This window comes from Lemur catta, chromosome 12 (genome assembly GCF_020740605.2).
Source record: "Lemur catta isolate mLemCat1 chromosome 12, mLemCat1.pri, whole genome shotgun sequence".
In the NCBI taxonomy this organism is placed as follows: Eukaryota; Metazoa; Chordata; class Mammalia; order Primates; family Lemuridae; genus Lemur; species Lemur catta.
In genome coordinates this window covers 97,328,165-97,400,253 of record NC_059139.1, presented here as the reverse complement: position 1 = coordinate 97,400,253, position 72,089 = coordinate 97,328,165, and positions in this window count along the sequence as shown.

The following is a 72,089-nucleotide window of genomic DNA, read 5'->3' as shown; positions in this document are numbered from 1 at the left end:
TAACCCTAATACTATCCTAGGGCTGATGCTAACCCTAACCCTAATGCTAACACTATCCTAGGGCTGATGCTAACCCTAACACTAACACTATCCTAGGGCTGATGCTAACCCAAACCCTATCCCTAACACTATCCTAGGGCTGATGCTAACACTAACCCTAACTCTAACACTATCCTATGGCTGAGGCTAACCCTAACTCTAACACTATCCTACGGCTGATGCTAACCCTAACCCTAACCCTAACACTATCCTAAGGCTGATGCTAACCCTAAAACTAACACTATCCTAGGCCTGGTGCTAACCCTAACCCTAACCCTAACACTATTCTAGGGCTGATGCTAACCCTAACCCTAATAATATCCTAGGGCTGATGCTAACCCTAACCCTAAACCTAACACTCTCCTAGGGCTGACGCTAACCCTAACCCTAACCCTAACACTATCCTAGGGCTGATGCTAACCCTAACCCTAACCCTAACACTATCCTAGGGCTGATGCTAACCCTAACCCTAACCCTAACACTATCCTAGGGTTGATGCTAACCCTAACCCTAACACTATCCTAGGGCTGATGCTAACCCTAACCCTAACCCTAACACTATCCTAGGGCTGATGCTAACCCTAACCCTAACACTATCCTAGGCCTGGTGCTAACCCTAACCCTAACCCTAACACTATTCTAGGGCTGATGCTAACCCTAACCCTAACAATATCCTAGGCCTGATGATATCCATAACCCTAAACCTAACACTATCCAAGGCTGATGCTAACCCTAACCCTAACCCTAACACTATCCTAGGGCTGATTCTAACCGTAACCCTAACACTATCCTAGGCCTGATGCTAACCCTAACCCTTACCCTAACACTATCCTAGGGCTGATGCTAAACCTAACCATAACCCTAACACTATCCTAGGGCTGATGCTAACCCTAACCCTAACACTATCCTAGGGTTTGATGCTAACCCTAACCCAAACACTTACACTATCCTACGGCTGATGCTAACCCTAACCCTAACCCTAACACTATCCTAAGGCTGATGCTAACCCTAACACTAACACTATCCTAGGCCTGGTGCTAACCCTAACCCTAACCCTAACACTATTCTAGGGCTGATGCTAACCCTAACCCTAATAATATCCTAGGGCTGATGCTAACCCTAACCCTAAACCTAACACTATCCTAGGGCTGATGCTAACCCTAACCCAAACCCTAACACTATCCTAGGGCTGATGCTAACCCTAACCCTAACCCTAACACTATCCTAGGGCTGATGCTAACCCTAACCCTAACCCTAACACTATCCTAGGGTTGATGCTAACCCTAACCCTAACACTATCCTAGGGCTGATGCTAACCCTAACCCTAACCCTAACACTATCCTATGGCTGATGCTAACCCTAACCCTAACACTATCCTAGGCCTGGTGCTAACCCTAACCCTAACCCTAACACTATTCTAGTGCTGATGCTAACCCTAACCCTAACAATATCCTAGGCCTGATGATATCCATAACCCTAAACCTAACACTATCCTAGGGCTGATGCTAACCCTAACCCTAACCCTAACACTATCCTAGGGCTGATTCTAACCGTAACCCTAACACTATCCTAGGCCTGATGCTAACCCTAACCCTTACCCTAACACTATCCTAGGGCTGATGCTAAACCTAACCATAACCCTAACACTATCCTAGGGCTGATGCTAACCCTAACACTAACACTATCCTAGGGTTTGATGCTAACCCTAACCCTAACACTTACACTATCCTAGGGCTAATGCTAACCCTAACGCTAACCCTAACACTATCCTTGAACTGATGCTAACCCTAACCCTAACCCTAACACTATCCTAGGCCTGATGCTAACCCTAACCCTAACCCTAACACTATCCTAGGGTTTATGTTAACCCTAACCCTAACACTATCCTAGGGCTGATGCTAACCCTAAACCTAACGCTAACACTATCCTAGGGCTGATGCTAACCCTAACCCTAACCCTAACACTCTCCTAGGGCTGATGCTAACCCTAACCCTAACACTATCCTAGGGCTGATGCTAACCCTAACCCTAACCCTAACACTATCCTAGGGCTGATGCTAACCCTAACCCTAACACTATCGTAGGGCTGATGCTAACCCTAACCCTAACCCTAACACTATCCTAGGGCTGATGCTAACCCTAACCCTAACACTATCCTAGAGCTGATGCTAACCCTAAACCTAACCCTAACACTATCCTAGGGCTGATGCTAACCCTAACCCTAACCCTAACACTATCCTAGAGCTGATGCTAACGCTAACCCTAACCCTAATACTATCCGAGGGCTGATGCTAACCCTAACCCTAACCCTAACACTATCCTAGGGCTGATGCTAACCCTAACCCTAACCCTAACACTATCCTAGGGCTGATGCTAACCCTAACCCTAACACTATCCTAGGCCTGGTGCTAACCCTAACCCTAACCCTAACACTATTCTAGGGCTGATGCTAACCCTAACCCTAACAATATCCTAGGCCTGATGATATCCATAACCCTAAACCTAATACTATCCTAGGGCTGATGCTAACCCTAACCCTAACCCTAACACTATCCTAGGGCTGATTCTAACCGTAACCCTAACACTATCCTAGGCCTGATGCTAACCCTAACCCTTACCCTAACACTATCCTAGGGCTGATGCTAAACCTAACCATAACCCTAACACTATCCTAGGGCTGATGCTAACCCTAACCCTAACACTATCCTAGGGTTTGATGCTAACCCTAACCCAAACACTTACACTATCCTACGGCTGATGCTAACCCTAACCCTAACCCTAACACTATCCTAAGGCTGATGCTAACCCTAACACTAACACTATCCTAGGCCTGGTGCTAACCCTAACCCTAACCCTAACACTATTCTAGGGCTGATGCTAACCCTAACCCTAATAATATCCTAGGGCTGATGCTAACCCTAACCCTAAACCTAACACTATCCTAGGGCTGATGCTAACCCTAACCCAAACCCTAACACTATCCTAGGGCTGATGCTAACCCTAACCCTAACCCTAACACTATCCTAGGGCTGATGCTAACCCTAACCCTAACCCTAACACTATCCTAGGGTTGATGCTAACCCTAACCCTAACACTATCCTAGGGCTGATGCTAACCCTAACCCTAACCCTAACACTATCCTATGGCTGATGCTAACCCTAACCCTAACACTATCCTAGGCCTGGTGCTAACCCTAACCCTAACCCTAACACTATTCTAGTGCTGATGCTAACCCTAACCCTAACAATATCCTAGGCCTGATGATATCCATAACCCTAAACCTAACACTATCCTAGGGCTGATGCTAACCCTAACCCTAACCCTAACACTATCCTAGGGCTGATTCTAACCGTAACCCTAACACTATCCTAGGCCTGATGCTAACCCTAACCCTTACCCTAACACTATCCTAGGGCTGATGCTAAACCTAACCATAACCCTAACACTATCCTAGGGCTGATGCTAACCCTAACCCTAACACTATCCTAGGGTTTGATGCTAACCCTAACCCTAACACTTACACTATCCTAGGGCTAATGCTAACCCTAACGCTAACCCTAACACTATCCTTGAACTGATGCTAACCCTAACCCTAACCCTAACACTATCCTAGGCCTGATGCTAACCCTAACCCTAACCCTAACACTATCCTAGGGTTTATGTTAACCCTAACCCTAACACTATCCTAGGGCTGATGCTAACCCTAAACCTAACCCTAACACTATCCTAGGGCTGATGCTAACCCTAACCCTAACCCTAACACTCTCCTAGGGCTGATGCTAACCCTAACCCTAACACTATCCTAGGGCTGATGCTAACCCTAACCCTAACCCTAACACTATCCTAGGGCTGATGCTAACCCTAACCCTAACACTATCCTAGGGCTGATGCTAACCCTAACCCTAACCCTAACACTATCCTAGGGCTGATGCTAACCCTAACCCTAACACTATCCTAGAGCTGATGCTAACCCTAAACCTAACCCTAACACTATCCTAGGGCTGATGCTAACCCTAACCCTAACCCTAACACTATCCTAGAGCTGATGCTAACGCTAACCCTAACCCTAATACTATCCTAGGGCTGATGCTAACCCTAACCCTAACCCTAACACTATCCTAGGGCTGATGCTAACCCTAACCCAAACTCTAACACTATCTTAGGGCTGAGGCTAACCCTAACCCAAACACTATCCTACGGCTGATGCTAACCCTAACCCTAACCCTAACACTATCCTGAGGCTGATGCTAACCGTAACACTAACACTATCCTAGGCCTGGTGCTAACCCTAAGCCTAACCCTAACACTATCCTGGGTCTGATGCTAACCCTAACCCTAATACTATCCTAGGGCTGATGCTAACGCTAACCCTAACCCTAACACTATCCTAGGGCTGATGCTAACCCTATCCCTAACCCTAACACTATCCTAGGGCTGATGCTAACCCTAACCATAACACTATCCTAGGCCTGATGCTAACCCTAACCCTAACCCTTACACTATCCTAGGGCTGATGCTAACCCTAACCCTAACCCTAACACTATCCTAGGTCTGATGCTAACCCTAAACCTAACACTATCCTAGGGCTGATGCTAACCCTAACCCTAACCCTAACACTATCATAGAGCTGATGTTAACCCTAACCCTAACACTATCCTAGGGCTGATGCTAACCCTAACCCTAACCCTAACACTCTCCTAGGGCTGATGCTAACCCTAACCCTAACACTATCCTAGGCCTGATGCTAACCCTAACCCTAACACTATGCTAGGGCTGATGCTAACCTTAACCCTATCCCTAACACTATCCTAGGCCTGATGCTAACCCTATCACTAACACTAACACTCTCCTAGGGCTGAGGCTAACCCTAACACTAACACTATCCTAGGACTGATGCTAACCCTAACCCTAACCCTAACACTATCCTAGGGTTGATGCTAACCCTAACCCTAACACTATCCTAGGGCTGATGCTAACCCTAACCCTAACACTATCCTAGGGCTGATGCTAACCCTAACCCTAACCCTAACACTATCCTAGGGCTGATGCTAACCCTAACCCTAACACTATCCTAGGCCTGATGCTAACCCTAACCCTAACCCTAACACTATCCTAGGGCTGATGCTAACGCTAACCCTAACACTATCCTAGGGCTGATGCTAACCCTAACCCTAACCCTAACACTATCCTAGGGCTGATGCTAACCCGAACCCTAACACTATCCTAGGCCTGATGATAACCCTAACCCTAACCCTAACATTACCCTAGGGCTGATGCTAACCCTAAACCTAACACTATCCTAGGGCTGATGCTAACCCTAACCCTAACCCTAACACTATCCTAGGGCTGATGCTAACCCTAACCCTAACCCTAACACTATCCTAGGGCTGATTCTAACCGTAACCCTAACACTATCCTAGGCCTGATGCTAACCCTAACCCTTACCCTAACACTATCCTAGGGCTGATGCTAAACCTAACCATAACCCTAACACTATCCTAGGGCTGATGCTAACCCTAACCCTAACACTATCCTAGGGTTTGATGCTAACCCTAACCCTAACACTTACCCTATCCTAGGGCTGATGCTAACCCTAACGCTAACCCTAACACTATCCTTGAACTGATGCTAACCCTAACCCTAACCCTAACACTATCCTAGGCCTGATGCTAACCCTAACCCTAACCCTAACACTATCCTAGGGTTTATGTTAACCCTAACCCTAACACTATCCTAGGGCTGATGCTAACCCTAACCCTAACCCTAACACTATCCTAGGGCTGATGCTAACCCTAACCCTAACCCTAACACTCTCCTAGGGCTGATGCTAACCCTAACCCTAACACTATCCTAGGCCTGATGCTAACCCTAACCCTAACACTATCCTAGGGCTGATGCTAACCCTAACCCTAACCCTAACACTATCCTAGGCCTGATGCTAACCCTATCCCGAACAATAACACTCTCCTAGGGCTGATTCTAACCCTAACCCTAACACTATCCTAGGGCTGATGCTAACCCTAACCCTAACCATAACACTATCCTAGGGTTGATGCTAACCCTAACCCTAACACTATCCTAGGGCTGATGCTAACCCTAACCCTCACCCTAACACTATCCTAGGGCTGATGCTAACCCTAACCCTAACACTATCCTAGGGCTGATGCTAACCCTAACCCTCACCCTAACACTATCCTAGGGCTGATGCTAACCCTAACCCTAACACTATCCTAGGGCTGATGCTAACCCTAACCCTAACCCTAACACTATCCTAGGGCTGATGCTAACCCTAACCCTAACAGTATCCTAGGGCTGATGCTAACCCTAACCCTAACCCTAACACTATCCTAGGGCTGATGCTAACCCTAACCCTAACACTATCCTAGGGCTGATGCTAACCCTAACCCTAACCCTAACACTATCCTAGGGCTGATGCTAACCCTAACCCTAACCCTAACACTATCCTAGAGCTGATGCTAACGCTAACCCTAACCCTAACCCTAATACTATCCTAGGGCTGATGCTAACCCTAACCCTAACCCTAACACTATCCTAGGGCTGATGCTAACCCTAACCCTAACTCTAACACTATCTTAGGGCTGAGGCTAACCCTAACCCAAACACTATCCTACGGCTGATGCTAACCCTAACCCTAACCCTAACACTATCCTAAGGCTGATGCTAACCGTAACACTAACACTATCCTAGGCCTGGTGCTAACCCTAAGCCTAACCCTAACACTATCCTGGGGCTGATGCTAACCCTAACCCTAATACTATCCTAGGGCTGATGCTAACGCTAACCCTAACCCTAACACTATCCTAGGGCTGATGCTAACCCTATCCCTAACCCTAACACTATCCTAGGGCTGATGCTAACCCTAACCATAACACTATCCTAGGCCTGATGCTAACCCTAACCCTAACCCTTACACTATCCTAGGGCTGATGCTAACCCTAACCCTAACCCTAACACTATCCTAGGTCTGATGCTAACCCTAAAACTAACACTATCCTAGGCCTGAAGCTAACCCTAACCCTAACCCTAACACTATCGTAGGGCTGATGCTAACCCTAACCCTAACACTAACACTATCCTAGAGCTGATGCTAAGCCTAACCCTAACCCTAACCCTAACCCTAATACTATCCTAGGGCTGATGCTAACCCTAACCCTAACGCTAACACTATCCTAGGGCTGATGCTAACCCTAAGACTAACACTATCCTAGGGCTGATGCTAACCCAAACCCTATCCCTAACACTATCCTAGGGCTGATGCTAACACTAACCCTAACTCTAACACTATCCTATGGCTGAGGCTAACCCTAACTCTAACACTATCCTACGGCTGATGCTAACCCTAACCCTAACCCTAACACTATCCTAAGGCTGATGCTAACCCTAACACTAACACTATCCTAGGCCTGGTGCTAACCCTAACCCTAACCCTAACACTATTCTAGGGCTGATGCTAACCCTAACCCTAATAATATCCTAGGGCTGATGCTAACCCTAACCCTAAACCTAACACTCTCCTAGGGCTGACGCTAACCCTAACCCTAACCCTAACACTATCCTAGGGCTGATGCTAACCCTAACCCTAACCCTAACACTATCCTAGGGCTGATGCTAACCCTAACCCTAACCCTAACACTATCCTAGGGTTGATGCTAACCCTAACCCTAACACTATCCTAGGGCTGATGCTAACCCTAACCCTAACCCTAACACTATCCTAGGGCTGATGCTAACCCTAACCCTAACACTATCCTAGGCCTGGTGCTAACCCTAACCCTAACCCTAACACTATTCTAGGGCTGATGCTAACCCTAACCCTAACAATATCCTAGGCCTGATGATATCCATAACCCTAAACCTAACACTATCCTAGGGCTGATGCTAACCCTAACCCTAACCCTAACACTATCCTAGGGCTGATTCTAACCGTAACCCTAACACTATCCTAGGCCTGATGCTAACCCTAACCCTTACCCTAACACTATCCTAGGGCTGATGCTAAACCTAACCATAACCCTAACACTATCCTAGGGCTGATGCTAACCCTAACCCTAACACTATCCTAGGGTTTGATGCTAACCCTAACCCAAACACTTACACTATCCTACGGCTGATGCTAACCCTAACCCTAACCCTAACACTATCCTAAGGCTGATGCTAACCCTAACACTAACACTATCCTAGGCCTGGTGCTAACCCTAACCCTAACCCTAACACTATTCTAGGGCTGATGCTAACCCTAACCCTAATAATATCCTAGGGCTGATGCTAACCCTAACCCTAAACCTAACACTATCCTAGGGCTGATGCTAACCCTAACCCAAACCCTAACACTATCCTAGGGCTGATGCTAACCCTAACCCTAACCCTAACACTATCCTAGGGCTGATGCTAACCCTAACCCTAACCCTAACACTATCCTAGGGTTGATGCTAACCCTAACCCTAACACTATCCTAGGGCTGATGCTAACCCTAACCCTAACCCTAACACTATCCTATGGCTGATGCTAACCCTAACCCTAACACTATCCTAGGCCTGGTGCTAACCCTAACCCTAACCCTAACACTATTCTAGTGCTGATGCTAACCCTAACCCTAACAATATCCTAGGCCTGATGATATCCATAACCCTAAACCTAACACTATCCTAGGGCTGATGCTAACCCTAACCCTAACCCTAACACTATCCTAGGGCTGATTCTAACCGTAACCCTAACACTATCCTAGGCCTGATGCTAACCCTAACCCTTACCCTAACACTATCCTAGGGCTGATGCTAAACCTAACCATAACCCTAACACTATCCTAGGGCTGATGCTAACCCTAACCCTAACACTATCCTAGGGTTTGATGCTAACCCTAACCCTAACACTTACACTATCCTAGGGCTAATGCTAACCCTAACGCTAACCCTAACACTATCCTTGAACTGATGCTAACCCTAACCCTAACCCTAACACTATCCTAGGCCTGATGCTAACCCTAACCCTAACCCTAACACTATCCTAGGGTTTATGTTAACCCTAACCCTAACACTATCCTAGGGCTGATGCTAACCCTAAACCTAACCCTAACACTATCCTAGGGCTGATGCTAACCCTAACCCTAACCCTAACACTCTCCTAGGGCTGATGCTAACCCTAACCCTAACACTATCCTAGGGCTGATGCTAACCCTAACCCTAACCCTAACACTATCCTAGGGCTGATGCTAACCCTAACCCTAACACTATCCTAGGGCTGATGCTAACCCTAACCCTAACCCTAACACTATCCTAGGGCTGATGCTAACCCTAACCCTAACACTATCCTAGAGCTGATGCTAACCCTAAACCTAACCCTAACACTATCCTAGGGCTGATGCTAACCCTAACCCTAACCCTAACACTATCCTAGAGCTGATGCTAACGCTAACCCTAACCCTAATACTATCCTAGGGCTGATGCTAACCCTAACCCTAACCCTAACACTATCCTAGGGCTGATGCTAACCCTAACCCAAACTCTAACACTATCTTAGGGCTGAGGCTAACCCTAACCCAAACACTATCCTACGGCTGATGCTAACCCTAACCCTAACCCTAACACTATCCTGAGGCTGATGCTAACCGTAACACTAACACTATCCTAGGCCTGGTGCTAACCCTAAGCCTAACCCTAACACTATCCTGGGGCTGATGCTAACCCTAACACTAATACTATCCTAGGGCTGATGCTAACGCTAACCCTAACCCTAACACTATCCTAGGGCTGATGCTAACCCTATCCCTAACCCTAACACTATCCTAGGGCTGATGCTAACCCTAACCATAACACTATCCTAGGCCTGATGCTAACCCTAACCCTAACCCTTACACTATCCTAGGGCTGATGCTAACCCTAACCCTAACCCTAACACTATCCTAGGTCTGATGCTAACCCTAAACCTAACACTATCCTAGGGCTGATGCTAACCCTAACCCTAACCCTAACACTATCATAGAGCTGATGTTAACCCTAACCCTAACACTATCCTAGGGCTGATGCTAACCCTAACCCTAACCCTAACACTCTCCTAGGGCTGATGCTAACCCTAACCCTAACACTATCCTAGGCCTGATGCTAACCCTAACCCTAACACTATCCTAGGGCTGATGCTAACCTTAACCCTAACCCTAACACTATCCTAGGCCTGATGCTAACCCTATCACTAACACTAACACTCTCCTAGGGCTGAGGCTAACCCTAACACTAACACTATCCTAGGACTGATGCTAACCCTAACCCTAACCCTAACACTATCCTAGGGTTGATGCTAACCCTAACCCTAACACTATCCTAGGGCTGATGCTAACCCTAACCCTAACACTATCCTAGGGCTGATGCTAACCCTAACCCTAACCCTAACACTATCCTAGGGCTGATGCTAACCCTAACCCTAACACTATCCTAGGCCTGATGCTAACCCTAACCCTAACCCTAACACTATCCTAGGGCTGATGCTAACGCTAACCCTAACACTATCCTAGGGCTGATGCTAACCCTAACCCTAACCCTAACACTATCCTAGGGCTGATGCTAACCCGAACCCTAACACTATCCTAGGCCTGATGATAACCCTAACCCTAACCCTAACATTACCCTAGGGCTGACGCTAACCCTAAACCTAACACTATCCTAGGGCTGATGCTAACCCTAACCCTAACCCTAACACTATCCTAGGGCTGATGCTAACCCTAACCCTAACCCTAACACTATCCTAGGGCTGATTCTAACCGTAACCCTAACACTATCCTAGGCCTGATGCTAACCCTAACCCTTACCCTAACACTATCCTAGGGCTGATGCTAAACCTAACCATAACCCTAACACTATCCTAGGGCTGATGCTAACCCTAACCCTAACACTATCCTAGGGTTTGATGCTAACCCTAACCCTAACACTTACCCTATCCTAGGGCTGATGCTAACCCTAACGCTAACCCTAACACTATCCTTGAACTGATGCTAACCCTAACCCTAACCCTAACACTATCCTAGGCCTGATGCTAACCCTAACCCTAACCCTAACACTATCCTAGGGTTTATGTTAACCCTAACCCTAACACTATCCTAGGGCTGATGCTAACCCTAACCCTAACCCTAACACTATCCTAGGGCTGATGCTAACCCTAACCCTAACCCTAACACTCTCCTAGGGCTGATGCTAACCCTAACCCTAACACTATCCTAGGCCTGATGCTAACCCTAACCCTAACACTATCCTAGGGCTGATGCTAACCCTAACCCTAACCCTAACACTATCCTAGGCCTGATGCTAACCCTATCCCGAACAATAACACTCTCCTAGGGCTGAGGCTAACCCTAACCCTAACACTATCCTAGGGCTGATGCTAACCCTAACCTTACCCTAACACTATCCTAGGGTTGATGCTAACCCTAACCCTAACACTATCCTAGGGCTGATGCTAACCCTAACCCTCACCCTAACACTATCCTAGGGCTGATGCTAACCCTAACCCTAACACTATCCTAGGGCTGATGCTAACCCTAACCCTCACCCTAACACTATCCTAGGGCTGATGCTAACCCTAACCCTAACACTATCCTAGGGCTGATGCTAACCCTAACCCTAACCCTAACACTATCCTAGGGCTGATGCTAACCCTAACCCTAACAGTATCCTAGGGCTGATGCTAACCCTAACCCTAACCCTAACACTATCCTAGGGCTGATGCTAACCCTAACCCTAACACTATCCTAGGGCTGATGCTAACCCTAACCCTAACCCTAACACTATCCTAGGGCTGATGCTAACCCTAACCCTAACCCTAACACTATCCTAGAGCTGATGCTAACGCTAACCCTAACCCTAACCCTAATACTATCCTAGGGCTGATGCTAACCCTAACCCTAACCCTAACACTATCCTAGGGCTGATGCTAACCCTAACCCTAACTCTAACACTATCTTAGGGCTGAGGCTAACCCTAACCCAAACACTATCCTACGGCTGATGCTAACCCTAACCCTAACCCTAACACTATCCTAAGGCTGATGCTAACCGTAACACTAACACTATCCTAGGCCTGGTGCTAACCCTAAGCCTAACCCTAACACTATCCTGGGGCTGATGCTAACCCTAACCCTAATACTATCCTAGGGCTGATGCTAACGCTAACCCTAACCCTAACACTATCCTAGGGCTGATGCTAACCCTATCCCTAACCCTAACACTATCCTAGGGCTGATGCTAACCCTAACCATAACACTATCCTAGGCCTGATGCTAACCCTAACCCTAACCCTTACACTATCCTAGGGCTGATGCTTACCCTAACCCTAACCCTAACACTATCCTAGGTCTGATGCTAACCCTAAAACTAACACTATCCTAGGGCTGATGCTAACCCTAACCCTAACCCTAACACTATCATAGGGCTGATGTTAACCCTAACCCTAACACTATAGTAGGGTTGATGCTAACCCTAACCCTAACCCTAACACTCTCCTAGGGCTGATGCTAACCCTAACCCTAACACTATCCTAGGCCTGATGCTAACCCTAACCCTAACACTATCCCAGGGCTGATGCTAACCCTAACCGTAACCCTAACACTATCCTAGGCCAGATGCTAACCCTATCCCTAACACTAACACTCTCCTAGGGCTGAGGCTAACCCTAACACTAACACTATCCTAGGGCTCATGCTAACCCTAACCCTAACCCTAACACTATCCTAGGGCTGATGCTAACCCTAACCCTATCTCTAACACTATCCTAGTACTGAGGCTAACCCTAACCCTAACACTATCCTACGGCTGATGCTAACCCTAACCCTAACCCTAACACTATCCTAAGGCTGATGCTAACCCTAACACTAACACTATCCTAGGCCTGGTGCTAACCCTAACCCTAACCCTAACACTATCCTAGGGCTGATGCTAACCCTAACTCTAATAATATCCTAGGGCTGATGCTAACCCTAACCCTAACTCTAACACTATCCTAGGGCTGATGCTAACCCTAACCCTAACACTATCCTAGGCCTGATGCTAACCCTAACCCTAACCCTAACACTATCCTAGGGCTGATGCTAACCCTAACCCTAACACTATCCTAGGCCTGATGCTAACCCTAACCCTAACCCTAACACTATCGTAGGGCTGATGCTAACCCTAACCCTAACCCTAACACTGTCCTAGAGCTGATGCTAACCCTAACGCTAACCCTAACCCCAACCATAACACTATCCTAGGGCTGATGCTAACCCTAACCCTAACACTATCCTAGGGCTGATGCTAACCCTAACCCTAACCCTAACACTATCCTAGGGCTGATGCTAACCCTAACCCTAACACTATCCTAGGCCTGATGCTAACCCTAACCCTAACCCTAACGCTATCCTAGGGCTGATGCTAACCCTAACCCTAACACTATCCTAGGGCTGATGCTAACCCTAACCCTAACCCTAACACTATCCTAGGGCTGATGCTAACCCGAACCCTAACACTATCCTAGGCCTGATGATAACCCTAACCCTAACCCTAACATTATCCTAGGGCTGATGCTAACCCTAACCCTAACACTATCCTAGGGCTGATGCTAACCCTAACCCTAACCCTAACACTATCCTAGGGCTGATGCTAACCCTAACGCTAACCCTAACACTATCCTTGAACTGATGCTAACCCTAACCCTAACCCTAACACTATCCTAGGCCTGATGCTAACCCTAACCCTAACCCTAACACTATCCTAGGGTTTATGTTAACCCTAACCCTAACACTATCCTAGGGCTGATGCTAACCCTAATCCTAACCCTAACACTATCCTAGGGCTGACGCTAACCCTAACCCTAACCCTAACACTCTCCTAGGGCTGATGCTAACCCTAACCCTAACACTATCCTAGGGCTGATGCTAACCCTAATCCTAACACTAACACTATCCTAAGTCTGATGCTAACCCTAGCCCTCACACTATCCTAGGCCTGATGATAACCCTAACCCTAACAATAACACTATGCTAGAGCTGATGCTAACCCTAACCCTAACACTATCCTAGGCCTGATGATAACCCTAACCCTAACCCTAACGCTATCCTAGGGCTGATGCTAACCCTAACCCTAACACTATCCTAGGGCTGATGCTAACCCTAACCCTAACCCTAACACTATCCTAGGGCTGATGCTAACCCTAACGCTAAGCCTAACACTATCCTTGAACTGATGCTAACCCTAACCCTAACCCTAACACTATCCTAGGCCTGATGCTAACCCTAACCCTAACCCTAACACTATCCTAGGGTTTATGTTAACCCTAACCCTAACACTATCCTAGGGCTGATGCTAACCCTAATCCTAACCCTAACACTATCCTAGGGCTGACGCTAACCCTAACCCTAACCCTAACACTCTCCTAGGGCTGATGCTAACCCTAACCCTAACACTATCCTAGGGCTGATGCTAACCCTAATCCTAACACTAACACTATCCTAAGTCTGATGCTAACCCTAGCCCTCACACTATCCTAGGCCTGATGATAACCCTAACCCTAACCCTAACGCTATCCTAGGGCTGATGCTAACCCTAACCCTAACACTATCCTAAGTCTGATGCTAACCCTAGCCCTCACACTATCCTAGGCCTGATGATAACCCTAACCCTAACCCTAACACTATGCTAGAGCTGATGCTAACCCTAACCCTAACACTATCCTAGGCCTCATGATAACCCTAACCCTAACCCTAACACTATCCTAGGGTTTATGTTAACCCTAACGCTAACACTATCCTAGGGCGGATGCTAACCCTAAACCTAACCCTAACACTATCCTAGGGCTGATGCTAACCCTAACACTAACGCTATCCTAGGGCTGATGCTAACCCTAACCCTAACCCTAACACTATCCTAGGGCTGATGCTAACCCTAACCCTAACTCTAACACTATCTTAGGGCTGAGGCTAACCCTAACCCAAACACTATCCTACGGCTGATGCTAACCCTAACCCTAACCCTAACACTATCATAAGGCTGATGCTAACCCTAACACTAACACTATCCTGGGCCTGGTGCTAACCCTAACCCTAACCCTAACACTATCCTAGGGCTGATGCTAACCCTAACCCTAACCCTAACACTATCCTAGGGCTGATGCTAACCCTAACCCTAACACTATCCTAGAGCTGATGCTAACCCTAAACCTAACCCTAACACTATCCTAGGCCTGAAGCTAACCCTAACCCTAACCCTAACACTATCGTAGGGCTGATGCTAACCCTAACCCTAACACTAACACTATCCTAGAGCTGATGCTAACCCTACCCCTAACCCTAACCCTAACCCTAATACTATCCTAGGGCTGATGCTAACCCTAACCCTAACGCTAACACTATCCTAGGGCTGATGCTAACCCTAACACTAACACTATCCTAGGGCTGATGCTAACCCAAACCCTATCCCTAACACTATCCTAGGGCTGATGCTAACACTAACCCTAACTCTAACACTATCCTATGGCTGAGGCTAACCCTAACTCTAACACTATCCTACGGCTGATGCTAACCCTAACCCTAACCCTAACACTATCCTAAGGCTGATGCTAACCCTAACACTAACACTATCCTAGGCCTGGTGCTAACCCTAACCCTAACCCTAACACTATTCTAGGGCTGATGCTAACCCTAACCCTAATAATATCCTAGGGCTGATGCTAACCCTAATCCTAAACCTAACACTCTCCTAGGGCTGACGCTAACCCTAACCCTAACCCTAACACTATCCTAGGGCTGATGCTAACCCTAACCCTAACCCTAACACTATCCTAGGGCTGATGCTAACCCTAACCCTAACCCTAACACTATCCTAGGGTTGATGCTAACCCTAACCCTAACACTATCCTAGGGCTGATGCTAACCCTAACCCTAACCCTAACACTATCCTAGGGCTGATGCTAACCCTAACCCTAACACTATCCTAGGCCTGGTGCTAACCCTAACCCTAACCCTAACACTATTCTAGGGCTGATGCTAACCCTAACCCTAACAATATCCTAGGCCTGATGATATCCATAACCCTAAACCTAACACTATCCTAGGGCTGATGCTAACCCTAACCCTAACCCTAACACTATCCTAGGGCTGATTCTAACCGTAACCCTAACACTATCCTAGGCCTGATGCTAACCCTAACCCTTACCCTAACACTATCCTAGGGCTGATGCTAAACCTAACCATAACCCTAACACTATCCTAGGGCTGATGCTAACCCTAACCCTAACACTATCCTAGGGTTTGATGCTAACCCTAACCCAAATACTTACACTATCCTACGGCTGATGCTAACCCTAACCCTAACCCTAACACTATCCTAAGGCTGATGCTAACCCTAACACTAACACTATCCTAGGCCTGGTGCTAACCCTAACCCTAACCCTAACACTATCCTAGGGCTGATGCTAACCCTAACCCTAACCCTAACACTATCCTAGGGTTGATGCTAACCCTAACCCTAACACTATCCTAGGGCTGATGCTAACCCTAACCCTAACCCTAACACTATTCTAGTGCTGATGCTAACCCTAACCCTAACACTATCCTAGGCCTGGTGCTAACCCTAACCCTAACTCTAACACTATTCTAGTGCTGATGCTAACCCTAACCCTAACAATATCCTAGGCCTGATGATATCCATAACCCTAAACCTAACACTATCCTAGGGCTGATGCTAACCCTAACCCTACCCCTAACACTATCCTAGGGCTGATTCTAACCGTAACCCTAACACTATCCTAGGCCTGATGCTAACCCTAACCCTTACCCTAACACTATCCTAGGGCTGATGCTAAACCTAACCATAACCCTAACACTATCCTAGGGCTGATGCTAACCCTAACCCTAACACTATCCTAGGGTTTGATGCTAACCCTAACCCTAACACTTACACTATCCTAGGGCTGATGCTAACCCTAACGCTAACCCTAACACTATCCTTGAACTGATGCTAACCCTAACCGTAACCCTAACACTATCCTAGGCCTGATGCTAACCCTAACCCTAACCCTAACACTATCCTAGGGTTTATGTTAACCCTAACCCTAACACTATCCTAGGGCTGATGCTAACCCTAAACCTAACCCTAACACTATCCTAGGGCTGATGCTAACCCTAACCCTAACCCTAACACTCTCCTAGGGCTGATGCTAACCCTAACCCTAACACTATCCTAGGCCTGATGCTAACCCTAACCCTAACACTATCCTAGGGCTGATGCTAACCCTAACCCTAACCCTAAGACTATCCTAGGCCTGATGCTAATCCTATCCCTAACACTAACACTCTCCTAGGGCTGAGGCTAACCCTAACCCTAACACTATCCTAGGGCTGATGCTAACCCTAACCCTAACCCTAACACTATCCTAGGGTTGATGCTAACCCTAACCCTAACACTATCCTAGGGCTGATGCTAACCCTAACCCTAACCCTAACACTATCCTAGGGCTGATGCTAACCCTAACCCTAACACTATCCTAGGGCTGATGCTAACCCTAACCCTAACCCTAACACTATCCTAGGGCTGATGCTAACCCTAACCCTAACACTGTCCTAGGGCTGATGCTAACCCTAACCCTAACCCTAACACTATCCTAGGGCTGATGCTAACCCTAACCCTAACACTATCCTAGGGCTGATGCTAACCCTAACCCTAACCCTAACACTATCCTAGGGCTGATGCTAACCCTAACCCTAACACTATCCTAGAGCTGATGCTAACCCTAAACCTAACCCTAACACTATCCTAGGGCTGATGCTAACCCTAACCCTAACCCTAACACTATCCTAGAGCTGATGCTAACGCTAACCCTAACCCTAATACTATCCTAGGGCTGATGCTAACCCTAACCCTAACCCTAACACTATCCTAGGGCTGATGCTAACCCTAACCCAAACTCTAACACTATCTTAGGGCTGAGGCTAACCCTAACCCAAACACTATCCTACGGCTGATGCTAACCCTAACCCTAACCCTAACACTATCCTGAGGCTGATGCTAACCGTAACACTAACACTATCCTAGGCCTGGTGCTAACCCTAAGCCTAACCCTAACACTATCCTGGGGCTGATGCTAACCCTAACCCTAATACTATCCTAGGGCTGATGCTAACGCTAACCCTAACCCTAACACTATCCTAGGGCTGATGCTAACCCTATCCCTAACCCTAACACTATCCTAGGGCTGATGCTAACCCTAACCATAACACTATCCTAGGCCTGATGCTAACCCTAACCCTAACCCTTACACTATCCTAGGGCTGATGCTAACCCTAACCCTAACCCTAACACTATCCTAGGTCTGATGCTAACCCTAAACCTAACACTATCCTAGGGCTGATGCTAACCCTAACCCTAACCCTAACACTATCATAGAGCTGATGTTAACCCTAACCCTAACACTATCCTAGGGCTGATGCTAACCCTAACCCTAACCCTAACACTCTCCTAGGGCTGATGCTAACCCTAACCCTAACACTATCCTAGGCCTGATGCTAACCCTAACCCTAACACTATCCTAGGGCTGATGCTAACCTTAACCCTAACCCTAACACTATCCTAGGCCTGATGCTAACCCTATCACTAACACTAACACTCTCCTAGGGCTGAGGCTAACCCTAACACTAACACTATCCTAGGACTGATGCTAACCCTAACCCTAACCCTAACACTATCCTAGGGTTGATGCTAACCCTAACCCTAACACTATCCTAGGGCTGATGCTAACCCTAACCCTAACACTATCCTAGGGCTGATGCTAACCCTAACCCTAACCCTAACACTATCCTAGGGCTGATGCTAACCCTAACCCTAACACTATCCTAGGCCTGATGCTAACCCTAACCCTAACCCTAACACTATCCTAGGGCTGATGCTAACGCTAACCCTAACACTATCCTAGGGCTGATGCTAACCCTAACCCTAACCCTAACACTATCCTAGGGCTGATGCTAACCCGAACCCTAACACTATCCTAGGCCTGATGATAACCCTAACCCTAACCCTAACATTATCCTAGGGCTGATGCTAACCCTAAACCTAACACTATCCTAGGGCTGATGCTAACCCTAACCCTAACCCTAACACTATCCTAGGGCTGATGCTAACCCTAACCCTAACCCTAACACTATCCTAGGGCTGATTCTAACCGTAACCCTAACACTATCCTAGGCCTGATGCTAACCCTAACCCTTACCCTAACACTATCCTAGGGCTGATGCTAAACCTAACCATAACCCTAACACTATCCTAGGGCTGATGCTAACCCTAACCCTAACACTATCCTAAGGTTTGATGCTAACCCTAACCCTAACACTTACCCTATCCTAGGGCTGATGCTAACCGTAACGCTAACCCTAACACTATCCTTGAACTGATGCTAACCCTAACCCTAACCCTAACACTATCCTAGGCCTGATGCTAACCCTAACCCTAACCCTAACACTATCCTAGGGTTTATGTTAACCCTAACCCTAACACTATCCTAGGGCTGATGCTAACCCTAACCCTAACCCTAACACTATCCTAGGGCTGATGCTAACCCTAACCCTAACCCTAACACTCTCCTAGGGCTGATGCTAACCCTAACCCTAACACTATCCTAGGCCTGATGCTAACCCTAAACATAACACTATCCTAGGGCTGATGCTAACCCTAACCCTAACCCTAACACTATCCTAGGCCTGATGCTAACCCTATCCCGAACAATAACACTCTCCTAGGGCTGAGGCTAACCCTAACCCTAACACTATCCTAGGGCTGATGCTAACCCTAACCCTAACCCTAACACTATCCTAGGGTTGATGCTAACCCTAACCGTAACACTATCCTAGGGCTGATGCTAACCCTAACCCTCACCCTAACACTATCCTAGGGCTGATGCTAACCCTAACCCTAACACTATCCTAGGGCTGATGCTAACCCTAACCCTCACCCTAACACTATCCTAGGGCTGATGCTAACCCTAACCCTAACACTATCCTAGGGCTGATGCTAACCCTAACCCTAACCCTAACACTATCCTAGGGCTGATGCTAACCCTAACCCTAACCCTAACACTATCCTAGAGCTGATGCTAACGCTAACCCTAACCCTAACCCTAACCCTAATACTATCCTAGGGCTGATGTTAACCCTAACCCTAACGCTAACACTATCCTAGGGCTGATGCTAACCCTAACCCTAACTCTAACACTATCTTAGGGCTGAGGCTAACCCTAACCCAAACACTATCCTACGGCTGATGCTAACCCTAACCCTAACCCTAACACTATCCTAAGGCTGATGCTAACCGTAACACTAACACTATCCTAGGCCTGGTGCTAACCCTAAGCCTAACCCTAACACTATCCTGGGGCTGATGCTAACCCTATCCCTAATACTCTCCTAGGGCTGATGCTAACGCTAACCCTAACCCTAACACTATCCTAGGGCTGATGCTAACCCTATCCCTAACCCTAACACTATCCTAGGCCTGATGCTAACCCTAACCCTAACACTATCCTAGGGCTGATGCTAACCTTAACCCTAACCCTAACACTATCCTAGGCCTGATGCTAACCCTATCACTAACACTAACACTCTCCTAGGGCTGAGGCTAACCCTAACACTAACACTATCCTAGGACTGATGCTAACCCTAACCCTAACCCTAACACTATCCTAGGGTTGATGCTAACCCTAACCCTAACACTATCCTAGGGCTGATGCTAACCCTAACCCTAACACTATCCTAGGGCTGATGCTAACCCTAACCCTAACCCTAACACTATCCTAGGGCTGATGCTAACCCTAACCCTAACACTATCCTAGGCCTGATGCTAACCCTAACCCTAACCCTAACACTATCCTAGGGCTGATGCTAACGCTAACCCTAACACTATCCTAGGGCTGATGCTAACCCTAACCCTAACCCTAACACTATCCTAGGGCTGATGCTAACCCGAACTCTAACACTATCCTAGGCCTGATGATAACCCTAACCCTAACCCTAACATTATCCTAGGGCTGATGCTAACCCTAAACCTAACACTATCCTAGGGCTGATGCTAACCCTAACCCTAACCCTAACACTATCCTAGGGCTGATGCTAACCCTAACCCTAACCCTAACACTATCCTAGGGCTGATTCTAACCGTAACCCTAACACTATCCTAGGCCTGATGCTAACCCTAACCCTTACCCTAACACTATCCTAGGGCTGATGCTAAACCTAACCATAACCCTAACACTATCCTAGGGCTGATGCTAACCCTAACCCTAACACTATCCTAGGGTTTGATGCTAACCCTAACCCTAACACTTACCCTATCCTAGGGCTGATGCTAACCCTAACGCTAACCCTAACACTATCCTTGAACTGATGCTAACCCTAACCCTAACCCTAACACTATCCTAGGCCTGATGCTAACCCTAACCCTAACCCTAACACTATCCTAGGGTTTATGTTAACCCTAACCCTAACACTATCCTAGGGCTGATGCTAACCCTAACCCTAACCCTAACACTATCCTAGGGCTGATGCTAACCCTAACCCTAACCCTAACACTCTCCTAGGGCTGATGCTAACCCTAACCCTAACACTATCCTAGGCCTGATGCTAACCCTAACCCTAACACTATCCTAGGGCTGATGCTAACCCTAACCCTAACCCTAACACTATCCTAGGCCTGATGCTAACCCTATCCCGAACAATAACACTCTCCTAGGGCTGAGGCTAACCCTAACCCTAACACTATCCTAGGGCTGATGCTAACCCTAACCCTAACCCTAACACTATCCTAGGGTTGATGCTAACCCTAACCCTAACACTATCCTAGGGCTGATACTAACCCTAACCCTCACCCTAACACTATCCTAGGGCTGATGCTAACTCTAACCCTAACACTATCCTAGGGCTGATGCTAACCCTAACCCTCACCCTAACACTATCCTAGGGCTGATGCTAACCCTAACCCTAACACTATCCTAGGGCTGATGCTAACCCTAACCCTAACCCTAACACTATCCTAGGGCTGATGCTAACCCTAACCCTAACCCTAACACTATCCTAGAGCTGATGCTAACGCTAACCCTAACCCTAACCCTAACCCTAATACTATCCTAGGGCTGATGTTAACCCTAACCCTAACCCTAACACTATCCTAGGGCTGATGCTAACCCTAACCCTAACTCTAACACTCTCTTAGGGCTGAGGCTAACCCTAACCCAAACACTATCCTACGGCTGATGCTAACCCTAACCCTAACCCTAACACTATCCTAAGGCTGATGCTAACCGTAACACTAACACTATCCTAGGCCTGGTGCTAACCCTAAGCCTAACCCTAACACTATCCTGGGGCTGATGCTAACCCTAACCCTAATACTCTCCTAGGGCTGATGCTAACGCTAACCCTAACCCTAACACTATCCTAGGGCTGATGCTAACCCTATCCCTAACCCTAACACTCTCCTAGGGCTGATGCTAACCCTAACCATAACACTATCCTAGGCCTGATGCTAACCCTAACCCTAACCCTTACACTATCCTAGGGCTGATGCTAACCCTAACCCTAACCCTAACACTATCCTAGGTCTGATGCTAACCCTAAAACTAACACTATCCTAGGGCTGATGCTAACCCTAACCCTAACCCTAACACTATCATAGGGCTGATGTTAACCCTAACCCTAACACTATAGTAGGGCTGATGCTAACCCTAACCCTAACCCTAACACTCTCCTAGGGCTGATGCTAACCCTAACCCTAACACTATCCTAGGCCTGATGCTAACCCTAACCCTAACACTATCCTAGGGCTGATGCTAACCCTAACCGTAACCCTAACACTATCCTAGGCCTGATGCTAACCCTATCCCTAACACTAACACTCTCCTAGGGCTGAGGCTAACCCTAACACTAACACTATCCTAGGGCTCATGCTAACCCTAACCCTAACCCTAACACTATCCTAGGGCTGATGCTAACCCTAACCCTATCTCTAACACTATCCTAGGACTGAGGCTAACCCTAACCCTAACCCTATCCTACGGCTGATGCTAACCCTAACCCTAACCCTAACACTATCCTAAGGCTGATGCTAACCCTAACACTAACACTATCCTAGGCCTGGTGCTAACCCTAACCCTAACCCTAACACTATCCTAGGGCTGATGCTAACCCTAACTCTAATAGTATCCTAGGGCTGATGCTAACCCTAACCCTAACCCTAACACTATCCTAGGGCTGATGCTAACCCTAACCCTAACCCTAACACTATCCTAGGCCTGATGCTAACCCTAACCCTAACACTATCCTAGGGCTGATGCTAACCCTAACCGTAACCCTAACACTATCCTAGGCCTGATGCTAACCCTATCCCTAACACTAACACTCTCCTAGGGCTGAGGCTAACCCTAACACTAACACTATCCTAGGGCTCATGATAACCCTAACCCTAACCCTAACACTATCCTAGGGTTTATGTTAACCCTAACGCTAACACTATCCTAGGGCGGATGCTAACCCTAAACCTAACCCTAACACTATCCTAGGGCTGATGCTAACCCTAACACTAACGCTATCCTAGGGCTGATGCTAACCCTAACCCTAACCCTAACACTCTCCTAGGGCTGATGCTAACCCTAACCCTAACTCTAACACTATCTTAGGGCTGAGGCTAACCCTAACCCAAACACTATCCTACGGCTGATGCTAACCCTAACCCTAACCCTAACACTATCATAAGGCTGATGCTAACCCTAACACTAACACTATTCTGGGCCTGGTGCTAACCCTAACCCTAACCCTAACACTATCCTAGGGCTGATGCTAACCCTAACCCTAATACTATCCTAGGGCTGATGCTACCCCTACCCCTAACCCTAACACTATCCTAGGACTGATGCTAACCCTAACCCTAACCCTAACACTATCCTAGGGCTGAATCTAACCGTAAACCTAACACTATCCTAGGCCTGATGCTAACCCTAACCCTTACCCTAACACTATCCTAGGGCTGATGCTAAACCTACCCATAACCCTAACACTATCCTAGGGCGGATGCTAACGCTAACCCTAACAGTATCCTAGGGTTTGATGCTAACCCTAACCCTAACACTTACACTATCCTAGGGCTGATGCTAACCCTAACGCTAACCCTAACACTATCCTTGAACTGATGCTAACCCTAACCCTAACCCTAACACTATCCTAGGCCTGATGCTAACCCTAACACTAACCCTAACACTATCCTAGGGTTTATGTTAACCCTAACCCTAACACTATCCTAGGGCTGATGCTAACCCTAAACCTAACCCTAACACTATCGTAGGGCTGATGCTAACCCTAACCCTAACCCTAACACTCTCCTAGGGATGATGCTAACCCTAACCCTAACACTATCCTAGGCCTGATGCTAACCCTAACCCTAACACTATCCTAGGGCTGATGCTAACCCTAACCCTAACACTATCCTAAGGCTGATGCTAACCCTAACCCTAACCCTAACACTATCCTAGGGCTGATGCTAACCCTAACCCTAACACTATCCTAGGGCTGATGCTAACCCTAACCCTAACCCTAACACTATCCTAGGGCTGATGCTAACCCTAACCCTAACCCTAACACTATCCTAGAGCTGATGCTAACGCTAACCCTAACCCTAACCCTAACCCTAATACTATCCTAGGGCTGATGCTAACCCTAACCCTAACCCTAACACTATCCTAGGGCTGATGCTAACCCTAACCCTAACTCTAACACTATCTTAGGGCTGAGGCTAACCCTAACCCAAACACTATCCTACGGCTGATGCTAACCCTAACCATAACCCTAACACTATCCTAAGGCTGATGCTAACCGTAACACTAACACTATCCTAGGCCTGATGCTAACCCTAACCCTAACCCTAACACTATCCTAGGGTTGATGCTAACCCTAACCCTAACACTATCCTAGGGCTGCTGCTAACCCTAACCCTAACCCTAACACTATCCTAGGGCTGATGCTAACCCTAACCCTAACACTATCCTAGGGCTGATGCTAACCCTAAACCTAACCCTAACACTATCCTAGGGCTGATGCTAACCCTAACCCTAACACTATCCTAGGGCTGATGCTAACCCTAACCCTAACCCTAACACTATCCTAGGGCTGATGCTAACCCTAACCCTAACCCTAACACTATCCTAGAGCTGATGCTAACCCTAACCTTAACACTATCCTAGAGCTGATGCTAACGCTAACCCTAACCCTAACCCTAACCCTAATACTATCCTAGGGCTGATGCTAACCCTAACCCTAACCCTAACACTATCCTAGGGCTGATGCTAACCCTAACCCTAACTCTAACACTATCTTAGGGCTGAGGCTAACCCTAACCCAAACACTATCCTACGGCTGATGCTAACCCTAACCCTAACCCTAACACTATCCTAAGGCTGATGCTAACCGTAACACTAACACTATCCTAGGCCTGGTGCTAACCCTAAGCCTAACCCTAACACTATCCTGGGGCTGATGCTAACCCTAACCCTAACACTAATCTAGGGCTGATGCTAACCCTATCCCTAACCCTAACACTATCCTAGGGCTGATGCTAACCCTAACCATAACCCTAACACTATCCTAGGTCTGATGCTAACCCTAAACCTAACACTATCCTAGGGCTGATGCTAACCCTAACCCTAACCCTAACACTATCATAGGGCTGATGTTAACCCTAACCCTAACACTATCCTAGGGCTGATGCTAACCCTAACCCTAACCCTAACACTCTCCTAGGGCTGATGCTAACCCTAACCTTAACACTATCCTAGGCCTGATGCTAACCCTAACCCTAACACTATCCTAGGGCTGATGCTAACCCTAACCCTAACCCTAACACTATCCTAGGCCTGATGCTAACCCTATCCCTAACACTAACACTCTCCTAGGGCTGAGGCTAACCCTAACACTAACACTATCCTAGGACTGATGCTAACCCTAACCCTACCCCTAACACTATCCTAGGGTTGATGCAAACCCTAACCCTAACACTATCCTAGGGCTGATGCTAACCCTAACCCTAACCCTAAAACTATCCTAGGGCTGATGCTAACCCTAACCCTAACACTATCCTAGGGCTGATGCTAACCCTAACCCTAACCCTAACACTATCCTAGGGCTGATGCTAACCCTAACCCTAACCCTGTCCTAGGGATGATGCTAACCCTAACCCTAACCCTAACACTATCCTAGGGCTGATGCTAACCCTAACCCTAACACTATCCTAGGGCTGATGCTAACCCTAACCCTAACCCTAACACTATCCTAGGGCTGATGCTAACCCTAACCCTAACACTATCCTAGGGCTGATGCAAACCCTAACCCTAACCCTAACACTATCCTAGGGCTGAAGCTAACCCTAACCCTAACCCTAACACTATCCTAGGGTTTATGTTAACCCTAACGCTAACACTATCCTAGGGCGGATGCTAACCCTAAACCTAACCCTAACACTATCCTAGGGCTGATGCTAACCCTAACTCTAACACTATCCTAGGGCTGATGCTAACGCTAACCCTAACCCTAACACTATCCTAGGGCTGATGCTAACCCTAACCCTACCTCTAACACTATCTTAGGGCTGAGGCTAACCCTAACCCAAACACTATCCTACGGCTGATGCTAACCCTAACCCTAACCCTAACACTATCATAAGGCTGATGCTAACCCTAACACTAACACTCTTGGGCCTGGTGCTAACCCTAACCCTAACCCTAACACTATCCTAGGGCTGATGCTAACCCTAACCCTAATACTATCCTAGGGCTGATGCTACCCCTAACCCTAACCCTAACACTATCCTAGGGCTGATGCTAACCCTAACCCTAACCCTAACACTATCCTAGGACTGATTCTAACCGTAACCCTAACACCATCCTAGGCCTGATGCTAACCCTAACCCTTACCCTAACACTATCCTAGGTCTGATGCTAAACCTAACCATAACCCTAACACTATCCTAGGGCTGATGCTAACCCTAACCCTAACACTATCCTAGGGTTTGATGCTAACCCTAACCCTAACACTTACACTATCCTAGGGCTGATGCTAACCCTAACGCTAACCCTAACACTATCCTTGAACTGATGCTAACCCTAACCCTAACCCTAACACTATCCTAGGCCTGATGCTAACCCTAACCCTAACCCTAACACTATCCTAGGGTTTATGTTAACCCTAACACTAACACTATCCTAGGGCTGATGCTAACCCTAACCCTAACCCTAACACTCTCCTAGGGCTGATGCTAACCCTAACCCTAACAGTATCCTAGGCCTGATGCTAACCCTAACCCTAACACTATCCTAGGGCTGATGCCAACCCTAACCCTAACCCTAACACTATCCTAGGCCTGATGCTAACCCTATCCCTAACACTAACACTCTCCTAGGGCTGAGGCTAACCCTAACCCTAACACTATCCTAGGGCTGATGCTAACCCTAACCCTAACCCTAACACTATCCTAGGGTTGATGCTAACCCTAACCCTAACACTATCCTAGGGCTGATGCTAACCCTAACCCTAACCCTAACACTATCCTAGGGCTGATGCTAACCCTAAATCTAACACTATCCTAGGGCTGATGCTAACCCTAACCCTAACCCTAACACTATCCTAGGGCTGATGCTAACCCTAACCCTAACACTATCCTAGGGCTGATGCTAACCCTAACCCTAACCCTAACACTATCCTAGGGCTGATGCTAACCCTAACCCTAACCCTAACACTATCCTAGAGCTGATGCTAACGCTAACCCTAACCCTAACCCTAACCCTAATACTATCCTAGGGCTGATGCTAACCCTAACCCTAACCCTAACACTATCCTAGGGCTGATGCTAACCCTAACCCTAACTCTAACATTATCGTAGGGCTGAGGCTAACCCTAACCCAAACACTATCCTACGGCTGATGCTAACCCTAACCCTAACCCTAACACTATCCTAAGGCTGATGCTAACCGTAACACTAACACTATCCTAGGCCTGGTGCTAACCCTAAGCCTAACCCTAACACTATCCTGGGGCTGGTGCTAACCCTAACCCTAATACTATCCTAGGGCTGATGCTAACGCTAACCCTAACCCTAACACTATGCTATGGCTGATGCTAACCCTATCCCTAACCCTAACACTATCCTAGGGCTGATGCTAACCCTAACCATAACACTATCCTAGGCCTGATGCTAACCCTAACCCTAACCCTTACACTATCCTAGGGCTGATGCTAACCCTAACCCTAACCCTAACACTATCCTAGGTCTGATGCTAACCCTAAACCTAACACTATCCTAGGGCTGATGCTAACCCTAACCCTAACCCTAACACTATCATAGGGCTGATGTTAACCCTAACCCTAACACTATCCTAGGGCTGATGCTAACACTAACCCTAACCCTAACACTCTCCTAGGGCTGATGCTAACCCTAACCCTAACACTATCCTAGGCCTGATGCTAACCCTAACCCTAACACTCTCCTAGGGCTGATGCTAACCCTAACCCTAACCCTAACACTATCCTAGGCCTGATGCTAACCCTATCCCTAACACTAACACTCTCCTAGGGCTGAGGCTAACCCTAACACTAACACTATCCTAGGACTGATGCTAACCCTAACCCTAACCCTAACACTATCATAGGGCTGATGTTAACCCTAACCCTAACACTATCCTAGGGCTGATGCTAACCCTAACCCTAACCCTAACACTCTCCTAGGGCTGATGCTAACCCTAACCTTAACACTATCCTAGGCCTGATGCTAACCCTAACCCTAACACTATCCTAGGGCTGATGCTAACCCTAACCCTAACCCTAACACTATCCTAGGCCTGATGCTAACCCTATCCCTAACACTAACACTCTCCTAGGACTGAGGCTAACCCTAACACTAACACTATCCTAGGACTGATGCTAACCCTAACCCTACCCCTAACACTATCCTAGGGTTGATGCAAACCCTAACCCTAACACTATCCTAGGGCTGATGCTAACCCTAACCCTAACCCTAAAACTATCCTAGGGCTGATGCTAACCCTAACCCTAACACTATCCTAGGGCTGATGCTAACCCTAACCCTAACCCTAACACTATCCTAGGGCTGATGCTAACCCTAACGCCAACCCTGTCCTAGGGCTGATGCTAACCCTAACCCTAACACTATCCTAGGGCTGATGCTAACCCTAACCCTAACCCTAACACTATCCTAGGGCTGATGCTAACCCTAACCCTAACACTATCCTAGGGCTGATGCAAACCCTAACCCTAACCCTAACACTATCCTAGGGCTGAAGCTAACCCTAACCCTAACCTTAACACTATCCTAGGGTTTATGTTAACCCTAACGCTAACACTATCCTAGGGCGGATGCTAACCCTAAACCTAACCCTAACACTATCCTAGGGCTGATGCTAACCCTAACTCTAACACTATCCTAGGGCTGATGCTAACGCTAACCCTAACCCTAACACTATCCTAGGGCTGATGCTAACCCTAACCCTACCTCTAACACTATCTTAGGGCTGAGGCTAACCCTAACCCAAACACTATCCTACGGCTGATGCTAACCCTAACCCTAACCCTAACACTATCATAAGGCTGATGCTAACCCTAACACTAACACTCCTGGGCCTGGTGCTAACCCTAACCCTAACCCTAACACTATCCTAGGGCTGATGCTAACCCTAACCCTAATACTATCCTAGGGCTGATGCTACCCCTAACCCTAACCCTAACACTATCCTAGGGCTGATGCTAACCCTAACCCTAACCCTAACACTATCCTAGGACTGATTCTAACCGTAACCCTAACACTATCCTAGGCCTGATGCTAACCCTAACCCTTACCCTAACACTATCCTAGGTCTGATGCTAAACCTAACCATAACCCTAACACTATCCTAGGGCTGATGCTAACCCTAACCCTAACACTATCCTAGGGTTTGATGCTAACCCTAACCCTAACACTTACACTATCCTAGGGCTGATGCTAACCCTAACGCTAACCCTAACACTTTCCTTGAACTGATGCTAACCCTAACCCTAACCCTAACACTATCCTAGGTCTGATGCTAACCCTAACCCTAACCCTAACACTATCCTAGGGTTTATGTTAACCCTAACCCTAACACTATCCTAGGGCTGATGCTAACCCTAAACCTAACCCTAACACTATCCTAGGGCTGATGCTAACCCTAACCCTAACCCTAACACTCTCCTATGGCTGATGCTAACCCTAACCCTAACACTATCCTAGGCCTGATGCTAACCCTAACCCTAACACTATCCTAGGGCTGATGCCAACCCTAACCCTAACCCTAACACTATCCTAGGCCTGATGCTAACCCTATCCCTAACACTAACACTCTCCTAGGGCTGAGGCTAACCCTAACCCTAACACTATCCTAGGGCTGATGCTAACCCTAACCCTAACCCTAACACTATCCTAGGGTTGATGCTAACCCTAACCCTAACACTATCCTAGGGCTGATGCTAACCCTAACCCTAACCCTAACACTATCCTAGGGCTGATGCTAACCCTAAATCTAACACTATCCTAGGGCTGATGCTAACCCTAACCCTAACCCTAACACTATCCTAGGGCTGATGCTAACCCTAACCCTAACACTATCCTAGGGCTGATGCTAACCCTAACCCTAACCCTAACACTATCCTAGGGCTGATGCTAACCCTAACCCTAACCCTAACACTATCCTAGAGCTGATGCTAACGCTAACCCTAACCCTAACCCTAACCCTAATACTATCCTAGGGCTGATGCTAACCCTAACCCTAACCCTAACACTATCCTAGGGCTGATGCTAACCCTAACCCTAACTCTAACACTATCGTAGGGCTGAGGCTAACCCTAACCCAAACACTATCCTACGGCTGATGCTAACCCTAACCCTAACCCTAACACTATCCTAAGGCTGATGCTAACCGTAACACTAACACTATCCTAGGCCTGGTGCTAACCCTAAGCCTAACCCTAACACTATCCTGGGGCTGGTGCTAACCCTAACCCTAATACTATCCTAGGGCTGATGCTAACGCTAACCCTAACCCTAACACTATCCTAGGGCTGATGCTAACCCTATCCCTAACCCTAACACTATCCTAGGGCTGATGCTAACCCTAACCATAACACTATCCTAGGCCTGATGCTAACCCTAACCCTAACCCTTACGCTATCCTGGGGCTGATGCTAACCCTAACCCTAACCCTAACACTATCCTAGGTCTGATGCTAACCCTAAACCTAACACTATCCTAGGGCTGATGCTAACCCTAACCCTAACCCTAACACAATCATAGGGCTGATGTTAACCCTAACCCTAACACTATCCTAGGGCTGATGCTAACACTAACCCTAACCCTAACACTCTCCTAGGGCTGATGCTAACCCTAACCCTAACACTATCCTAGGCCTGATGCTAACCCTAACCCTAACACTCTCCTAGGGCTGATGCTAACCCTAACCCTAACCCTAACACTATCCTAGGCCTGATGCTAACCCTATCCCTAACACTAACACTCTCCTAGGGCTGAGGCTAACCCTAACACTAACACTATCCTAGGACTGATGCTAACCCTAACCCTAACCCTAACACTATCCTAGGGTTGATGCTAACCCTAACCCTAACACTATCCTAGGGCTGATGCTAACCCTAACCCTAACCCTAACACTATCCTAGGGCTGATGCTAACCCTAACCCTAACACTATCCTAGGGCTGATGCTAACCCTAACCCTAACCCTAACACTATCCTAGGGCTGATGCTAACCCTAACCCTAACACTATCCTAGGGCTGATGCTAACCCTAACCCTAACCCTAACACTATCCTAGGGCTGATGCTAACCCTAACCCTAACACTATCCTAGGGCTGATGCTAACCCTAACCCTAACCCTAACACTATCCTAGGGCTGATGCTAACCCTAACCCTAACACTATCCTAGGGCTGATGCTAACCCTAACCCTAACCCTAACACTATCGTAGGGCTGAAGCTAACCCTAACCCTAACCCTAACACTATCCTAGAGCTGATGCTAGCGCTAACCCTAACCCTAACCCTAACCCTAATACTATCCTAGGGCTGACGCTAACCCTAACCCTAACCCTAACACTATCCTAGGGCTGATGCTAACCCTAACACTAACACTATCCTAGGGCTCATGCTAACCCTAACCCTAACCCTAACACTATCCTAGGGCTGATGCTAACCCTAACCCTATCTCTAACACTATCCTAGGGCTGAGGCTAACCCTAACCCTAACACTATCCTACGGCTGATGCTAACCCTAACCCTAACCCTAACACTATCCTAAGGCTGATGCTAACCCTAACACTAACACTATCCTAGGCCTGGTGCTAACCCTAACCCTAACCCTAACACTATCCTAGGGCTGATGCTAACCCTAACTCTAATAATATCCTAGGGCTGATGCTAACCCTAACCCTAACCCTAACACTATCCTAGGGCTGATGCTAACCCTAACCCTAACCCTAACACTATCCTAGGGCTGATGCTAACCCTAACCCTAACTCTAACACTATCCTAGGGCTGATGCTAACCCTAACTCTAATAATATCCTAGGGCTGATGCTAACCCTAACCCTAACTCTAACACTATCCTAGGGCTGATGCTAACCGTAACCCTAACAATATCCTAGGCCTGATGATATCCCTAACCCTAAACCTGACACTATCCTAGGGCTGATGCTAACCCTAACCCTAACTGTGACACTATCCTAGGGCTGATGCTAACCCTAACCCTAACACTATCCTAGGGCTGATGCTAACCCTAACCCTAACCCTAACACTATCCTAGGCCTGATGCTAACCCTAACCCTAACCCTAACACTATCCTAGGGCTGATGCTAACCCTAACCCTACCACTATCCTAGGGCTGATGCTAACCCTAACCCTAACCCTAACACTATCCTAGGGCTGATGCTAACCCGAACCCTAACACTATCCTAGGCCTGATGATAACCCTAACCCTAACCCTAACATTATCCTAGGGCTGATGCTAACCCTAACCCTAACACTATCCTAGGGCTGATGCTAACCCTAACCCTAACCCTAACACTATCCTAAGTGTGATGCTAACCCTAGCCCTCACACTATCCTAGGCCTGATGATAACCCTAACCCTAACCTTAACACTATCCTAGAGCTGATGCTAACCCTAACCCTAACACTATCCTAGGCCTGATGATAACCCTAACCCTCACACTAACACTGTCCTAGGGCTGATGCTAACCCTAACCCTAACACTATCCTAGGTCTGATGCTAACCCTAACCCTAACCCTAACACTATCCTAGGGCTGATGCTAACCCTAACGCTAACCCTAACACTATCCTTGAACTGATGCTAACCCTAACCCTAACCCTAACACTATCCTAAGTCTGATGCTAACCCTAGCCCTCACACTATCCTAGGCCTGATGATAACCCTAACCCTAACCTTAACACTATCCTAGGGCTGATGCTAACCCTAACCCTAACCCTAACACTATCCTAGAGCTGATGCTAACCCTAATCCTAACACTATCCTAGGCCTGATGATAACCCTAACCCTAACCCTAACGCTATCCTAGGGCTGACGGTAACCCTAACCCTAACACTATCCTAGGGCTGATGCTAACCCTAACCCTAACCCTAACACTATCCTAGGGCTGATGCTAACCCTAACGCTAAGCCTAACACTATCCTTGAACTGATGCTAACCCTAACCCTAACCCTAACACTATCCTAGGCCTCATGATAACCCTAACCCTAACCCTAACACTATCCTAGGGTTTATGTTAACCCTAACGCTAACACTATCCTAGGGCGGATGCTAACCCTAACCCTAACCCTAACACTATCCTAGGGCTGATGTTAACCCTAACACTAACACTATCCTAGGGCTGATGCTAACCCTAACCCTAACCCTAACACTCTCCTAGGGCTGATGCTAACCCTAACCCTAACTCTAACACTATCTTAGGGCTGAGGCTAACCCAAACCCAAACACTATCCTAGGGCTAATGCTAACCCTAACCCTAACTCTAACACTATCCTAGGGCTGATGCTAACCCTAACCCTAACCCTAACACTTTCCTAGGGCTGATGCTAACCCTAACCCTAACACTATCCTAGGGCTGATGCTAACCCTAACCCTAACCCTAACACTATCCTAAGTCTGATGCTAACCCTAGCCCTCACACTATCCTAGGCCTGATGATAACCCTAACCCTAACCTTAACACTATCCTAGGGCTGATGCTAACCCTAACCCTAACCCTAACACTATGCTAGAGCTGATGCTAACCCTAACCCTAACACGATCCTGGGCCTGATGATAACCCTAACCCTAACCCTAACGCTATCCTAGGGCTGATGCTAACCCTAACCCTAACACTATCCTAGGGCTGATGCTAACCCTAACCCTAACCCTAACACTATCCTAGGGCTGATGCTAACCCTAACGCTAAGCCTAACACTATCCTTGAACTGATGCTAACCCTAACCCTAACCCTAACACTATCCTAGGCCTCATGATAACCCTAACCCTAACCCTAACACTATCCTAGGGTTTATGTTAACCCTAACGCTAACACTATCCTAGGGCGGATGCTAACCCTAACCCTAACCCTAACACTATCCTAGGGCTGATGCTAACCCTAACACTAACACTATCCTAGGGCTGATGCTAACCCTAACCCTAACCCTAACACTATCCTAGGGCTGATGCTAACCCTAACCCTAACTCTAACACTATCTTAGGGCTGAGGCTAACCTTAACCCAAACACTATCCTACGGCTGATGCTAACCCTAACCCTAACCCTAACACTATCATAAGGCAGATGCTAACGCTAACACTAACACTATCCTGGGCCTGGTGCTAACCCTAACCCTAACACTATCCTAGGGCTGATGCTAACCCTAACCCTAATACTATCCTAGGGCTGATGCTAACCCTAACCCTAACCCTAACACTATCCTAGGGCTGATGCTAACCCTAACCCTAACACTATCCTAGGCCTGATGCTAACCCTAACCCTAACACTTACACTATCCTAGGGCTGATGCTAACCCTAACCCTAACTCTAACACTATCCTAGGTCTGATGCTAACCCTAAACCTAACACTATCCTAGGGCTGATGCTAACCCTAACCCTAACACTATCATAGGGCTGATGTTAACCCTAACCCTAACACTATCCTAGGGCTGATGCTAACCCTAACCCTAACCCTAACACTCTCGTAGGGCTGATGCTAACCCTAACCCTAACACTATCCTAGGCCTGATGCTAACCCTAACCCTAACACTATCCTAGGGCTGATGCTAACACTTACCCTAACCCTAACACTATCCTAGGCCTGATGCTAACCCTATCCCTAACACTAACACTCTCCTAGGGCTGAGGCTAACCCTAACACTAACACTATCCTAGGACTGATGCTAACCCTAACCCTAAAACTAACACTATCCTAGGGTTGATGCTAACCCTAACCCTAACACTATCCTAGGGCTGATGCTAACCCTAACCCTAACCCTAACACTATCCTAGGGCTGATGCTAACCCTAACCATAACACTATCCTAGGGCTGATGCTAACCCTAACCCTACCCCTAACACTATCCTAGGGCTGATGCTAACCCTAACTCTAACACTATCCTAGGGCTGATGCTAACCCTAACACTATCCTAGGGCTGATGCTAACCCTAACCCTAACACTATCCTAGGGCTGATGCTAACCCTAACCCTAACCCTAACACTATACTAGGGCTGATGCTAACCCTAACCCTAACACTATCCGAGGGCTGATGCTAACCCTAACCCTAACCCTAACACTATCCTAGGGCTGATGCTAACCCTAACCCTAACCCTAACACTATCCTAGAGCTGATGCTAACGCTACCCCTAACCCTAACCCTAACCCTAATACTATCCTAGGGCTGATGCTAACCCTAACCCTAACCCTAACACTATCCTAGGGCTTATGCTAACCCTAACACTAACACTATCCTAGGGCTCATGCTAACCCTAACCCTAACCCTAACACTATCCTAGGGCTGATGCTAACCCTAACCCTAACTCTAACACTATCCTAGGGCTGAGGCTAACCCTAACCCTAACACTATCCTACGGCTGATGCTAACCCTAACCCTAACCCTAACACTATCCTAAGGCTGACGCTAACCCTAACACTAACACTATCCTAGGCCTGGTGCTAACCCTAACCCTACCCCTAACACTATCCTAGGGCTGATGCTAACCCTAACTCTAATAATATCCTAGGGCTGATGCTAACCCTAACCCTAACCCTAAAACTATCCTAGGGCTGATGCTAACCCTAACCCTAACCCTAACACTATCCTAGGGCTCATGCTAACCCTAACCCTAACCCTAACACTATCTTAGGGCTGATGCTAACCCTAACACTAACAATATCCTAGGCCTGATGATATCCATAACCCTAAACCTAACACTATCCTAGGGCTGATGCTAACCCTAACCCTTACCCTAACACTATCCTAGGGCTGATGCTAAACCTAACCATAACCCTAACACTATCCTAGGGCTGATGCTAACCCTATCCCTAACCCTAACACTATCCTAGGGAGGATGCTAACCCTACCCTAACCCTAACACTATCCTAGGGCTGATGCTAACCCTAACCCTAACATTATCCTAGGGCTGATGCTAACCTTAACCCTAACACTATCCTAGGGCTTATGCTAACCCTAACCCTAACCCTAACACTATCCTAGGGCTGATGCTATCCCTAACGCTAACCCTAACACTATCCTTGAACTTATGCTAACCCTAACCCTAACCCTAACACTATCCTAGGACTGATGATAACCCTAACCCTAACCCTAACACTATCCTAGGGTTTATGTTAACCCTAACCCTAACACTATCCGAGGGCTGATGCTAACCCTAACCCTAACCCTAACACTATCCTAGAGCTGATGCTAACCCTAAACCTAACACTAACCTAGGCCTGATGATAACCCTAACCCTGACACTAACACTATCCTAGGGCTGATGCTAACCCTAACCCTAACCCTAACACTATCCTAGGCCTGATGCTAACCCTATCCCTAACACTAACACTCTCCTAGGGCTGAGGCTAACCTTAACCCTAACACTATCCTAGGGCTGATGCTAACCCTAACCCTAACCCTAACACTATCCTAGGGTTGATGCTAACCCTAACCCTAACACTATCCTAGGCCTGATGATAACCCTAACCCTAACCTTAACACTATCCTAGGGCTGATGCTAACCCTAACCCTAACCCTAACACTATCCTAGAGCTGATGCTAACCCTAAACCTAACACTAACCTAGGCCTGATGATAACCCTAACCCTGACACTAACACTATCCTAGGGCTGATGCTAACCCTAACCCTAACCCTAACACTATCCTAGGCCTGATGCTAACCCTATCCCTAACACTAACACTCTCCTAGGGCTGAGGCTAACCCTAACCCTAACACTATCCTAGGGCTGATGCTAACCCTAACCCTAACCCTAACACTATCCTAGGGTTGATGCTAACCCTAACCCTAACACTATCCTAGGGCTGATGCTAACCCTAACCCTAACCCTAACACTATCCTAGGGCTGATGCTAACCCTAAATCTAACACTATCCTAGGGCTGATGCTAACCCTAACCCTAACCCTAACACTATCCGAGGGCTGATGCTAACCCTAACCCTAACACTATCCTAGGGCTGATGCTAACCCTAACCCTAACCCTAACACTATCCTAAGTGTGATGCTAACCCTAGCCCTCACACTATCCTAGGCCTGATGATAACCCTAACCCTAACCTTAACACTATCCTAGAGCTGATGCTAACCCTAACCCTAACACTATCCTAGGCCTGATGATAACCCTAACCCTCACACTGACACTGTCCTAGGGCTGATGCTAACCCTAACCCTAACACTATCCTAGGTCTGATGCTAACCCTAACCCTAACCCTAACACTATCCTAGGGCTGATGCTAACCCTAACGCTAACCCTAACACTATCCTTGAACTGATGCTAACCCTAACCCTAACCCTAACACTATCCTAAGTCTGATGCTAACCCTAGCCCTCACACTATCCTAGGCCTGATGATAACCCTAACCCTAACCTTAACACTATCCTAGGGCTGATGCTAACCCTAACCCTAACCCTAACACTATCCTAGAGCTGATGCTAACCCTAATCCTAACACTATCCTAGGCCTGATGATAACCCTAACCCTAACCCTAACGCTATCCTAGGGCTGATGGTAACCCTAACCCTAACACTATCCTAGGGCTGATGCTAACCCTAACCCTAACCCTAACACTATCCTAGGGCTGATGCTAACCCTAACGCTAAGCCTAACACTATCCTTGAACTGATGCTAACCCTAACCCTAACCCTAACACTATCCTAGGCCTCATGATAACCCTAACCCTAACCCTAACACTATCCTAGGGTTTATGTTAACCCTAACGCTAACACTATCCTAGGGCGGATGCTAACCCTAACCCTAACCCTAACACTATCCTAGGGCTGATGTTAACCCTAACACTAACACTATCCTAGGGCTGATGCTAACCCTAACCCTAACCCTAACACTCTCCTAGGGCTGATGCTAACCCTAACCCTAACTCTAACACTATCTTAGGGCTGAGGCTAACCCTAACCCAAACACTATCCTAGGGCTAATGCTAACCCTAACCCTAACTCTAACACTATCCTAGGGCTGATGCTAACCCTAACCCTAACCCTAACACTTTCCTAGGGCTGATGCTAACCCTAACCCTAACACTATCCTAGGGCTGATGCTAACCCTAACCCTAACCCTAACACTATCCTAAGTCTGATGCTAACCCTAGCCCTCACACTATCCTAGGCCTGATGATAACCCTAACCCTAACCTTAACACTATCCTAGGGCTGATGCTAACCCTAACCCTAACCCTAACACTATGCTAGAGCTGATGCTAACCCTAACCCTAACACGATCCTGGGCCTGATGATAACCCTAACCCTAACCCTAACGCTATCCTAGGGCTGATGCTAACCCTAACCCTAACACTATCCTAGGGCTGATGCTAACCCTAACCCTAACCCTAACACTATCCTAGGGCTGATGCTAACCCTAACGCTAAGCCTAACACTATCCTTGAACTGATGCTAACCCTAACCCTAACCCTAACACTATCCTAGGCCTCATGATAACCCTAACCCTAACCCTAACACTATCCTAGGGTTTATGTTAACCCTAACGCTAACACTATCCTAGGGCGGATGCTAACCCTAACCCTAACCCTAACACTATCCTAGGGCTGATGCTAACCCTAACACTAACACTATCCTAGGGCTGATGCTAACCCTAACCCTAACCCTAACACTATCCTAGGGCTGATGCTAACCCTAACCCTAACTCTAACACTATCTTAGGGCTGAGGCTAACCCTAACCCAAACACTATCCTACGGCTGATGCTAACCCTAACCCTAACCCTAACACTATCATAAGGCTGATGCTAACGCTAACACTAACACTATCCTGGGCCTGGTGCTAACCCTAACCCTAACACTATCCTAGGGCTGATGCTAACCCTAACCCTAATACTATCCTAGGGCTGATGCTAACCCTAACCCTAACCCTAACACTATCCTAGGGCTGATGCTAACCCTAACCCTAACACTATCCTAGGCCTGATGCTAACCCTAACCCTAACACTTACACTATCCTAGGGCTGATGCTAACCCTAACCCTAACTCTAACACTATCCTAGGTCTGATGCTAACCCTAAACCTAACACTATCCTAGGGCTGATGCTAACCCTAACCCTAACACTATCATAGGGCTGATGTTAACCCTAACCCTAACACTATCCTAGGGCTGATGCTAACCCTAACCCTAACCCTAACACTCTCCTAGGGCTGATGCTAACCCTAACCCTAACACTATCCTAGGCCTGATGCTAACCCTAACCCTAACACTATCCTAGGGCTGATGCTAACACTTACCCTAACCCTAACACTATCCTAGGCCTGATGCTAACCCTATCCCTAACACTAACACTCTCCTAGGGCTGAGGCTAACCCTAACACTAACACTATCCTAGGACTGATGCTAACCCTAACCCTAAAACTAACACTATCCTAGGGTTGATGCTAACCCTAACCCTAACACTATCCTAGGGCTGATGCTAACCCTAACCCTAACCCTAACACTATCCTAGGGCTGATGCTAACCCTAACCATAACACTATCCTAGGGCTGATGCTAACCCTAACCCTAACCCTAACACTATCCTAGGGCTGATGCTAACCCTAACTCTAACACTATCCTAGGGCTGATGCTAACCCTAACACTATCCTAGGGCTGATGCTAACCCTAACCCTAACACTATCCTAGGGCTGATGCTAACCCTAACCCTAACCCTAACACTATACTAGGGCTGATGCTAACCCTAACCCTAACACTATCCGAGGGCTGATGCTAACCCTAACCCTAACCCTAACACTATCCTAGGGCTGATGCTAACCCTAACCCTAACCCTAACACTATCCTAGAGCTGATGCTAACGCTACCCCTAACCCTAACCCTAACCCTAATACTATCCTAGGGCTGATGCTAACCCTAACCCTAACCCTAACACTATCCTAGGGCTTATGCTAACCCTAACACTAACACTATCCTAGGGCTCATGCTAACCCTAACCCTAACCCTAACACTATCCTAGGGCTGATGCTAACCCTAACCCTAACTCTAACACTATCCTAGGGCTGAGGCTAACCCTAACCCTAACACTATCCTACGGCTGATGCTAACCCTAACCCTAACCCTAACACTATCCTAAGGCTGACGCTAACCCTAACACTAACACTATCCTAGGCCTGGTGCTAACCCTAACCCTACCCCTAACACTATCCTAGGGCTGATGCTAACCCTAACTCTAATAATATCCTAGGGCTGATGCTAACCCTAACCCTAACCCTAAAACTATCCTAGGGCTGATGCTAACCCTAACCCTAACCCTAACACTATCCTAGGGCTCATGCTAACCCTAACCCTAACCCTAACACTATCTTAGGGCTGATGCTAACCCTAACACTAACAATATCCTAGGCCTGATGATATCCATAACCCTAAACCTAACACTATCCTAGGGCTGATGCTAACCCTAACCCTTACCCTAACACTATCCTAGGGCTGATGCTAAACCTAACCATAACCCTAACACTATCCTAGGGCTGATGCTAACCCTATCCCTAACCCTAACACTATCCTAGGGAGGATGCTAACCCTACCCTAACCCTAACACTATCCTAGGGCTGATGCTAACCCTAACCCTAACATTATCCTAGGGCTGATGCTAACCTTAACCCTAACACTATCCTAGGGCTTATGCTAACCCTAACCCTAACCCTAACACTATCCTAGGGCTGATGCTATCCCTAACGCTAACCCTAACACTATCCTTGAACTTATGCTAACCCTAACCCTAACCCTAACACTATCCTAGGACTGATGATAACCCTAACCCTAACCCTAACACTATCCTAGGGTTTATGTTAACCCTAACCCTAACACTATCCGAGGGCTGATGCTAACCCTAACCCTAACCCTAACACTATCCTAGAGCTGATGCTAACCCTAAACCTAACACTAACCTAGGCCTGATGATAACCCTAACCCTGACACTAACACTATCCTAGGGCTGATGCTAACCCTAACCCTAACCCTAACACTATCCTAGGCCTGATGCTAACCCTATCCCTAACACTAACACTCTCCTAGGGCTGAGGCTAACCCTAACCCTAACACTATCCTAGGGCTGATGCTAACCCTAACCCTAACCCTAACACTATCCTAGGGTTGATGCTAACCCTAACCCTAACACTATCCTAGGGCTGATGCTAACCCTAACCCTAACCCTAACACTATCCTAGGGCTGATGCTAACCCTAAATCTAACACTATCCTAGGGCTGATGCTAACCCTAACCCTAACCCTAACACTATCCTAGGGCTGATGCTAACCCTAACCCTAACACTATCCTAGGGCTGATGCTAACCCTAACCCTAACCCTAACACTATCCTAGGGCTGATGCTAACCCTAACCCTAACCCTAACACTATCCTAGAGCTGATGCTAACGCTAACCCTAACCCTAACCCTAACCCTAATACTATCCTAGGGCTGATGCTAACCCTAACCCTAACCCTAACACTATCCTAGGGCTGATGCTAACCCTAACCCTAACTCTAACACTATCTTAGGGCTGAGGCTAACCCTAACCCAAACACTATCCTACGGCTGATGCTAACCCTAACCCTAACCCTAACACTATCCTAGGGCTGATGCTAACCCTAACCCTAACACTATCCTAGGGCTGATGCTAACCCTATCCCTAATACTATCCTAGGGCTGATGCTAACCCTAACCCTAACCCTAACACTATCCTAGGGCTGATGCTAACCCTAACCCTAACACTATCCTAGGCCTGATGCTAACCCTAACCCTAACACTTACACTATCCTAGGGCTGATGCTAACCCTAACCCTAACTCTAACACTATCCTAGGTCTGATGCTAACCCTAAACCTAACACTATCCTAGGGCTGATGCTAACCCTAACCCTAACACTATCATAGGGCTGATGTTAACCCTAACCCTAACACTATCCTAGGGCTGATGCTAACCCTAACCCTAACCCTAACACTCTCCTAGGGCTGATGCTAACCCTAACCCTAACACTATCCTAGGCCTGATGCTAACCCTAACCCTAACACTATCCTAGGGCTGATGCTAACACTTACCCTAACCCTAACACTATCCTAGGCCTGATGCTAACCCTATCCCTAACACTAACACTCTCCTAGGGCTGAGGCTAACCCTAACACTAACACTATCCTAGGACTGATGCTAACCCTAACCCTAAAACTAACACTATCCTAGGGTTGATGCTAACCCTAACCCTAACACTATGCTAGGGCTGATGCTAACCCTAACCCTAACCCTAACACTATCCTAGGGCTGATGCTAACCCTAACCCTAACACTATCCTAGGGCTGATGCTAACCCTAACCCTAACCCTAACACTATCCTAGGGCTGATGCTAACCCTAACTCTAACACTATCCTAGGGCTGATGCTAACCCTAACACTATCCTAGGGCTGATGCTAACCCTAACCCTAACACTATCCTAGGGCTGATGCTAACCCTAACCCTAACCATAACACTATACTAGGGCTGATGCTAACCCTAACCCTAACACTATCCGAGGGCTGATGCTAACCCTAACCCTAACCCTAACACTATCCTAGGGCTGATGCTAACCCTAACCCTAACCCTAGCACTATCCTAGAGCTGATGCTAACGCTAACCCTAACCCTAACCCTAACCCTAATACTATCCTAGGGCTGATGCTAACCCTAACCCTAACCCTAACACTATCCTAGGGCTTATGCTAACCCTAACACTAACACTATCCTAGGGCTCATGCTAACCCTAACCCTAACCCTAACACTATCCTAGGGCTGATGCTAACCCTAACCCTAACTCTAACACTATCCTAGGGCTGAGGCTAACCCTAACCCTAACACTATCCTACGGCTGATGCTAACCCTAACCCTAACCCTAACACTATCCTAAGGCTGACGCTAACCCTAACACTAACACTATCCTAGGCCTGGTGCTAACCCTAACCCTACCCCTAACACTATCCTAGGGCTGATGCTAACCCTAACTCTAATAATATCCTAGGGCTGATGCTAACCCTAACCCTAACCCTAAAACTATCCTAGGGCTGATGCTAACCCTAACCCTAACCCTAACACTATCCTAGGGCTCATGCTAACCCTAACCCTAACCCTAACACTATCTTAGGGCTGATGCTAACCCTAACACTAACAATATCCTAGGCCTGATGATATCCATAACCCTAAACCTAACACTATCCTAGGGCTGATGCTAACCCTAACCCTTACCCTAACACTATCCTAGGGCTGATGCTAAACCTAACCATAACCCTAACACTATCCTAGGGCTGATGCTAACCCTATCCCTAACCCTAACACTATCCTAGGGAGGATGCTAACCCTACCCTAACCCTAACACTATCCTAGGGCTGATGCTAACCCTAACCCTAACATTATCCTAGGGCTGATGCTAACCTTAACCCTAACACTATCCTAGGGCTTATGCTAACCCTAACCCTAACCCTAACACTATCCTAGGGCTGATGCTATCCCTAACGCTAACCCTAACACTATCCTTGAACTTATGCTAACCCTAACCCTAACCCTAACACTATCCTAGGACTGATGATAACCCTAACCCTAACCCTAACACTATCCTAGGGTTTATGTTAACCCTAACCCTAACACTATCCGAGGGCTGATGCTAACCCTAACCCTAACCCTAACACTATCCTAGAGCTGATGCTAACCCTAAACCTAACACTAACCTAGGCCTGATGATAACCCTAACCCTGACACTAACACTATCCTAGGGCTGATGCTAACCCTAACCCTAACACTATCCTAGGCCTGATGCTAACCCTAACCCTAACACTATCCTAGGCCTGATGCTAACCCTAACCCTAACACTATCCTTGGGCTGATGCTAACACTTACCCTAACCCTAACACTATCCTAGGCCTGATGCTAACCCTATCCCTAACACTAACACTCTCCTAGGGCTGAGGCTAACCCTAACACTAACACTATCCTAGGACTGATGCTAACCCTAACCCTAAAACTAACACTATCCTAGGGTTGATGCTAACCCTAACCCTAACACTATGCTAGGGCTGATGCTAACCCTAACCCTAACCCTAACACTATCCTAGGGCTGATGCTAACCCTAACCCTAACACTATCCTAGGGCTGATGCTAACCCTAACCCTAACCCTAACACTATCCTAGGGCTGATGCTAACCCTAACTCTAACACTATCCTAGGGCTGATGCTAACCCTAACACTATCCTAGGGCTGATGCTAACCCTAACCCTAACACTATCCTAGGGCTGATGCTAACCCTAACCCTAACCCTAACACTATACTAGGGCTGATGCTAACCCTAACCCTAACACTATCCGAGGGCTGATGCTAACCCTAACCCTAACCCTAACACTATCCTAGGGCTGATGCTAACCCTAACCCTAACCCTAGCACTATCCTAGAGCTGATGCTAACGCTAACCCTAACCCTAACCCTAACCCTAATACTATCCTAGGGCTGATGCTAACCCTAACCCTAACCCTAACACTATCCTAGGGCTTATGCTAACCCTAACACTAACACTATCCTAGGGCTCATGCTAACCCTAACTCTAACCCTAACACTATCCTAGGGCTGATGCTAACCCTAACCCTAACTCTAACACTATCCTAGGGCTGAGGCTAACCCTAACCCTAACACTATCCTACGGCTGATGCTAACCCTAACCCTAACCCTAACACTATCCTAAGGCTGACGCTAACCCTAACACTAACACTATCCTAGGCCTGGTGCTAACCCTAACCCTACCCCTAACACTATCCTAGGGCTGATGCTAACCCTAACTCTAATAATATCCTAAGGCTGATGCTAACCCTAACCCTAACCCTAAAACTATCCTAGGGCTGATGCTAACCCTAACCCTAACCCTAACACTATCCTAGGGCTCATGCTAACCCTAACCCTAACCCTAACACTATCTTAGGGCTGATGCTAACCCTAACACTAACAATATCCTAGGCCTGATGATATCCATAACCCTAAACCTAACACTATCCTAGGGCTGATGCTAACGCTAACCCTTACCCTAACACTATCCTAGGGCTGATGCTAAACCTAACCATAACCCTAACACTATCCTAGGGCTGATGCTAACCCTATCCCTAACCCTAACACTATCCTAGGGAGGATGCTAACCCTACCCTAACCCTAACACTATCCTAGGGCTTATGCTAACCCTAACACTAACACTATCCTAGGGCTCATGCTAACCCTAACCCTAACCCTAACACTATCCTAGGGCTGATGCTAACCCTAACCCTAACCCTAACACTATCCTAGAGCTGATGCTAACGCTACCCCTAACCCTAACCCTAACCCTAATACTATCCTAGGGCTGATGCTAACCCTAACCCTAACCCTAACACTATCCTAGGGCTTATGCTAACCCTAACACTAACACTATCCTAGGGCTCATGCTAACCCTAACCCTAACCCTAACACTATCCTAGGGCTTATGCTAACCCTAACACTAACACTATCCTAGGGCTCATGCTAACCCTAACCCTTACCCTAACACTATCCTAGGGCTGATGCTAAACCTAACCATAACCCTAACACTATCCTAGGGCTGATGCTAACCCTATCCCTAACCCTAACACTATCCTAGGGAGGATGCTAACCCTACCCTAACCCTAACACTATCCTAGGGCTGATGCTAACCCTAACCCTAACATTATCCTAGGGCTGATGCTAACCTTAACCCTAACACTATCCTAGGGCTTATGCTAACCCTAACCCTAACCCTAACACTATCCTAGGGCTGATGCTATCCCTAACGCTAACCCTAACACTATCCTTGAACTTATGCTAACCCTAACCCTAACCCTAACACTATCCTAGGACTGATGATAACCCTAACCCTAACCCTAACACTATCCTAGGGTTTATGTTAACCCTAACCCTAACACTATCCGAGGGCTGATGCTAACCCTAACCCTAACCCTAACACTATCCTAGAGCTGATGCTAACCCTAAACCTAACACTAACCTAGGCCTGATGATAACCCTAACCCTGACACTAACACTATCCTAGGGCTGATGCTAACCCTAACCCTAACCCTAACACTATCCTAGGCCTGATGCTAACCCTATCCCTAACACTAACACTCTCCTAGGGCTGAGGCTAACCTTAACCCTAACACTATCCTAGGGCTGATGCTAACCCTAACCCTAACCCTAACACTATCCTAGGGTTGATGCTAACCCTAACCCTAACACTATCCTAGGCCTGATGATAACCCTAACCCTAACCTTAACACTATCCTAGGGCTGATGCTAACCGTAACCCTAACCCTAACACTATCCTAGAGCTGATGCTAACCCTAAACCTAACACTAACCTAGGCCTGATGATAACCCTAACCCTGACACTAACACTATCCTAGGGCTGATGCTAACCCTAACCCTAACCCTAACACTATCCTAGGCCTGATGCTAACCCTATCCCTAACACTAACACTCTCCTAGGGCTGAGGCTAACCCTAACCCTAACACTATCCTAGGGCTGATGCTAACCCTAACCCTAACCCTAACACTATCCTAGGGTTGATGCTAACCCTAACCCTAACACTATCCTAGGGCTGATGCTAACCCTAACCCTAACCCTAACACTATCCTAGGGCTGATGCTAACCCTAAATCTAACACTATCCTAGGGCTGATGCTAACCCTAACCCTAACCCTAACACTATCCTAGGGCTGATGCTAACCCTAACCCTAACACTATCCTAGGGCTGATGCTAACCCTAACCCTTACCCTAACACTATCCTAGGGCTGATGCTAACCCTAACCCTAACCCTAACACTATCCTAGAGCTGATGCTAACGCTAACCCTAACCCTAACCCTAACCCTAATACTATCCTAGGGCTGATGCTAACCCTAACCCTAACCCTAACACTATCCTAGGGCTGATGCTAACCCTAACCCTAACTCTAACACTATCTTAGGGCTGAGGCTAACCCTAACCCAAACACTATCCTACGGCTGATGCTAACCCTAACCCTAACCCTAACACTATCCTAGGGCTGATGCTAACCCTAACCCTAACACTATCCTAGGGCTGATGCTAACCCTATCCCTAACCCTAACACTATCCTAGGGCTGATGCTAACCCTAACCATAACACTATCCTAGGCCTGATGCTAACCCTAACCCTAACCCTTACACTATCCTAGGGCTGATGCTAACCCTAACCCTAACCCTAACACTATCCTAGGTCTGATGCTAACCCTAAACCTAACACTATCCTAGGGCTGATGCTAACCCTAACCCTAACCCTAACACTATCATAGGGCTGATGTTAACCCTAACCCTAACACTATCCTAGGGCTGATGCTAACCCTAACCCTAACCCTAACACTCTCCTAGGGCTGATGCTAACCCTAACCCTAACACTATCCTAGGCCTGATGCTAACCCTAACCCTAACACTCTCCTAGGGCTGATGCTAACCCTAACCCTAACCCTAACACTATCCTAGGCCTGATGCTAACCCTATCCCTAACACCAACACTCTCCTAGGGCTGAGGCTAACCCTAACACTAACACTATCCTAGGACTGATGCTAACCCTAACCCTAACCCTAACACTATCCTAGGGTTGATGCTAACCCTAACCCTAACACTATCCTAGGGCTGATGCTAACCCTAACCCTAACCCTAACACTATCCTTGAACTGATGCTAACCCTAACCCTAACACTATCCTAGGGCTGATGCTAACCCTAACCCTAACCCTAACACTATCCTAGGGCTGATGCTAACCCTAACCCTAACACTATCCTAGGGCTGATGCTAACCCTAACCCTAACCCTAACACTATCCTAGGGCTGATGTTAACCCTAACCCTAACACTATCCTAGGGCTGATGCTAACCCTAACCCTAACCCTAACACTATCCTAGGGCTGATGCTAACCCTAACCCTAACTCTAACACTATCTTAGGGCTGAGGCTAACCCTAACCCAAACACTATCCTACGGCTGATGCTAACCCTAAACCCTAACCCTAACACTATCATAAGGCTGATGCTATCCCTAACACTAACACTATCCTGGGCCTGGTGCTAACCCTAACCCTAACCCTAACACTATCCTAGGTCTGATGCTAACCCTAAACCTAACACTATCCTAGGCCTGATGCTAACCCTAACCCTAACACTTACACTATCCTAGGGCTGATGCTAACCCTAACCCTAACCCTAACACTATCCTAGGTCTGATGCTAACCCTAAACCTAACACTATCCTAGGGCTGATGCTAACCCTAACCCTAACCCTAACACTATCATAGGGCTGATGTTAACCCTAACCCTAACACTATCCTAGGGCTGATGCTAACCCTAACCCTAACCCTAACACTCTCCTAGGGCTGATGCTAACCCTAACCCTAACACTATCCTAGGCCTGATGCTAACCCTAACCCTAACACTATCCTAGGGCTGATGCTAACCCTAACCCTAACCCTAACACTATCCTAGGCCTGATGCTAACCCTATCCCTAACACTAACACTCTCCTAGGGCTGAGGCTAACCCTAACACTAACACTATCCTAGGACTGATGCTAACCCTAACCCTAACCCTAACACTATCCTAGGGTTGATGCTAACCCTAACCCTAACACTATCCTAGGGCTGATGCTAACCCTAACCCTAACACTATCCTAGGGCTGAAGCTAACCCTAACCCTAACCCTAACACTATCCTAGGGCTGATGCTAACCCTAACCCTAACACTATCCTAGGGCTGATGCTAACCCTAACCCTAACCCTAACACTATCCTAGGGCTGATGCTATCCCTAACCCTAACCCTAACACTATCCTAGAGCTGATGCTAACCCTAACCCTAACACTATCCGAGGGCTGATGCTAACCCTAACCCTAACCCTAACACTATCCTAGGGCTGATGCTAACCCTAACCCTAACCCTAACACTATCCTAGAGCTGATGCTAACGCTAACCCTAACCCTAACCCTAACCCTAACCCTAATACTATCCTAGGGCTGATGCTAACCCTAACCCTAACCCTAACACTATCCTAGGGCTGATGCTAACCCTAACACTAACACTATCCTAGGGCTCATGCTAACCCTAACCCTAACCCTAACACTATCCTAGGGCTGATGCTAACCCTAACCCTAACTCTAACACTATCCTAGGGCTGAGGCTAACCCTAACCCTAACACTATCCTACGGCTGAGGCTAACCCTAACCCTAACCCTAACACTATCCTAAGGCTGATGCTAACCCTAACACTAACACTATCCTAGGCCTGGTGCTAACCCTAACCCTAACCCTAACACTATCCTAGGGCTGATGCTAACCCTAACCCTAACCCTAACACTTTCCTAGGGCTGATGCTAACCCTAACCCTAACACTATCCTTCGGCTGATGCTAACCCTAACCCTAACCCTAACACTATCCTAAGTCTGATGCTAACCCTAGCCCTCACACTATCCTAGGCCTGATGATAACCCTAACCCTAACCTTAACACTATCCTAGGGCTGATGCTAACCCTAACCCTAACCCTAACACTATCCTAGAGCTGATGCTAACCCTAACCCTAACACTATCCTAGGCCTGAAGATAACCCTAACCCTAACCCTAACGCTATCCTAGGGCTGATGCTAACCCTAACCCTAACACTATCCTAGGGCTGATGCTAACCCTAACCCTAACCCTAACACTATCCTAGGGCTGATGCTAACCCTAACGCTAAGCCTAACACTATCCTTGAACTGATGCTAACCCTAACCCTAACCCTAACACTATCCTAGGCCTCATGATAACCCTAACCCTAACCCTAACACTATCCTAGGGTTTATGTTAACCCTAACGCTAACACTATCCTAGGGCGGATGCTAACCCTAACCCTAACCCTAACACTATCCTAGGGCTGATGCTAACCCTAACACTAACACTATCCTAGGGCTGATGCTAACCCTAACCCTAACCCTAACACTATCCTAGGGCTGATGCTAACCCTAACCCTAACTCTAACACTATCTTAGGGCTGAGGCTAACCCTAACCCAAACACTATCCTACGGCTGATGCTAACCCTAACCCTAACCCTAACACTATCATAAGGCTGATGCTAACCCTAACACTAACAGTATCCTGGGCCTGGTGCTAACCCTAACCCTAACACTATCCTAGGGCTGATGCTAACCCTAACCCTAATACTATCCTAGGGCTGATGCTAACCCTAACCCTAACCCTAACACTATCCTAGGGCTGATGCTAACCCTAACCCTAACACTATCCTAGGCCTGATGCTAACCCTAACCCTAACACTTACACTATCCTAGGGCTGATGCTAACCCTAACCCTAACTCTAACACTATCCTAGGTCTGATGCTAACCCTAAACCTAACACTATCCTAGGGCTGATGCTAACCCTAACCCTAACACTATCATAGGGCTGATGTTAACCCTAACCCTAACACTATCCTAGGGCTGATGCTAACCCTAACCCTAACCCTAACACTCTCCTAGGGCTGATGCTAACCCTAACCCTAACACTATCCTAGGCCTGATGTTAACCCTAACCCTAACACTATCCTAGGGCTGATGCTAACACTTACCCTAACCCTAACACTATCCTAGGCATGATGCTAACCCTATCCCTAACACTAACACTCTCCTAGGGCAGAGGCTAACCCTAACACTAACACTATCCTAGGACTGATGCTAACCCTAACCCTAACCCTAACACTATCCTAGGGCTGATGCTAACCCTAACCCTAACACTATCCTAGGCCTGATGCTAACCCTAACCCTAACCCTAACACTATCCTAGGGCTGATGCTAACCCTAACCCTAACACTATCCTAGGGCTGATGCTAACCCTAACCCTAAACCTAACACTATCCTAGGGCTGATGCTAACCCTAACCCTAACACTATCCTAGGCCTGATGCTAACCCTAACCCTAACCCTAACATTATCCTAGGGCTGATGCTAACCTTAACCCTAACACTATCCTAGGGCTTATGCTAACCCTAACCCTAACCCTAACACTATCCTAGGGCTGATGCTATCCCTAACGCTAACCCAAACACTATCCTTGAACTGATGCTAACCCTAACCCTAACCCTAACACTATCCTAGGACTGATGATAACCCTAACCCTAACCCTAACACTATCCTAGGGTTTATGTTAACCCTAACCCTAACACTATCCTAGGGCTGATGCTAACCCTAACCCTAACCTTAACACTATCCTAGGGCTGATGCTAACCCTAACCCTAACCCTAACACTATCCTAGAGCTGATGCTAACCCTAAACCTAACACTAACCTAGGCCTGATGATAACCCTAACCCTGACACTAACACTATCCTAGGGCTGATGCTAACCCTAACCCTAACCCTAACACTATCCTAGGCCTGATGCTAACCCTATCCCTAACACTAACACTCTCCTAGGGCTGAGGCTAACCCTAACCCTAACACTATCCTAGGGCTGATGCTAACCCTAACCCTAACCCTAACACTATCCTAGGGTTGATGCTAACCCTAACCCTAACACTATCCTAGGCCTGATGATAACCCTAACCCTAACCTTAACACTATCCTAGGGCTGATGCTAACCCTAACCCTAACCCTAACACTATCCTAGAGCTGATGCTAACCCTAAACCTAACACTAACCTAGGCCTGATGATAACCCTAACCCTGACACTAACACTATCCTAGGGCTGATGCTAACCCTAACCCTAACCCTAACACTATCCTAGGCCTGATGCTAACCCTATCCCTAACACTAACACTCTCCTAGGGCTGAGGCTAACCCTAACCCTAACACTATCCTAGGGCTGATGCTAACCCTAACCCTAACCCTAACACTATCCTAGGGTTGATGCTAACCCTAACCCTAACACTATCCTAGGGCTGATGCTAACCCTAACCCTAAGCCTAACACTATCCTACGGCTGATGCTAACCCAAATCTAACACTATCCTAGGGCTGATGCTAACCCTAACCCTAACCCTAACACTATCCTAGGGCTGATGCTAACCCTAACCCTAACACTATCCTAGGGCTGATGCTAACCCTAACCCTAACCCTAACACTATCCTAGGGCTGATGCTAACCCTAACCCTAACCCTAACACTATCCTAGAGCTGATGCTAACGCTAACCCTAACCCTAACCCTAACCCTAATACTATCCTAGGGCTGACGCTAACCCTAACCCTAACCCTAACACTATCCTAGGGCTGATGCTAACCCTAACACTAACACTATCCTAGGGCTCATGCTAACCCTAACCCTAACCCTAACACTATCCTAGGGCTGATGCTAACCCTAACCCTATCTCTAACACTATCCTAGGGCTGAGGCTAACCCTAACCCTAACACTATCCTACGGCTGATGCTAACGCTAACCCTAACCCTAACACTATCCTAAGGCTGATGCTAACCCTAACACTAACACTATCCTAGGCCTGGTGCTAACCCTAACCCTAACCCTAACACTATCCTAGGGCTGATGCTAACCCTAACTCTAATAATATCCTAGGGCTGATGCTAACCCTAACCCTAACCCTAACACTATCCTAGGGCTGATGCTAACCCTAACCCTAACCCTAACACTATCCTAGGGCTGATGCTAACCCTAACCCTAACTCTAACACTATCCTAGGGCTGATGCTAACCCTAACTCTAATAATATCCTAGGGCTGATGCTAACCCTAACCCTAACTCTAAGACTATCCTAGGGCTGATGCTAACCCTAACCCTAACAATATCCTAGGCCTGATGATATCCCTAACCCTAAACCTGACACTATCCTAGGGCTGATGCTAACCCTAACCCTAACTCTAACACTATCCTAGGGCTGATGCTAACCCTAACCCTAACACTATCCTAGGGCTGATGCTAACCCTAACCCTAACCCTAACACTATCCAAGGGCTGATGCTAACCCTAACCCTAACACTATCCTAGGGCTGATGCTAACCCTAACCCTAACCCTAACACTATCCTAGGGCTGAAGCTAACCCTAACCCTAACCCTAACACTATCCTAGGGTTTATGTTAACCCTAACGCTAACACTATCCTAGGGCGGATGCTAACCCTAACCCTAACACTATCCTAGGCCTGATGCTAACCCTAACCCTAACCCTAACACTATCCTAGGGCTGATGCTAACCCTAACCCTAACACTATCCTAGGGCTGATGCTAACCCTAACCCTAACTCTAACACTATCCTAGGGCTGAGGCTAACCCTAACCCTAACACTATCCTACGGCTGATGCTAACCCTAACCCTAACCCTAACACTATCCTAAGGCTGACGCTAACCCTAACACTAACACTATCCTAGGCCTGGTGCTAACCCTAACCCTACCCCTAACACTATCCTAGGGCTGATGCTAACCCTAACTCTAATAATATCCTAGGGCTGATGCTAACCCTAACCCTAACCCTAAAACTATCCTAGGGCTGATGCTAACCCTAACCCTAACCCTAACACTATCCTAGGGCTCATGCTAACCCTAACCCTAACCCTAACACTATCTTAGGGCTGATGCTAACCCTAACACTAACAATATCCTAGGCCTGATGATATCCATAACCCTAAACCTAACACTATCCTAGGGCTGATGCTAACCCTAACCCTTACCCTAACACTATCCTAGGGCTGATGCTAAACCTAACCATAACCCTAACACTATCCTAGGGCTGATGCTAACCCTATCCCTAACCCTAACACTATCCTAGGGAGGATGCTAACCCTACCCTAACCCTAACACTATCCTAGGGCTGATGCTAACCCTAACCCTAACATTATCCTAGGGCTGATGCTAACCTTAACCCTAACACTATCCTAGGGCTTATGCTAACCCTAACCCTAACCCTAACACTATCCTAGGGCTGATGCTATCCCTAACGCTAACCCTAACACTATCCTTGAACTTATGCTAACCCTAACCCTAACCCTAACACTATCCTAGGACTGATGATAACCCTAACCCTAACCCTAACACTATCCTAGGGTTTATGTTAACCCTAACCCTAACACTATCCGAGGGCTGATGCTAACCCTAACCCTAACCCTAACACTATCCTAGAGCTGATGCTAACCCTAAACCTAACACTAACCTAGGCCTGATGATAACCCTAACCCTGACACTAACACTATCCTAGGGCTGATGCTAACCCTAACCCTAACCCTAACACTATCCTAGGCCTGATGCTAACCCTATCCCTAACACTAACACTCTCCTAGGGCTGAGGCTAACCTTAACCCTAACACTATCCTAGGGCTGATGCTAACCCTAACCCTAACCCTAACACTATCCTAGGGTTGATGCTAACCCTAACCCTAACACTATCCTAGGCCTGATGATAACCCTAACCCTAACCTTAACACTATCCTAGGGCTGATGCTAACCCTAACCCTAACCCTAACACTATCCTAGAGCTGATGCTAACCCTAAACCTAACACTAACCTAGGCCTGATGATAACCCTAACCCTGACACTAACACTATCCTAGGGCTGATGCTAACCCTAACCCTAACCCTAACACTATCCTAGGCCTGATGCTAACCCTATCCCTAACACTAACACTCTCCTAGGGCTGAGGCTAACCCTAACCCTAACACTATCCTAGGGCTGATGCTAACCCTAACCCTAACCCTAACACTATCCTAGGGTTGATGCTAACCCTAACCCTAACACTATCCTAGGGCTGATGCTAACCCTAACCCTAACCCTAACACTATCCTAGGGCTGATGCTAACCCTAAATCTAACACTATCCTAGGGCTGATGCTAACCCTAACCCTAACCCTAACACTATCCTAGGGCTGATGCTAACCCTAACCCTAACACTATCCTAGGGCTGATGCTAACCCTAACCCTTACCCTAACACTATCCTAGGGCTGATGCTAACCCTAACCCTAACCCTAACACTATCCTAGAGCTGATGCTAACGCTAACCCTAACCCTAACCCTAACCCTAATACTATCCTAGGGCTGATGCTAACCCTAACCCTAACCCTAACACTATCCTAGGGCTGATGCTAACCCTAACCCTAACTCTAACACTATCTTAGGGCTGAGGCTAACCCTAACCCAAACACTATCCTACGGCTGATGCTAACCCTAACCCTAACCCTAACACTATCCTAGGGCTGATGCTAACCCTAACCATAACACTATCCTAGGGCTGATGCTAACCCTATCCCTAACCCTAACACTATCCTAGGGCTGATGCTAACCCTAACCATAACACTATCCTAGGCCTGATGCTAACCCTAACCCTAACCCTTACACTATCCTAGGGCTGATGCTAACCCTAACCCTAACCCTAACACTATCCTAGGTCTGATGCTAACCCTAAACCTAACACTATCCTAGGGCTGATGCTAACCCTAACCCTAACCCTAACACTATCATAGGGCTGATGTTAACCCTAACCCTAACACTATCCTAGGGCTGATGCTAACCCTAACCCTAACCCTAACACTCTCCTAGGGCTGATGCTAACCCTAACCCTAACACTGTCCTAGGCCTGATGCTAACCCTAACCCTAACACTCTCCTAGGGCTGATGCTAACCCTAACCCTAACCCTAACACTATCCTAGGCCTGATGCTAACCCTATCCCTAACACCAACACTCTCCTAGGGCTGAGGCTAACCCTAACACTAACACTATCCTAGGACTGATGCTAACCCTAACCCTAACCCTAACACTATCCTAGGGTTGATGCTAACCCTAACCCTAACACTATCCTAGGGCTGATGCTAACCCTAACCCTAACCCTAACACTATCCTTGAACTGATGCTAACCCTAACCCTAACACTATCCTAGGGCTGATGCTAACCCTAACCCTAACCCTAACACTATCCTAGGGCTGATGCTAACCCTAACCCTAACACTATCCTAGGGCTGATGCTAACCCTAACCCTAACCCTAACACTATCCTAGGGCTGATGTTAACCCTAACCCTAACACTATCCTAGGGCTGATGCTAACCCTAACCCTAACCCTAACACTATCCTAGGGCTGATGCTAACCCTAACCCTAACTCTAACACTATCTTAGGGCTGAGGCTAACCCTAACCCAAACACTATCCTACGGCTGATGCTAACCCTAAACCCTAACCCTAACACTATCATAAGGCTGATGCTATCCCTAACACTAACACTATCCTGGGCCTGGTGCTAACCCTAACCCTAACCCTAACACTATCCTAGGTCTGATGCTAACCCTAAACCTAACACTATCCTAGGCCTGATGCTAACCCTAACCCTAACACTTACACTATCCTAGGGCTGATGCTAACCCTAACCCTAACCCTAACACTATCCTAGGTCTGATGCTAACCCTAAACCTAACACTATCCTAGGGCTGATGCTAACCCTAACCCTAACCCTAACACTATCATAGGGCTGATGTTAACCCTAACCCTAACACTATCCTAGGGCTGATGCTAACCCTAACCCTAACCCTAACACTCTCCTAGGGCTGATGCTAACCCTAACCCTAACACTATCCTAGGCCTGATGCTAACCCTAACCCTAACACTATCCTAGGGCTGATGCTAACCCTAACCCTAACCCTAACACTATCCTAGGCCTGATGCTAACCCTATCCCTAACACTAACACTCTCCTAGGGCTGAGGCTAACCCTAACACTAACACTATCCTAGGACTGATGCTAACCCTAACCCTAACCCTAACACTATCCTAGGGTTGATGCTAACCCTAACCCTAACACTATCCTAGGGCTGATGCTAACCCTAACCCTAACACTATCCTAGGGCTGAAGCTAACCCTAACCCTAACCCTAACACTATCCTAGGGCTGATGCTAACCCTAACCCTAACACTATCCTAGGGCTGATGCTAACCCTAACCCTAACCCTAACACTATCCTAGGGCTGATGCTATCCCTAACCCTAACCCTAACACTATCCTAGAGCTGATGCTAACCCTAACCCTAACACTATCCGAGGGCTGATGCTAACCCTAACCCTAACCCTAACACTATCCTAGGGCTGATGCTAACCCTAACCCTAACCCTAACACTATCCTAGAGCTGATGCTAACGCTAACCCTAACCCTAACCCTAACCCTAACCCTAATACTATCCTAGGGCTGATGCTAACCCTAACCCTAACCCTAACACTATCCTAGGGCTGATGCTAACCCTAACACTAACACTATCCTAGGGCTCATGCTAACCCTAACCCTAACCCTAACACTATCCTAGGGCTGATGCTAACCCTAACCCTAACTCTAACACTATCCTAGGGCTGAGGCTAACCCTAACCCTAACACTATCCTACGGCTGAGGCTAACCCTAACCCTAACCCTAACACTATCCTAAGGCTGATGCTAACCCTAACACTAACACTATCCTAGGCCTGGTGCTAACCCTAACCCTAACCCTAACACTATCCTAGGGCTGATGCTAACCCTAACCCTAACCCTAACACTTTCCTAGGGCTGATGCTAACCCTAACCCTAACACTATCCTTCGGCTGATGCTAACCCTAACCCTAACCCTAACACTATCCTAAGTCTGATGCTAACCCTAGCCCTCACACTATCCTAGGCCTGATGATAACCCTAACCCTAACCTTAACACTATCCTAGGGCTGATGCTAACCCTAACCCTAACCCTAACACTATCCTAGAGCTAATGCTAACCCTAACCCTAACACTATCCTAGGCCTGAAGATAACCCTAACCCTAACCCTAACGCTATCCTAGGGCTGATGCTAACCCTAACCCTAACACTATCCTAGGGCTGATGCTAACCCTAACCCTAACCCTAACACTATCCTAGGGCTGATGCTAACCCTAACGCTAAGCCTAACACTATCCTTGAACTGATGCTAACCCTAACCCTAACCCTAACACTATCCTAGGCCTCATGATAACCCTAACCCTAACCCTAACACTATCCTAGGGTTTATGTTAACCCTAACGCTAACACTATCCTAGGGCGGATGCTAACCCTAACCCTAACCCTAACACTATCCTAGGGCTGATGCTAACCCTAACACTAACACTATCCTAGGGCTGATGCTAACCCTAACCCTAACCCTAACACTATCCTAGGGCTGATGCTAACCCTAACCCTAACTCTAACACTATCTTAGGGCTGAGGCTAACCCTAACCCAAACACTATCCTACGGCTGATGCTAACCCTAACCCTAACCCTAACACTATCATAAGGCTGATGCTAACCCTAACACTAACAGTATCCTGGGCCTGGTGCTAACCCTAACCCTAACACTATCCTAGGGCTGATGCTAACCCTAACCCTAATACTATCCTAGGGCTGATGCTAACCCTAACCCTAACCCTAACACTATCCTAGGGCTGATGCTAACCCTAACCCTAACACTATCCTAGGCCTGATGCTAACCCTAACCCTAACACTTACACTATCCTAGGGCTGATGCTAACCCTAACCCTAACTCTAACACTATCCTAGGTCTGATGCTAACCCTAAACCTAACACTATCCTAGGGCTGATGCTAACCCTAACCCTAACACTATCATAGGGCTGATGTTAACCCTAACCCTAACACTATCCTAGGGCTGATGCTAACCCTAACCCTAACCCTAACACTCTCCTAGGGCTGATGCTAACCCTAACCCTAACACTATCCTAGGCCTGATGTTAACCCTAACCCTAACACTATCCTAGGGCTGATGCTAACACTTACCCTAACCCTAACACTATCCTAGGCATGATGCTAACCCTATCCCTAACACTAACACTCTCCTAGGGCAGAGGCTAACCCTAACACTAACACTATCCTAGGACTGATGCTAACCCTAACCCTAACCCTAACACTATCCTAGGGCTGATGCTAACCCTAACCCTAACACTATCCTAGGCCTGATGCTAACCCTAACCCTAACCCTAACACTATCCTAGGGCTGATGCTAACCCTAACCCTAACACTATCCTAGGGCTGATGCTAACCCTAACCCTAAACCTAACACTATCCTAGGGCTGATGCTAACCCTAACCCTAACACTATCCTAGGCCTGATGCTAACCCTAACCCTAACCCTAACATTATCCTAGGGCTGATGCTAACCTTAACCCTAACACTATCCTAGGGCTTATGCTAACCCTAACCCTAACCCTAACACTATCCTAGGGCTGATGCTATCCCTAACGCTAACCCAAACACTATCCTTGAACTGATGCTAACCCTAACCCTAACCCTAACACTATCCTAGGACTGATGATAACCCTAACCCTAACCCTAACACTATCCTAGGGTTTATGTTAACCCTAACCCTAACACTATCCTAGGGCTGATGCTAACCCTAACCCTAACCTTAACACTATCCTAGGGCTGATGCTAACCCTAACCCTAACCCTAACACTATCCTAGAGCTGATGCTAACCCTAAACCTAACACTAACCTAGGCCTGATGATAACCCTAACCCTGACACTAACACTATCCTAGGGCTGATGCTAACCCTAACCCTAACCCTAACACTATCCTAGGCCTGATGCTAACCCTATCCCTAACACTAACACTCTCCTAGGGCTGAGGCTAACCCTAACCCTAACACTATCCTAGGGCTGATGCTAACCCTAACCCTAACCCTAACACTATCCTAGGGTTGATGCTAACCCTAACCCTAACACTATCCTAGGCCTGATGATAACCCTAACCCTAACCTTAACACTATCCTAGGGCTGATGCTAACCCTAACCCTAACCCTAACACTATCCTAGAGCTGATGCTAACCCTAAACCTAACACTAACCTAGGCCTGATGATAACCCTAACCCTGACACTAACACTATCCTAGGGCTGATGCTAACCCTAACCCTAACCCTAACCCTAACACTATCCTAGGCCTGATGCTAACCCTATCCCTAACACTAACACTCTCCTAGGGCTGAGGCTAACCCTAACCCTAACACTATCCTAGGGCTGATGCTAACCCTAACCCTAACCCTAACACTATCCTAGGGTTGATGCTAACCCTAACCCTAACACTATCCTAGGGCTGATGCTAACCCTAACCCTAAGCCTAACACTATCCTACGGCTGATGCTAACCCAAATCTAACACTATCCTAGGGCTGATGCTAACCCTAACCCTAACCCTAACACTATCCTAGGGCTGATGCTAACCCTAACCCTAACACTATCCTAGGGCTGATGCTAACCCTAACCCTAACCCTAACACTATCCTAGGGCTGATGCTAACCCTAACCCTAACCCTAACACTATCCTAGAGCTGATGCTAACGCTAACCCTAACCCTAACCCTAACCCTAATACTATCCTAGGGCTGACGCTAACCCTAACCCTAACCCTAACACTATCCTAGGGCTGATGCTAACCCTAACACTAACACTATCCTAGGGCTCATGCTAACCCTAACCCTAACCCTAACACTATCCTAGGGCTGATGCTAACCCTAACCCTATCTCTAACACTATCCTAGGGCTGAGGCTAACCCTAACCCTAACACTATCCTACGGCTGATGCTAACGCTAACCCTAACCCTAACACTATCCTAAGGCTGATGCTAACCCTAACACTAACACTATCCTAGGCCTGGTGCTAACCCTAACCCTAACCCTAACACTATCCTAGGGCTGATGCTAACCCTAACTCTAATAATATCCTAGGGCTGATGCTAACCCTAACCCTAACCCTAACACTATCCTAGGGCTGATGCTAACCCTAACCCTAACCCTAACACTATCCTAGGGCTGATGCTAACCCTAACCCTAACTCTAACACTATCCTAGGGCTGATGCTAACCCTAACTCTAATAATATCCTAGGGCTGATGCTAACCCTAACCCTAACTCTAAGACTATCCTAGGGCTGATGCTAACCCTAACCCTAACAATATCCTAGGCCTGATGATATCCCTAACCCTAAACCTGACACTATCCTAGGGCTGATGCTAACCCTAACCCTAACTCTAACACTATCCTAGGGCTGATGCTAACCCTAACCCTAACACTATCCTAGGGCTGATGCTAACCCTAACCCTAACCCTAACACTATCCAAGGGCTGATGCTAACCCTAACCCTAACACTATCCTAGGGCTGATGCTAACCCTAACCCTAACCCTAACACTATCCTAGGGCTGAAGCTAACCCTAACCCTAACCCTAACACTATCCTAGGGTTTATGTTAACCCTAACGCTAACACTATCCTAGGGCGGATGCTAACCCTAACCCTAACACTATCCTAGGCCTGATGCTAACCCTAACCCTAACCCTAACACTATCCTAGGGCTGATGCTAACCCTAACCCTAACACTATCCTGGGGCTGATGCTAACCCTAACCCTAACCCTAACACTATCCTAGGGCTGATGCTAACCCGAACCCTAACACTATCCTAGGCCTGATGATAACCCTAACCCTAACCCTAACATTATCCTAGGGCTGATGCTAACCCTAACCCTAACACTATCCTAGGGCTGATGCTAACCCTAACCCTAACCCTAACACTATCCTAAGTCTGATGCTAACCCTAGCCCTCACACTATCCTAGGCCTGATGATAACCCTAACCCTAACCTTAACACTATCCTAGGGCTGATGCTAACCCTAACCCTAACCCTAACACTATCCTAGAGCTGATGCTAACCCTAACCCTAACACTATCCTAGGCCTGATGATAACCCTAACCCTCACACTAACACTGTCCTAGGGCTGATGCTAACCCTAACCCTAACACTATCCTAGGTCTGATGCTAACCCTAACCATAACCCTAACACTATCCTAGGGCTGATGCTAACCCTAACGCTAACCCTAACACTGTCCTTGAACTGATGCTAACTCTAACCCTAACCCTAACACTATCCTAGGCCTGATGCTAACCCTAACCCTAACCCTAACACTATCCTAGGGTTTATGTTAACCCTAATCCTAACACTATCCTAGGGCTGATGCTAACCCTAATCCTAACCCTAACACTATCCTAGGGCTGATGCTAACCCTAACCCTAACCCTAACACTCTCCTAGGGCTGATGCTAACCCTAACCCTAACACTATCCTAGGGCTGATGCTAACCCTAACCCTAACCCTAACACTATCCTAAGTCTGATGCTAACCCTAGCCCTCACACTATCCTAGGCCTGATGATAACCCTAACCCTAACCTTAACACTATCCTAGGGCTGATGCTAACCCTAACCCTAACCCTAACACTATCCTAGAGCTGATGCTAACCCTAACCCTAACACTATCCTATGGCTGATGATAACCCTAACCCTAACCCTAACGCTATCCTAGGGCTGATGCTAACCCTAACCGTAACACTATCCTAGGGCTGATGCTAACCCTAACCCTAACCCTAACACTATCCTAGGGCTGATGCTAACCCTAACGCTAAGCCTAACACTATCCTTGAACTGATGCTAACCCTAACCCTAACCCTAACACTATCCTAGGCCTCATGATAACCCTAACCCTAACCCTAACACTATCCTAGGGTTTATGTTAACCCTAACGCTAACACTATCCTAGGGCGGATGCTAACCCTAACCCTAACCCTAACACTATCCTAGGGATGATGTTAACCCTAACACTAACACTATCCTAGGGCTGATGCTAACCCTAACCCTAACCCTAACACTATCCTAGGGCTGATGCTAACCCTAACCCTAACTCTAACACTATCTTAGGGCTGAGGCTAACCCTAACCCAAACACTATCCTACGGCTGATGCTAACCCTAAACCCTAACCCTAACACTATCATAAGGCTGATGCTAACCCTAACACTAACACTATCCTGGGCCTGGTGCTAACCCTAACCCTAACCCTAACACTATCCTAGGGCTGATGCTAACCCTAACCGTAATACTATCCTAGGGCTGATGCTAACCCTAACCCTAACCCTAACACTATCCTAGGGCTGATGCTAACCCTAACCCTAACACTATCCTAGGCCTGATGCTAACCCTAACCCTAACACTTACACTATCCTAGGGCTGATGCTAACCCTAACCCTAACCCTAACACTATCCTAGGTTTGATGCTAACCCTAAACCTAACACTATCCTAGGGCTGATGCTAACCCTAACCCTAACCCTAACACTATCATAGGGGTGATGTTAACCCTAACCCTAACACTATCCTAGGGCTGATGCTAACCCTAACCCTAACCCTAACACTCTCCTAGGGCTGATGCTAACCCTAACCCTAACACTATCCTAGGCCTGATGCTAACCCTAACCCTAACACTATCCTAGGGCTGATGCTAACCCTAACCCTAAGCCTAACACTATCCTAGGCCTGATGCTAACCCTATCCCTAACACTAACACTCTCCTAGGGCTGAGGCTAACCCTAACACTAACACTATCCTAGGCCTGATGCTAACCCTAACCCTAACCCTAACACTTTCCTAGGCCTGATGCTAACCCTACCCCTAACCCTAACACTATCCTAGGGCTGATGCTAACCCTAACCCTAACCCTAACCCTATCCTAGGGCAGATGCAAACTCTAACCCTAACACTATCTTAGGGCTGATGCTAACCCTAACCCTAACCCTAACACTATCCTAAGGCTGATGCTAACCATAACCCTAACCTTAACACTATCCTAGGGCTGATGCTAACCCTAACCCTAACACTATCCTAGGGCTGATGCTAACCCTAACCCTAACCCTAACACTCTCCTAGGGCTGAGGCTAACCCTAACCCTAACACTATCCTAAGGCTGATGCTAGCCCTACCCTTAACCCTAACACTATCCTAGGGCTGAGGCTAACCCTAATGCTAACACTATCCTAGGCCTGATGCTAACCCTAACCCTAACCCAAACAGTATCCTAGGGCTGATGCTAACCGTAACCTTAACACTATCCTAGGGATGATGCTAACCCTAACCCTAACCCTAACACTAACCTAAGGCTGATGCTAACCCTAACCCTAACACTTTCCTAGGCCTGATGCTAACCCTACCCCTAACCCTAACACTATCCTAGGGCTGATGCTAACCCTAACCCTAACCCTAACACTAACCTAAGGCTGATGCTAACCCTAACGCTAACACTATCCTAGGCCTGATGCTAACCCTAACCCTAACCCTAACACTATCCTAGGGCTGATGCTAACCCTAACCGTAACACTATCCTAGGGCTGATGCTAACCCTAACTCTAACACTAACACTATCCTAGGGCTGATGCCAACCCTAAACCTAACACTATCCTAGGGCTGACGGTAACCCTAACACTAACCCTAACAGTAACCTAGGGCTGATGCTAACCCTAACCCTAACACTCACACTATCCTAGGGCTGATGCTACCCCTAAACCTAACACTATCCTAAGGCTGATGCTGACCCTAACCAAAACAGTATCCTAGGGCTGATGCTAACCCTAACCCTAACCCTAACACTATCCTAGTGCTGATGCTAACCCTAACCCTAACCCTAACACTATCCTAGGGCTGATGCTAAGCCTAAACCTAACCCTAACCCTAATACTATCCTCAGGCTTAAGCTAACCCTAACCCTAACCCTAACACTATAACAGTGTTGATGCTAACCCTAACTCTAACATTATCCTAGGGCTGATGCTAACCCTAACACTTACCCTAACACTATCCTAGGTCTGATGCTAACCCTAACCCTAACACTATCGTAGGGCTGATGCTAACCCTAACCCTAACACTATCCTAGGGCTGATGCTAAACCTAGCCCTAACCCTAACACTATCCTAGGGCTGATGCTAACCCTAACCATAATACTATCCTAGGGCTGATGCTAACCCTAACCCTAACCCTAACACTCTCCTAGGGCTGAGGCTAACCCTAACCCTAACACTATCCTAGGGCTGATGCTAACCCGAAAACTAACCCTAACACTATCCTAGGGCTGATGCTAACCCTGACCCTAACACTCTCCTAGGGCTGATGATAACCCTAACCCTAACCCTAACACTATCCTAGGGCTGATGCTAACCATAACCCTAACACTATCCTAGGGCTGAGGCTAACCCTAACCCTAACAATAACACTATCCTAGGGCTGATGCTAACCCTAACCGTAACAGATCGTAGGGCTGATGCTAACCTTAACCCTAACCCTAGTACTATCGTAGGGCTGATGCTAACCCTAACCCTAACACTATCCTAGGCTTGATGCTATCCCTAACACTAACACTATTCTAGGGCTGATGCTAACCCTAACCCTAACCCAAACACTATCCTAGGGCTGAGGCTAACCCTAACCATAACCCTAACACTATCCTAGGGCTGATGCTAACCCTAAACCTACCACTATCCTAGGCCTGATGATAACGCTAACCCTAACCCTAACACCATTTTAGGGCTGATGCCAACCTTAACCCTAACCCTAACACTATCCTAGGTCTGATGCTAACCCTAACCCTAACACTATCCTAGGGCTGATGCTAACCCTAACCCTAACCCAAACACTATCCTAGGCCTGATGCTAACCATAACCCTAACACTATCCTAGGTCTGATGCTAACACTAACCCTAACCCTAACACTATCCTAGGGCTGATGCTAACCCTAACCCTAACACTATCCTAGGGCTGAAGCTAACCCTAACCCTAACCCTAACACTCTCCTAGGGCTGAGGTTAACCCTAACCCTAACACTATCCTAGGGCTGATGCTAACCCTAACCCTAACCCTAAAACTATCCTAGGACTGATGCTAACCCTAACCCTAACACTATCCTAGGGCTGATGCTAACCCTAACCCTAACCCTAACACTATCCTAGGGCTGATGCTAACCCTAATGCTAACACTATCCTAGGTCTGAGGCTAACCGTAACCCTTACCCTAACACTATCCTAAGGCTGATGCTAAACCTAACCCTAACCCTAACACTATCCTAGGGCTGATGCTAACCCTAACACTAAACCTAACACTATCCTACTGCTGATGCTAACCCTAACCCTAACCCTAACCCTAACACTATCCTAAGGCTGATGCTAACCCTAATCCTAACCCTAACACTATCCTAGGGCAGATGCAAACTCTAACCCTAACACTATCCTAGGGCTGATGCTAACCCTAACCTAACCCTAACACTATCCTATGGCTGATGCTAACCATAACCCTAACCCTAACACTATCCTAGGGCTGATGCTAACCCTAACCCTAACACTTTCCTAGGACTGATGATAACCCTAACACTAAACCCTAACACCATCAAAGGGCTGATGCTAACCCTAACCCTAACCCTAACACGATCTAGGTCTGAAGCTAACGCTAACCCTAACACTATCCTAGAGCTGATGCTAACCCTAACCCTAACCCAAACACTATCCTAGGGCTGATGATAACCCTAATCCTAACACTATCCTAGGGCTGATGCTAAACCTAACCCTAACCCTAACACTATCCTAGGGCTGATGCTAACCCTAACCCTAATAATACCCTAGGGCTGATGCTAACCCTAACCCTAACCCTAACACTCTCCTTGGGCTGAGGCTAACCATAACCCTAACACTATCCTATGGCTGATGCTAACCCTAACACTAACACTAACACTCTCCTAGGGCTGATGCTAACCCTAACCCTAAAACTATCCTAGGGCTAATGCTAGCCCTAACCCTAACCCTAACACTATCCTAAGGCTGATGGTAACCCTAACCGTAACACTATCCTAGGCCTGATGCTAACGCTAACCCTAACCCTAACACTATCCTAGGGCTGATGCTAACCCTAACCCTAACCCTAACACTATCCTAGGGCTGATGCTAACCGTAACCTTAACACTATCCTAGGGCTGATGCTAACCCTAACCCTAACCCTAACACTAACCTAAGGCTGATGCTAACCCTAACCCTAACACTATCCTAGGCCTGATGCTAACCCTACCCCTAACCCTAACAATATCCTAGTGCTGATGCTAACCCTAACCCTAACCCTAACAGTATCCTAGGGCTGATGCTAACCCTAACCATAACACTAACACTAACCTAGGGCTGATGCTAACCCTAACCCTAACACTATCCTAAGGCTGATGCTGACCCTAACCCTAACACTATCCTAGGGATGATGCTGACCCTAACCCTAACACTAACACTATCCTAGGGCTGATGCTACCCCTAACCCTAACACTATCCTAAGGCTGATGCTGACCCTAACCCTAACACTATCCTAGGGTTGATGCTAACCCTAACCCTAACCCTAACACTATCCTAGTGCTGATGCTAACCCTAACCCTAACCCTAACACTATCCTAGGGCTGATGCTAAGCCTAAACCTAACCCTAACCCTAATACTATCCTCAGGCTTAAGCTAACCCTAACCCTAACCCTAACACTATAACAGTGTTGATGCTAACCCTAACTCTAACATTATCCTAGGGCTGATGCTAACCCTAACACTTACCCTAACACTATCCTAGGTCTGATGCTAACCCGAAAACTAACCCTAACACTATCCTAGGGCTAATGCTAACCCTAACCACAATACTATCCTAGGGCTGATGCTAACCCTAACCCTAACCCTAACACTCTCCTAGGGCTGAGGCTAACCCTAACCCTAACACTATCCTAGGGCTGATGCTAACCCGAAAACTAACCCTAACACTATCCTAGGGCTGATGCTAAACCTAACCCTAACACTATCGTAGGGCTGATGCTAACCATAACATTAACACTATCCTAGCGCTTAGGCTAAACCTAACCCTAACCCTAACACTATCCAAGGGCTGATGCTGACCCTAACTCTAACACTATCCTAGGGCTGATGCTAACCGTAACGCTAACCCTAACACTATCCTAGGGCTGATGCTAACCCTAACCCTAACACTCTCCTAGGGCTGATGATAACCCTAACCCTAACCCTAACACTATCCTAGGGCTGATGCTAACCCTAAGCCTAACCCTAACACTATGCTAGGCCTGATGCGAACCCTAACCCTAACACTATCTTAGGGCTGATGCTAACCCTAACCCTAACCCTAACACTATCGTAGGGCTGATGCTAACCATAAACCTAACACTATCCTAGGGCTGAGGCTAACCCTAACCCTAACCCTAACACTATCCTAGGGCTGATGCTAACCCTAACCGTAACAGAATCGTAGGGCTGATGCTAACCTTAACCCTAACCCTAGCACTATCGTAGGGCTGATGCTAACCCTAACCCTAACCCAAACACTATCCTAGGGCTGATGCTAACCATAACCCTAACACTATCCTAGGTCTGATGCTAACCCTAACCTGAACCCTAACACTATCCTAGGGCTGAGGCTAACCCTAACCCTAACCCTAACACTATCCTAGGGCTGATGCTAACCCTAAACCTAACACTATCCTAGGCCTGATGATAACCCTAACCCTAACCCTAACACCATCCTAGGGCTGATGCCAACCCTAACCCTAACCCTAACACTATCCTAGGTCTGATGCTAACCCTAACCCTAACACTATCCTAGGGCTGATGCTAACCCTAACCCTAACCCAAACACTATCCTAGGCCTGATGGTAACCATAACCCTAACACTATCCTAGGTCTGATGCTAACACTAACCCTAACCCTAACACTATCCTAGGGCTGATGCTACCCTAACCCTAAACACTATCCTAGGGCTGATGCTAACCCTAACCCTAACCCTAACACTCTCCTAGGGCTGAGGTTAACCCTAACCCTAACACTATCCTAGGGCTGATGTTAACCCTAACCCTAACCCTAAAACTATCCTAGGACTGATGCTAACCCTAACACTAACACTATCCTAGGGCTGATGCTAACCCTAACCCTAACCCTAACACTATCCTAGGGCTGATGCTAACCCTAACGCTAACACTATCCTAGGTCTGAGGCTAACCCTAACCCTTACCCTAACACTATCCTAAGGCTGATGCTAAACCTAACCCTAACCCTAACACTATCCTAGGGCTGATGCTAACCCTAACACTAAACCTAACACTATCCTACTGCTGATGCTAACCCTAACCCTAACCCTAACCCTAACAGTATCCTAAGGCTGATGCTAACCCTAATCCTAACCCTAACACTATCCTAGGGCAGATGCAAACTCTAACCCTAACACTATCCTAGGGCTGATGCTAACCATAACCCTAACCCTAACACTATCCTATGGCTGATGCTAACCATAACCCTAACCCTAACACTATCCTAGGGCTGATGCTAACCCTAACCCTAACACTTTCCTAGGACTGATGATAACCCTAACACTAACCCTAGCACCATCAGGGGGCTGATGCTAACCCTAACCCTAACCCTAACACGATCCTAGGTCTGAAGCTAACGCTAACCCTAACACTATCCTAGGGCTGATGCTAACCCTAACCCTAACCCAAACACTATCCTAGGGCTGATGATAACCCTAATCCTAACACTATCCTAGGGCTGATGCTAAACCTAACCCTAACCCTAACACTATCCTAGGGCTGATGCTAACCCTAACCCTAATAATATCCTAGGGCTGATGCTAACCCTAACCCTAACCCTAACACTCTCCTTGGGCTGAGGCTAACCATAACCCTAACACTATCCTATGGCTGATGCTAACCCTAACACTAACACTAACACTCTCCTAGGGCTGATGCTAACCCTAACCCTAAAACTATCCTATTGCTAATGCTAGCCCTAACCCTAACCCTAACACTATCCTAAGGCTGATGGTAACCCTAACCGTAACACTATCGTAGGCCTGATGCTAACCCTAACCCTAACCCTAAGACTATCCTAGGGCTGATGCTAACCCTAACCAAAACCCTAACACTATCCTAGGGCTGATGCTAAGCCTAAACCTAACCCTAACCCTAATACTATCCTCAGGCTTAAGCTAACCCTAACCCTAACCCTAACACTAAAACAGTGTTGATGCTAACCCTAACTGTAACATTATCCTAGGGCTGATGCTAACCCTAACACTTACCCTAACACTATCCTAGGTCTGATGCTAACCCTAACCCTAACACTATCCTAGGGCTGATGCTAACCCTAACCATAATACTATCCTAGGGCTGATGCTAACCCTAACCCTAACCCTAACACTCTCCTAGGGCTGAGGCTAACCCTAACGCTAACACTATCCTAGGGCTGATGCTAACCCGAAAACTAACCCTAACACTATCCTAGGGCTGATGCTAACCCTAACCCTAACACTATCGTAGGGCTGATGCTAACCATAACATTAACAGTATCCTAGCGCTTAGGCTAACCCTAACCCTAACCCTAACACTATCCAAGGGCGGATGCTGACCCTAACTCTAACACTATCCTAGGGCTGATGCTAACCGTAACGCTAACCCTAACACTATCCTAGGGCTGATGCTAACCCTAACCCTAACACTCTCCTAGGGCTGATGATAACCCTAACCCTAACCCTAACACTATCCTAGGGCTGATGCTAACCCTAAGCCTAACAATAACACTATCCTAGGCCTGATGCGAACCCTAACCCTAACCCTAACACTATCGTAGGGCTGATGCTAACCATAACCCTATCACTATCCTAGGGCTGAGGCTAACCCTAACCCTAACCCTAACACTATCCTAGGGCTGATGCTAACCCTAACCGTAACAGAATCGTAGGCTTGATGCTATCCCTAACCCTAACACTATCCTAGGGCTGATGCTAACCCTAACCCTAACCCAAACACTATTCTAGGGCTGATGCTAACCATAACCCTAACACTATCCTAGGTCTGATGCTAACACTAACCTTAACCCTAACACTATCCTAGGGCTGAGGCTAACCCTAACCCGAACCCTAACACTATCCTAGGGCTAATGCTAACCCTAAACCTAACACTATCCTAGGCCTGATGATAACCCTAACCCTAACCCTAACACCATCCTAGGGCTGATGCCAACCCTAACCCTAACCCTAACACTATCCTAGGTCTGATGCTAACCCTAACCCTAACACTATCCTAGGGCTGATGCTAACCATAACCCTAACACTATCCTAGGTCTGATGCTAACACTAACCCTAACCCTAACACTATTCTAGGGCTGATGCTAACCCTAACCCTAACACTATCCTAGGGCTGATGCTAACCCTAACCCTAACCCTAACACTCTCCTAGGGCTGAGGTTAACCCTAACCCTAACACTATCCTAGGGCTGATGCTAACCCTAACCCTAACCCTAAAACTATCCTAGGACTGATGCTAACCCTAACCCTAACACTATCCTAGGGCTGAAGCTAACCCTAACCCTAACCCTAACACTATCCTAGGGCTGATGCTAACCCTAACGCTAACACTATCCTAGGTCTG